Genomic DNA, 72,089 nt, shown 5'->3' with positions numbered 1-72,089 from the left:
GGACAGTCAAAGAGACCTCTGGGACAACATTAAACATGACAACATTCACATTAGAGGAGGACACTGAAGGAGAAGACAGATAGAAAGACTCTGAGGAAATATTTGAAGACATCATAACTGAAAACTTCTGTGACATGGGTAAAGAATCATTCACTCAAGTCCAGGAACTGCAAAGTCTCGCACAGGATAAATCCAAAGAGGAACATGCCAAGACACATATTAATCAAACTGACAAAATTAAAGAGAATCAAAGAGCATTCATTCTAAGATAAGGAACAAAGCAAGGATGTCCACTCTCATCACTTTTATTCAACATAGTTTCAGAAGTCCCAGACATGGTAGTCAGAGAAGAAAAAGAAATAAAACGAATCCAAATTGAAAAGAAGAAGTAAAAGTCAATGTTTGCACATGACATTTTACTATACATAGAAAATGCTAAAGAAGCTCCCGGAAAACGACTGCATCTCATCAATGAATTCAGCAATGTTTCAGGATATCAAATTAATACACAGAAATCTCTTGCCCTCCTATATACTAAAAACAAAAGATCCGAAAGAAATTACATCAACAATCCCATTCACTCTCACATCAAAAATAAAATGCTTAGGGGTCTCTTCTTCTCCTTCCCAGCTGTGCTGGGAGCTGTTTGCTTTCCTGTTATGAAGACTTGCTTGCTTGCTCCCTGTGTGTTCATGAAGTTCATTCTTCGGCTCCCTGAACAAGAACCCGGATTCTGGTAACATCTTCCAGTGTCATATTTTGGGGTCTCGTCCAGGATCCAGATCCAATACACCCGCAAGCACAGGGTAAGCAGCAGTCAACTTGTACTTTTGCCTTCTGCTTTATTCAGTTTCATTTGCCTCTGAAAGGAGGGTAAATGCGTGAATGAGTGTGCAAGCCTGAGATGTGTCCTGGACACAAAGCAAATGTGGAGTCCCCATCTGCAGTTCTGTTTAAGCTCCTGAGGGACCTCATAGGGCTAAAAGCAGCCCTCCTGAGTCCAATTGAGCTAGGAGTCTGGTCATGGTTTTATACCATCCTGCCATATGCCAAAAAGCACCAAATGGAGTGTTCCAAGAGAGAGAGAGAGCCAGAGACGGATGAAGCAAGTCATGAGGCAAACTTTCCTTCCCATTCCCCCACCCTGAAATCTCCGCTCTATTTACTCCAGCCTTTGAAAAGCATTTGTGAAATTACAGGTCACCATATTTCTGAAGGTTAGCAATTTTTGAAGTGCATGTGAGAAACAAAAATGTTGTTTTTGTGAGTTCTTGAAGGGTGAGTTAAGAGTAACCATCTCTGACCCCTTACAAGACTCTTGACTCCACCTTCACTGCTTCCTACAGCATGTTAGAGCCAACATTTCACAGTAAATTATGTTAGTTGAGTGGCTGGGGTCCAATTTTTTATGGAAATCCATCTTTTATTGGGGTCCCTAAGAGGACAAGATGCAAGGAGACCTCTTGCACTGTGGGGGAAAAAAACAACATAAAAGGCTTTATGGCCAAAAGTCCTCATAATCCAGTTCTGTAAGCTTAGGGATTTTCCCTGGGCATGGTCAGTCTTGCTTTTTGCTATTTACTTTCACCCTGGTTGGAGAAACTGACAATGGATTCATCCAATATACCTATTAACTCTAGCTTAGGAACTTTCCTAACATTAATAGAGGGCACGTCACAGTGAGCGTCTTAGGATTCCGAACCTTGGGACACCTGCATGTCTGGGTTAATTCACCTCTGTCCAGAGAAAGGTAATGGACAGACACTATGGGAGAAAAGGCTAAACTGGTAAGGGAGTGGTTAATTCCAGTTAAGCTAAGGTTGGATGGGACATTTTACCACTAATATCTACCTGCTCCTTACAAGAGAGGGGATGCCCTCACATAACTGAGAAAGGACAATAGGCGCTGGACACTGGTCTTTTCTCTTTTTCAAATGGGAGCCACAACCTCAAGCCTGACTTAAGGCTCAACAGCAACTCCTCTGACATGTGCCTTGAAAAATGGGAAAATTTGACCCTCAGACTCCGAGAAAGAAATGTTTAATTTTCTTTTGCATGAAAGCCTGGCCTCCATATAACCTGTCAGATGGAGAGCGATGGCCATCTGAGGGCTTTCTGGGGCTTATAAAACTATTCTCCAATTAGACCTATTTTGTAGATGAGAAGAGGTGCTTTATATTCAGATCTTCTTTACGATGAGGGAAGACACTAAGCTGAGGAAGGCTTGTGGATTTCCCCAGTGCATTATACCAAATCCCTCAGGGCCAAGGTGCCCACCGAGTCCTGGCTAAATTGGGTCAGACCCTCCCAAAGTTAATCGGCCTTCTACAATACTACTCAAGGCTCCTCTTCTCCCCTTCCAGTGCCAAAGTTATATACCTCTTTACTCCCTTTGCAAGAGGTAGCAAATGGACAGTGGGGACCAATGCAGGTCCATGTGCCTTTTTCTCTTCAGGATTTAAGGCAGATAAGAACAGATGTGGGAACCTTTCCTGATGATCCAGATAGATACATCGAGGTCTTTCGGGGGCTCACGCAGTCCTTCGAGTTAGCCTGGAAGGACATCATGTTATTACTAAACCAGACATTGACTCTAAGTAAAAAAATACATAAATAAGGTCTTAGGAAATGCTCATGGCTGGGGAGATGAGTGGTATGCTGTAAACGCCAGAGGCAGATCAGAAAAGGAATGAACCAATTCCCCACGGGGTGTCAGGCAGTTCCTATGAGTGATCCTAATTGGTCTGTTGATGAAAAGGATAAAGACAATTGTCATAGGATTCATTTTATTACTTGTATAGTTGAGGGACTAAAAACTGCATGAGTAAAGCCCATTAACTACTCCAAACTATTGGAGGTTTGTCAAGGGGAACAAGAGCATTCATCAGCTTTCTTAGAAAGTCTCAGAGAAGCAGTGAGAAAGCATACAGCAATGGACCCAGAATCAATGGAGGGCCAAATAATTCTTAAAGACAAATTTATAACTCAATCAGCACCAGATATATGGAGAAAGCTCCAAAAATTGGCTTTTGGCCCTGATCAGGACCTGGAGCACCTCCTTAGAGTAGCAACTCAAGTGTATTATAATAGGGGCCAGGAAGAATGAAAGGGAAGAAAAAGAGGAGAAACAGAGAAAAGTTTGAGGCTCTAGTTATAGCACTACCAGGAATCAACCTGGGAGCTTCCAAGGCGAGAGGATTATGGTAGAGAAGAGACCTAAGCCCAGAGTCTGTTTCCTCTGTGGAAAAGAGGGACAATTTAAATGAGAATGCCCCAAGACTCAGACCCCAGCATGTAGGCCTTGTCTCATATGTTGGGGAGATCATTGGAAAAGGGGACTGCCCCTGAAGATGAAGGTCTCTGGAGTTGATCCCTCAGGCCCAGGATCAAGACTGACAGGACCCGCAGCTTTCCACATTGGCTCCTGCCCTTATCACCACTCCAGAGCCCCAGGTGGCTCTAAATGTAGGAGGACAGACTATTGACTTCCTCCTGGATACAGGAGCTGCCTTTTTGTCCCTTCTCTCCAAACCTGGGGCCCATCAAATAAATCTGCCACTATTCATGTTATTTCTGGCAAGCCAGTTATAAATTCTTTACATGACCTTTGAGTTGTGACTGGGAGTCCATTTTCTTCTCTCATGCCTTTCTGATTATTCCAGAGAGTCGAACCCCTCTTTTAGGAAGAGATATTTTGTCAAAGGTTAAAGCCACAATTCCCATGACCATGGAACCTAATCAAGGTTTACGCCTACCTTTAATGCAAGTAGATGTTTACCCAGAAGTCTGGGCCATAGGAGGAAAGATAGGGAGAGCAAAAAAAAAAAAAAAAATGCTCAACTGGTGGAAATAACTCTTAAAGATTAAAATTTATTTCCTCACCAAAAGCGGTATCCTCTGAGACCTGAGGCATGACAGAGGACTTATCCCAATTATAAGAAACCTAAAGGGACAGGGACTATTAATTGAATGTAACAGCCCTTGTAACCACCCTATATTGTGAGTACAAAAGCCTAATGAGGATTGAGGCCTAGTGCAAGACCTTCATCTAGTAATTGAGGCAATGGTCCCTTTACATCCGGTGGTGCCCAACCCCTACGCTCCCCTCTCACAGATTCCAGAAACAGCATCCTGGTTTACTGTATTAAGTTTAAAAGATGCCTTTTTCTCTCTTCCCTTAGCTAAGGCTTCACAATTTGTATTTGCCTTTGAGGATCCCTCAGATTCATCCACACAACTAACTTGGACTGTCTTGCCTCAGGGATTTAGAGACAGCCCTCATTTACTTGGACAAGCATTAGCCAGACATTTGGCAAACGTTAAGGCTTCTAAGCCGGTTAAAATTATTCAATATGTGGACGACATTTTTGTCTGTGCTGATACTGAAGAACAATGTAAAGCAACTTTCAATTATATGCTGACCAAGGAAAGAGCATATATTTCATGGCCAAACAAATATTTCATGGCCAGCCAGAGAAATCAGAAGAATCATACAGGTTAGAGGTATTTTAATCAATTTTATCAAATATGGGGTCAAAATATACGGATCACTCCTGAAAAGGGTTATTTAACCCAACCTACATCTATTTGCTGGGAGCAAAATAAACACGTCAGATTTGGTAGGTGACCCATATCCTCTAATGAGCTAAAATCTTTAGGATATTTACCAACTGAACATTGTTCACCAATCACCCAGGTCACATATAATCCAGATAAGACTCCCATATGGCCTGGAATGGACTGGGGATCTAATCCTGGACTACGCTGGCTAGCCCCAAGTGGAAACTTATTGGATATGCGGAACTCATCTGTGGCCTTGGCTGCCCCCAGGATGGATAGGGCACTGCACTCTGGGGTTGGCTTCTGCTCATGGCAACATGATGAAAACTCTGAGGCAAACACCAGCCAACCTTCCCTATTTACATGCTAGATGGGCCAGATCAGTGTTCCACTGGTATGATTACTTAGTATCAATATTTGTAACTTCATTAGGAACTACTGACATAATGCTGAGGGTGGAAGCCTTAACTAATTTTACTCAATGAACTCTTAACGGTACTGCAGAAGCTATTCCTACCCCAAACATGGAACAACAACAAATAAGAAAAGCAGTACTATGAAACCAAATGGCCTTAGATACACTCACTGCAGCTCAAGGAGGTACCTGTGCTATTATAAAATCTGAATGTTGTGTCTGTATTCCTGATTATTCACAGACTGTGTCTGGTTCCATGAAAGGTCTCTGGCAGCAGATTCATAAGACTTCTGATCCACATCCAGGTTTTGGAGCTGCCATCTGGAACTGGTTGACCTCCTCCTCCTGGTGGAAATATTTGCTCAACATGGTCATCATTGTGATCTTGATCCTTTTATTCAGCCCGTGTATAATTAATTGTATTTCTCACTTTATTACATCCCTATTAAGAGCTATCAACCTTCAAATGGAGGTAGAAGAGGTACCCAATGTCATGTATAGAAGCCCACTCAACCATCCCATGAAAGGAGATCTAACTGCTTCTTCCTAATGACACCCCTTGTCAGCAGGAAGCAGAGTGGTCATTGCCCCTTTTCCCCCCACAGTTAGAGTCTCCAGTTCTAGAAGGGGGGATTGAGGCAGAACAGTAACTCAGGTAGTCAGTGTAGAAGCATGGGCTTTGATGCATTCTTTGATATGGCTATTGATTAACACTTGTGCCCATAAGGGCTCCAGGGAATAATGTCCCCACGGGCCTTGTTTACTGCAGAGGGTGTACCTATGCCCAGATCGACATTAATAGCGAACCCCCTGTGACTCGTTCTACAGGAAGAGAAGGGCAAAGAAACCATGAGGCTTATGGGGAGTTTCCATCCATAAGACCCCAATTGGACAAGGACTGATATAGGTAACTGGGCAAGGCCAATGGGAGAAAAACCACATCTTTCTGGACCCCACTTTGGTAACCCCCATTTTTAAGGGATAAAAACCTACATAGGACAATAGCGAGAGGGACTCTTCATCCCCCTCCCAGCTTTCCTCAGAGCTGTTTGCTTTCCTGTAATAAAGACTTTGCCTGCTTGTAATAAATAAACTTCTGAAGGAGGCAAAACTTGTACTCTGAAATCTATAAGATGCTGTTGAAGGAAAATGAAGATGACACCATCAAATAGAAACATATACCATGTTCTTGGATTGGAAGAATCAATACCATCAAAATGACTATACCCAAGGCAATCTACAGATTCAATGCCTCCCTATTAAATTACCAATGGCTTTTTTCACAGAACTGGAACAAAATATGTTAAAACTTGTATGGAAACACAAAAGACCCCGAATACCCAAAGCAAACTTGAAAGAAAAATGGAGCTGGAGGAACCAGGCTCCCTGACTTCAGACTATGCTACAAAGCTGCTGTCAGCAAAATGGCATGGCACTGGTACAAAACAGGCATTTAGATCAGTAGAAGAGGGTATAAAGTGCATTAATAAACCCACGCACATATAGTCAACTAATTTACAACAAAGGAGGCAGGAATATACCATGGAGAAAAGACAGTCTCTTTAATAAGTCCTGCTGGGAAAACTGGACAGCTACATGTAAAATAATGAAATTAGAAGATTCTCTAACACCATATACAAAAATAAACTCAAAATATATTAAAGACCTAAATGTAAGGCCAGATACTATAAAACTCCTAGAGGAAAACATAGGCAGAACACTTTTTGACATAAATCATAGCAACATCTTTTTTAATCCACCTCCTAGAGTAATGAAAATCAAAACAAAAGTAAACCATTGGGACCTAATTAAACTTAAAAGCTTTGCCCAGCAAATGAAACCATTAAGAAAATGAAAAGACAACCCATGGAATGGGATAAAATCTTTGCAAACAAACAACCAACAAGAGATTACTCTCCGAAATAGAAAAACACCTCATACAGATTTATATCCAAAAAGCAAGCAGCCCAATTAAAAATAGAAGATCTAAATAAACATTGATCCAAAAAATACAGACAGATGTCCAAAAGGCACAGTAAACAATGTTCGACATCTCTAATTATTAGAGAAATGAAAGTCAAAATTACAATGTAGATTACCTATCACCTGTCAGAATGGCCTTCATCATAATCTACAAACAATAAATTCTGAAGGGGCTGTGGAGAAAAGGAAACCCTCCTCCACCATTTGTGGGAATTTAAACTGGTGCAAACATTATGGAGAACAGACTGGATCTATCTTAAAAGAATAAATACAGAACAACCATATGATCCAGCAATCCCACTCCTGGGCATATGTAGGAGAAAATCATAATTCAAAAAAAATACATACACCCCAATGTTCATCACTGCATTATTTACAGTACCCAAGACATGCAAGCAACCTAAAGAGGAATGGATAAAGAAGATGTGGTACATATACACAGTGGAATATTACTCATCCATTTAATAAAAAAAACATAAAATACTGCCATTCACAGCAACATGGGTGGACCTAGAAGTTATCATACTAAGTGAAGTAAGTCAAACAGAGAAAGACAAATATCATATAAGATCACTAACATGTGGAATCTAATAGAAATGATAAAACAGAACTTATAAAACAGAAACAGACTCAAATATTTCAAAACCAAACTTGTTTACCAAAGGGGAAAATTGGGGGGGGGGATGATTTACATGGATAGGATTGATATATACACAGTATTATGTATGGAATAGATGGTAATGGGGACCTACCTGTAGAACAGGGAAATTTACTCAGTTCTGTATGGTAACTTGTTTGGGGAAAGAATCTGAAAAGGAATGTGTATATGTATATGCATAGTTGATTTCCTTTGCTGTATGGCTGAGATTAACACAACTTTGTAAGTCAGCTATACTCTAATAATTTTTTTAGAAAATCACACACCAGTGAGGAAATAAGGCACTGTAAGAAGAAGTAAACAGCAAAGTCAGATGGAAAATACTGCACATATTGTAGTTTTTTTGGTACAGATTATAAAATAAGAATGCATAATATCACTAAATAAATAAAATAGTACCAAAAGTATGAGTAAATAACAAAAAAATTGTTAAAATGTTTAGGCAGATTTGAAAAAAAAGACAATTTCTAAGAATGAAATGTAACAATTAAAATGTTAACCTATTGATAGATTAAATGGGAAATTGCATGCAATGGAAGAATTAGTGAACCAGAAAAATATCTGGAGGAGTTCTTGTCATGGTGCAGTGGGTTAAGAATCCAACTACTGCTGCTTGTGTCAATGTGTAGATGCAGGTTCAATCCCCAACCATCTCATTGGGTTAAAGGACCCAGCATTGATACAGCTGTAGTTTAGATCACAGCTGTGACTCAGATAGGTCAGATGAAGGTAGGAATCATAAATCTCTTGCATTTGTTTTGTATGTTTTCAAGCAATACTTATTCTTGTTCTGCTTGTTATCAAAAATAATGTTTTCAGTTTAAATAAGGTGCCCTGGGAAAGGATCAAGATGGCAGAGGAGTAAGATGTCATGCTCAACTTCTTCCACAAACATATCAAAAAAACCACATCTACCTATAGAATGATTCACAGAATATCTACTGAATGCTGGCAGAACTTAAACCTACAAAAATTGGAAGAAACCTTCCACATATATGGGTAGAATAAAAAAAGAGAGAAAGACGGAGTTCCCATCGTGGCCCAGTGGTTAACGAATCTGACTAGGAACGATGAGGTTGCAAGTTCAATCCCTGACCTTGTTCAGTGGGTTGGAGATCTGGGGTTGCCATGAGCTGTGGTGCAGGTTGCAGATGCAGCTCGGATCCCACGTTGCTGTGGCTCTAGTGTAGGCCAGTGGCTACAGCTCCTATTCAACTCCTAGCCTGGGAACCTCCATATGCCATGGGAGTGGCCCAAGAAATGGCAAAAAAAAGAGGGAGAGAGACAAAAGGAATTAGGATGGAACTAGCATTCCTGAGAGGGAGCTGTTAAACAGAAAAGGAACCCACTCCTTGGGAAGCCAACTAACCAACAAGAGATCAGCTGAGACAGAAGAACCCCAAAGTTTCAGAGTAAAGCACAACAGCTGGACTGAAGAGGGCAAAGCAGAGTGAGAGACAAACAGATCTTCTGCATCATTGCTCTAGACAACACAGCCTGAGATGCTTGGGCAGGGGCTGGGCACTGAGACCCAGGCTCTGAAATTCAGTTCCAGGGAGAGGACTAGGGTTGGCTGAGATGACAGACTGAGGGGCTAGTGACTAGTTGCCATGGGCTGGGGAGCAGAATGCCACAGCCAAGGGAACCTGGGAGGAGGTCTGGGCTCACAGAAGCGAGACACCATTGTTGGAAAGGGCGAGAGGAGGAAGAGCAGACCACCATAGGAATCTCTTTGCCTGTGCAAGCCTGAGCTCTCAGAGGGTAGGGAGCCTCTGGTGCAAGCTATGGGTGGTGAGAGGCCACTTTCTTGGGCTATGGGAGTCCAGGCACCTCTTGGGCTGGCTGTGAGTGGCTAGGTATCTCTTGTGTGGGCTAAGGGCAGTGGGTAACTTAGCATGACATGGCACTTCTGGCAGCAGGGACAAACCACAGCAGTCATCTCAGAAACCAAAGGGGGGCGTGGCCCACTGGGGGTCCGTGAACAGGCTGCATCTGCAGCCCCAGTCACCTCGGAGGTCAGCAAAACAGAGGGCACTGCAACGGAGCACCACCTATTGTTGCTCTCACTCCCCTGGGAAGACAGCCACCCTGCTGCTGCCACTGCCAAACACTCTGGGAAGAGCACACACAGGCCTCATCCCTGTCACATCCCAGAAAGCTGCAACTAGGAGCAGCCTATACAGCACTTCCAGAGTGGCCTAAGTGGGATGGAGTGCTTCTTGCATTGTATACAGGTGGTGGGGGCAAGCCACTGCAGTCATCTCTGACTCCAGGAGTGGGTGTGGCCAATCACCACTAGGGGTCCATGAACAGGCACCACCTTTGGGCTCAATCACCTCAGAGGGCAACATGGAGGAGGGTATTGCAACCTAACACCACTCGTTGTGGCTCTCATCCCCCTGGGAAATCAAACACCCTGCCACTGCCACTGCCACTGCCACTGCCACTGCCAATGTTCTAGGCACTTCCTAAAGCTGAATTACCACCTCCCAAGGGCCCTGCAATTAGGAGTAGCCTGTGATACCTTCCTGCATGTCCTTGCTACTGTCAAGAGTCCAGGAACCAGGCACTGACTACTAGCCCTGCCAATTGCCTCCTCCCTGAAAACACACTCAGCACCCTATCAAGGAAATAATAGCTCACACTAAAGAAACAGACAGCAAATATCCAAACTCCCATGCCAAAAATAAATAGTAACCCCCCACAAAATACAAAGGGGTGCTCTTGCATAGAAATAGCCCCCCAAGACCACAGAACTTGGTTTCCCTAAACACAGAAAAAAATGAGCAAAATGAAGAAGCTCAGGAACAACTCCCAGTTAAAAGAACAGGAGAATTCACCTGAAGCAGCAATGAAACAGACCTCTGCAGTCTAATAGACACCAAGTTCAAAAGGGAGATAGTGAAAATACTGAAGGAATTAAGGGTGAATATGAAGGAATTAAAAGCAGATATGAACTGTAATGAAGATTACTTAAGTCAGAAACTAGAAAATACAAGGAGGAGCCAAGAAAAAATTAGAACATTCATTTGCAGAGATGCAAACTGAGCTAAAGGCAGTGAAGAGCAAAATGAATAATTCAGAAGAATGAATTAGTGACTTGGGAGATAGAATCATGTAAATCACTCAATCAGGACAGCAGACAGAAACCAAATGAAAAAACATGAAAGCAATATAAGAGATCTATGGGATAACATAAAGTGGGCCAATCTATTCATGATAAGGATTCCAGAAGGAGAAGAAAAAGAAAAGGGGATTGAAAATATATTTGAGGAAATTATGTCTGAAAACTTTCCAAATCTAAAGGAAACAGATATCAAGAGGCAGGAAGCACAGAGGGCCCCAAACAAGTTGAACCCAAACAGGCCCACACCAAGACATGTTATAATAAAAATGGGAAAAGTTAAAGACAGGATTCCAAAGGCAGAAAGAGAAACATAAAGCATTAATTATAAGGGAACCCCCATAAGGCTATCAGCTGATTTCTCTACAGAAACACTACAGGCCAGAAGAAAATGGCAAGATATATTGAGTTCTAAAAGGGAAAAAAATGCAGCCTAGAATAATCTACCCAGAAAGAATATCATTTAATATAGGAGAAATAAAGAATTTCTTCAACAAACAAAAGCTAAAAGAGTATAGCAGTACTAAACCCATTCTAAAAGAAATACTGAAAGGGCTTCACTAAATAAAAAAGAAGTAAGAAGAAAGAGGATGGAGGAAATCACAACTGGAAAGCAATTACTTAAGCCAGTATACAGGTTATAAAAGGGAAAAAAAACTATTGTAAAAGTGATGAAAAACACAAAGAACAGCAAAAGTACAAAAATAAAGATGTTTAAAAGAAGGACTTCAAAATCACAGAATGTGTGCAAGGAAATGAAGAAAATCTAGATTCTTTTTTTTGTAGAATATGTTTTAGCCTATATGACCATCATGCTAAAGCAAATAGATACAGGAAGGGGTTAAAATACTTGAAAAACAGGGCAACCACAAATCAAAACCAAACATTACATTCACAAAAACTAAAAAGACAAGGACACATACAATAAAAGGAAATAATCCAACCAAAGAAAGAAAGGGACAAAGGAGCAACATAGAATCAACTGGAAATCAAGGTTTAAAATAGCAATAAATGCATATTTATCAATAATTACCTTAAATTTCAATGGACCAAATGTTCCAATCAAAAGACATAGAGTGACAGAATGTATAAAAAAGCAAGAGCCTACAATATGCTGCCTACAAGAGACTCACCTTAGGGCAAAGGACACATATCACTTGAAGGAGAGGAAACGGGAAAAGATATTTCATGCCAATGGAAAAGATAGGAAAGTAGGAGTTGCAATACTCATATCAGGAAACATAGACTTTAAAATGAAGGCCATAGAGAAAGACAAAGAGGCGTTCCCATTGTAACTCAGCAGTTAACAAACCCAACTAGAATCTATGAGGACGCAGGTTCGATCCCTGGCCTCTCTCAGTGGGTTAAGGATCTGGCATTGCCATGAGCTGTGGTATAGGTTGCAGACAAGGCTCAGATCTCACATTTCTGTGGCTGTGGCTTAGACCAGTGGCTAGAGTTCCAATTCAACCCCTAACCTGGGATCCTCCATATGCCATGGATGTGGCCCTAAAAGACAAAAAAAAAAAAAAAAAAAAGACAAAGAAGGACACTATTTAATGATAAAAGTATCCATTCAAGAGGAGGATATTACAATCATTAATATGTAATCATTAGTATGTATGCCTCTAATATAGGTGCACCCAGATACCTACCACATATACGAACAAACAAAAAGGGAGAAATTCACACGAATACAAAAATATTAGGAGACTTTACCATGCCACTCATCAATGGACAGATCCTATAGAGAGAAAAACAATAAGGCAACAGAGATCCTAAATGACACAATAGAAAATTTAGACTTCATTGACATTTACAGGACACTACATCCAAAAAAACCCGAACATACCTTCTTTTCAAGTGTACATGGAATATTCTTAAGGATTGACCATATCCTGGGGCACAAAACTAACCTTGACGAATTTAAGAGTATAGAAATTATTTCCACTATCTTCTCTCACCACAATGGCATGAAACTAGAAATCAACCACAGAAAAAGAAGTTAGAAAAAACCTACTTCGTGGAGACAAAAAAAATGTTCCTAAAAACCAGTGGTTCAATGAGGAAATTGAGAATGAAATTAAACAATAACTTGAGACAAATGATAATGAAGATACAACCATTAAAATCTATGGGATGAAGCAAAAGCAGAGCCTAGTGGGAAGTTCACAGTGACACAGGACTTCCTCAAAAGAGAAGAAAAATCTCAAATTGACAACTTAACCCACAGCCTAAATGAATTAGAAAAAGAAGAACAAAAAAAACCTAAAGTCAGCAGAAAGAAGGAAATCATAAAGATCAGAGAAGAAATCAATAAAATAGAGATTCAAAAAACAGTAGAAAAAAATCAATCAAACCAAGAGTTGGTTTGTTGAAAAGGTAAACAAAATTGACAAACCTCTGGCCAGACTCACCTAGAAGAGGAGAGAAAAAACCCGAATAAACAAAATAAGAAAAGAAAAGGGAGAAGTCATAGCGGATACTACAGAAATACAAAAAAAAAAAAAATGATAGAATACTATGAACAATTGTATGCCAACGAATTTGACAACCTAGAAGAAATGGACAATCTTCCTATATAATATCTTTTTGAGAACATCACACATCTCTTAGAGGATTGTTCCTAGGTACTGTTGAAGTTTTATTTTTAAATTTCAAACAACTTTCCTATGGTGCTTTAAAAACAGTTTTTCCTTTGATAGAAAAATCATTGCGTTTTGAGTGTTAATCATGCTATAGACATGTTACTGAACTCGCAAAACTTTTCAGTGAACTCTCTAAAGTGCCCTTTGTAGACAATTATGGCTTCTGTAAATAATGACTATATAGTATCTTTTTTTCCAAGCACTTTTCCCTCTTCTCTTTTTGCTGCCTTGTTGTAAGCTTGGAAGTGGAATAAAGATCAATGAAAAAAATTCAAGTATCAACTTTCAAAGTATTTTGGGATGAATATTTAACATGTGTTCTGTGAAGTTACACTATAATAAATCCCGATTCCTAAGGAAAGGTAAAAGCCCAATGGTTACTGATTTAGAAACTGCAGTTTAACACAAGATATCAGATGTTCTACATGTATAAAGAATTCCAAGAAGTGTTGTGAACAGAACATAGGTTAAGAATTAGAGTTGGAATATGTCATGCATTAGACTCTATTTTTCGGCAACCATGTTCTTGTCTTTATCTGAATAGGGCAATTAATTGATTTAAAAAAATTTTAATTGAGTTGATGTAAAATATTCCTTTAGGTTCTGCTGTACAGCAAATTGACCCAGTCTCACACACACACACACACACACACACACACACACACACACCCCTTTTAAAAAAAATTTTAAAGTGATTTTTATTTTTTTCCATTATAGTTGGTTTACAATGTTCTGTTAATTTCTACTGTACAGCAAAGTGACCCAAACAAGATATATCCATGTGTATATATACATAATACATTATATATAATACACACACTTTTTTTCTCATGTTATCCTCTATTATGTTCCATCATAAGTGACTAGATATATATAGTTCCCAGTGCTAAACAGCAGGATCTCATTGTTTATCCATACCAAATGCAATAATTTGCATTTATTAACCCCAAATTCCCAGTCCACCCCACTCCCTCTCCACCCTTGGCAACAACAAGTCTGTTCTCCAAGTCCAAGCGTTTCTTTTCTGTGAAAAGGTTCCTTTGTGCCATATATTAGATTCCAGATATGTGATATCATACGGTATTTGTTTTTCTCTTTCTGACTTACTTCACGCAGTATGAGAGTCTCTAGTTCCATCCATGTTGCTGCAAATGGCATTAGTTGGTTCTTTTTTATGGGTGAGTAGTATTCCATTGTGTATATATACCATTTCTTCTTAATCCATGCATCTGTCAGACATTTAGGTTGTTTCCATGTCTTGGCTATTGTGAATAATGGTGCAATGTATATATGGGTGCATGTATCTTTTTCAAGGAAATTTTTGTCCAGATATATACCCAAGAGTGTGTGATTGCTGGATCATATGATTGTTCTATATCTGGTTTTCTGAGGTACCTCCAGAATGGTTATACCAATTTACATTCTCACCAACAGTGTAGGAGGGTTCCCTTTTCTCCACACCCTCTCCAGCACTTGCTATTTGTTGATTTGTTATCAATGGCCATTCTGACTGGCGTGAGGTGGTACCTTATAGTATTTTTGATTTGCATTTCTCTAATAACTAGTGATGCTGAGCACTTTTTAATGTGCTTGTTGGCCATCTGTATATCTTCTTTGGAGAAATGCCTATTCAGATGTTCTGCCCATTTTTCAATTGGCTTATTGGGTTTTTTTGCTGTTGAGTTGTGAAAGTTGTTTGAATATTTTAGAGATTAAGGTCTTGTCAGTTGCATAGTTTGAAACTATTTTCTCTTATTCCATCGGTTGTATTTTCTTATGGTTCTCTTTGCTATGCAAAGCTTGTCCATTTGATTAGGTCATATTGGTTTATTTTTGCTTTTATCTCTGTTGCTTTGGCAGACTGACCTAAGAAAAAGTTTGTATGGTTGATGTCAGAGAATGTTTTGCCTATGTTTTCTTCTAGGAATTTGATGGTGTCTTCTCTTATGTTTAAGTCTTTATTTTTGTGCATGGTGTGAGGGTGTGTTCCAGCTTCATTGATTTACATGTGGCTGTCAGTCTTCCCAGCACCTCTTGCTGAAAAGACCTTTTCCCCATTTTATGTTTTTGCCTCCTTTGTTGAAGATTAATTGACCCTAGGTGTCTGAGTTTATTTCTGGGTTCTTTATTCTGTTCCACTGGTCTGTATGTCTGTTTTGGTACCAGTACCACAGTGTATTGATTACTGTAGTTTTGCAATATTGCCTTCAGTCTGGGAGAGTTATGCCACTTGCTTGGTTTTTGTTCCTCAGGATTTCTTTGGAAATTCTGGGTCTTTTGTGGTTCCATATAAATTTTTGGATGGTTTGTTCTAGTTCTGCGAAAAATGCCGTGGATAATTTTAAAGGGATTGCCTTGAATCTGTAGATTGATTTGTGCACCATGCCATTTTTACAATGTTAATTCTTCCAACCAAAGATCATGGAATATCTTTCCATTACTTTGAATCCTCTTTAATTTCCTTCATTAACGTTTTATAGTTCTTAGCATATAAGTATTTTCCCTCCTGTCAGGTTTATTCCCAGATATTTAATTTTTGGGGGTGATTTTTAAAAGGTAGTGTATTTTTGTATTCCTTTTCTAATATTTTATTTTTAGTATACAGAAATGCAAGTGATTTCCGAATGTGAATCGTGTATCCTGCTACTTCTCTGAATTTGTTGATCAGTTCGAATAGTTTTTTGTGTGGAGTCCTTAGGATTTTCTGTGTGTAGTGTCATGTAATCTGCATACAGTGAGTTTTACTTCTTCTCTTCCTATTTGGATGCCTGTTATTTCTTTTGTTTGTCTGATTGCTGTGACTAGGACTTCCAATACTATGTTGAATAAAAATGGTAAGAGTTGCATCCTTGTCTTGTTCCAGATTTTAGCAGGAAGGCTTTCAGTTTTTCTCTATTGAGTATTATATTTGCTGTGGGTTTTTCATAAATGGCTTTTATTATGTAAATGTATGTTCCCTCTATACCCGCTTCAGTAAGAGTTTTTATCATTAATGGATGTTGAACTCCTTCAGATTCTTTTTCTGCATCTATTGAGATGATCTTTTTTTTTTTACTTTCTTTTGTTAATGTGGTTTATGACATCAATTTATTTTTGTATGTTGAACCATCTTTGTGAAATTTGAATGAATCCCACTTGGTCATGGTGTGTGATCTTTTTTATATGTTGTTGGATTTAGATGGCTAAAATTTCATTGAGAATTGTTGTGTCTATATTCATGAAAGATATTGGCCTATAATTTTCTTTTTTGGTCATATCTTTGGTTTTGGTATTAGGGTGATGACAGCATCATAAAACTTCTTTGCACATGTTCCTTCATCTTCAGCCTTTTGGCTTTTGGTGTTCATTTCTATCAAAGGAAAACTATTTTTAAAACACCATAGGAAAGTTGTTTGAAATTTAAAAATAAAACTTCAGCAGTACATAGGAACAATCTTCCAAGAGATGCGTGATGTTCTCAAAAGGATATTATATAGGACAGTTGTTTGAAGTTTAAAAATAAAACTTCAGCAATACCTAGGAATAATCCTCCAAGAGATGCATGATGTTCTCAAAAAGATATCATTAAGTTTAACTGAAAAAAAAATCAAAACCTACTGATGGGGTGGAAAAATCTTAATAAGAAAGCTGTCACCACCAAATTAATCTACACAATTAGTGAAATCACAAACAAGGTCCCAAGACATTTTTCAGTAATTTAGTACACTACCTAGAAAGTTTATGTATAAGAAAAAAAAGTGAAAGAGGAAACAGCACTGTTGTAAAGAATAAGTTACCATATGTTCACCAATGCTCTTTCTTGACCAAACTTTAATCAGACTTCTCTTTTTCTTACAGACCCCTGATATGAGCTTAGCCACAAGCTTGAGCAAGCACAAAAATAAAGTAGAAGATGCCCTCACTTTCAGTTTCTCCCAAGAAATAACTGACCACAGTGAGATCAATTTCCTATCACAAATCATTTCCCCTTATTTGTCCAGCTTCCCCTTTCAAAAATTAAGCTTATTTCTGCCTACTTCCTCCTTTACCCTACAAAAGACAAACATTTTTCTGTATGATTTTGAGACTCTCACAGATTTCTGAGATCAGAGCCTTCTCCCTATTGCAACAGACTTTTTGATTAAAGTCTCTCCTTATTCAATCTGATTTGTATTTTGACATAAAATACAGAGACTTGTATCATCACATCTATAAAAATAAAATTATAGCATTTTATAAACATGGTATTATCTGGGAATGGGAATAGATTAATGAAACAGAATAAAGAGTATGTCATGTACAGTAATTTAATGTTCAATAGATATGGCATTTCAAATTGATATAAAAAGATGGCACATGAAGTCAGGGAAATCACAGCAGTCTCTCCAGTAAATCACATCAGGATAATAGGTTATTCATTCAGGAAAAATTGACTGAATAAATTCCAGGAATATTAAAAATCTACCAAAATTTTTTAAATATTAGAAATGAAAGACAGTGTCCTCTGCAAGACTAAAGCAAAATCCATACAGTAAATAACTTAAAAACTGGATGGAAATAGAAGTAAATATTTATGGTGACACCACTCTCAACTTCATTTTTATTACAATTGAAATAGGAATGATATTTACCCTGTTTACTATCAGTGTGAGTAAAACATGTAGCATCATCAAGTGAGCCTGGTGTTCCAAGATACTTCTGTCCATAGAGGTCAGAAAATGTGCAGTGAACAGGGTGTGGAAGTCATCCTGGACCCATTGCATAGTGTTCAACACTTCGACTGGTGCGTCCTTATTATCTGTCTCCCTGCCAACTTAATTTCGAATTCTTTTTTTTTCCCACTGTACAGCAAGGGGGTCAGGTTTCCAATTCTTATTCCTGGAGGCAGCCATGAACTAGGCAGGTCTATCAGTAATCAGATCTTAGTAAGGAAGGAGTGGCTGGTTAATAATGCACATGTTCCTGAGGTCCTTGGGGCTCCTGCTAGGGGTAGGAGAAGGCTTGAATCCAGAGCTAATACAACTCTGACAAAAAATATATATGTTAAAATCTGCATTTGAAAGGAGTAACCTGGCCCTAATTTCTGTGTTGAAATCCTACTCCATGCTATTGAGCTTTTTGTTCTCTTATCCCAGTGAAAATGAATGATCCTGCTCAGATCTCTAAATAAGGAAGTATCAGCACTCTCTTACTGATCAGAATATTCTTAGAGGCTTAAAAGTGTTGATACTATTGCTTCCAACATAGTTGCCTCTCAAATTCAAGTGAATTTTTTTTGCCCGCCCCACTGGTAGGCATAATGAGTTCCCAGGCCACAGTTGTGACTTCTGCCACAGCTACGGCAATGCTAGATCCTTTAACCAGCTGTGTTGGGCCAGTCCTGGCAATGCAGAGATGCCACCAATTCCATTGCACCACAGCAGGAACTCCTCAAGTGAATATTTTCTCTCCTTCCTTTATCTTTTTTCAGAAATAAAGCAGGTAACAGGTTTACAGTAAAAAAAAAAATCATGGTGACAAAAGACATCATAATCAGAGTTTGAAGACATGTGATACAATTAAAAGTTTTGCATTGCTTGTAAAAAAAATTGACACATAGGTATACATGCATAAAGCATATACACCATCATACACGTGTATATATTCTTAATAATTTAAAATCAATAAGTAAATACAATGAATAAAATAGGAACTTTGCAAAAGGTATGAGTACATAATTCATAATTCATGGTACTCTCTGTTTTTATGTTCATGAAAACAGAGAGTACCATGAAAAAACAAAAATATATGAAAATCTCAACTACACTGGTAGTGAAAGAAGCACAAATTTGTCTGACATTAAGATAAATTATCTACCATCACATTGGGGGAAAGTGAAAACATTTGATAAATGATAATTTCAAGATTCTAAGACATCTGGGATTCCCTAAATCTCCTAATGTTTAAAGGCTAGTCTTATAGAATCTTAGAACTGTAAAGTTGAAAGGTTCTTTCTGAATCATATAGACTGGCCTTGTATTCTTTTGAACAAAGAACCCGTGCTTCCTTCAGAGAAACTGACTCATCATCTTGAAGTTTTGACCTTTTCCCTATCCACAGATGTATAATGAATATAACTTTCTAATATTTGTAAGTTTGTAACTAATATTCATATCTTTCTTAATATTTGTATCTTTCCTATTCTATTAATTTCCTTCTAAATGAGATAAATTATAGACCAGGGCATAGAAGTCACTTAAGCCAAATGACAACAAAAATTTTATATTAAAAATGAAACATAAAAAAATTAATGGTGGCAATAGTGTTGCTTGCATACAGTAAGTTTATCCTCTCCTATAGCTCCTGGTAATTTGATACAGTTCCATTAAATAGAAAAGTTGAAGAATTTCTTACAATGTAAAACATATACATGGGGTCGGTGGTTAGGCTGGGGTTTGGGTTGGAAATGCTATAAAACTGGGTTGTGATGATCCTGTACACCTCTAAAGGTAACAAAATTCATTGAGAGAAAAAAAGAAAAGGTGCAGTACAAAAAATAAATAAAATAAAACGTATACACAACCCAAGATTAGAACCACATGATAACTATTCTGAAGAAAATAACAAATGTTTTCCCTATGGTGTTTTTGAGATATTCACTGTAGTATTACTGCAGCAGTGGGAAACAGGAGGCCATCTAAATGTGCATAAAAACAGAGAATAATAATTTCTTCATGTTGTGTAATCCAGATGAAAAGAAAAATGTAAATTTATATGCAGTGCCATTAAATAAATCCCCAAGAAATTGATGACTAAAGGACAAGTTGAGAACAAAGTTTGCAGCATGAAAAATTTTATGTTAGAACACATCTTCTACTGAAATATATGTAAACATCTATATATACAAAATAAACATTTTTAAAAGATGGAGTTCCCTTGTGGCAGAGCAGGTTAAAGGTCTGGCATTGTCAGTGCCATGGCTCTGGTTACTACTGTGAGGAAGTTTTGATCCCTAGCCCAAGAATTTCAGAATGCTGTGGATGCACACAAAACCAACAATAACAAAATATATGTATGTAAGATAAAATTAGGGTTAAAATGTGGAGAGAAGAAAGATAGGACCCAAAAAACAGCTGATAAGTACAGAGAACAGAGACCAGAGAGGGAAAGTGTGTAAAATGGGTGAGGGGAGTCAAAAGGTATAAATTTCCAGTTATAAAATAAATAGGTCATGCTGTAATGTATAGCATGGCAACTATGATGGCAACAATACTCTATTGCATCTTTGAACATCGTTAACAAAGCAAAGATTAAAAGTTCTTACCACAAGCAAAAAAAATACTGTAATATGTGTGGTGATGGATGTTAACTAGACTTATTTTGGCAACCCTTCCACAATATATACAAATATCAAATAATTAAGTTCTGCACTTGAAACTAATGTTGTATGTCAATTATACTTCAATTTTAAAGTGTCCATTAATAAATATATCATTCTGTTCACTCTGACCTAAGGCCCTCATAGGGTGAAAAGACCAGTAGCGTTTCTTCATGATGGGGAGGTTTTCTAATAACACAGGATCACATAGCTCTATATAAAAATATTTAAAAACTAACCTCAAGGGACATTTTGGTACAAATACTATTTATACTATGCAAATACTTTTAAAAAGTACTGCAGTTTCTGAGAAGTTGATCATAAGACAGATTAGGAGGAAGAAAAAAAATCCAGACCAGCAATTTACAAATCAGCTCCTCTAGGACAGAAGATGTACTTAACAAACAAACTTTTTTCAAGACACAGAGACCCAGATCAGACTTCTTCCATGGCTGGGCTTGCTGGTCTCCACACAATGAGAAATAGATACTTAAGGTTGCTGCCAGGTAGGTGGGATTATAAAAATGAGATAGACGAGTAAATCTATGTGAGGATTCTCTATCCAGTTTGAGCATATTGTCTCTTTGTCAGGATATTTTACTTGTTTCCCAACTATCTCTATGGGACAAGTGTAAAAATTTTAAGGATATTAGCACATTTATAATCATTTTCAAAAGAGAAAGCTAGTGAAATTTATTCTTAGTGCAAACTTGAGAACTTTACAAAGATTCTCACTTTACTACCAGTATAAGTTCAGTTCTTCCAGAGAAACAGAATCACTGAGATGTATATCTATGGAGACAGAAAGAGTTTTATTTAAGGAATTAGTTCATAAGACTACAGAGGTTGGAAAGTTCAAAACATGCATGCAAAGGAGCAAGCTGGAAACCCAGCGAGGATCTGATGTTGCATCTCATGTTCAAAAGCAATTTGAAAGCAGAAATCCCCCTTCCCTGGTAAGGTTAGTCTTTTTTCTCTAAAACCTTCCACCAGTGGACAAGGATTACCCACATAATGGAAGGTAATATGCTTTACTCAAAGTCTACTGATTTAAGTGTTAATCTTATTAAAAAAATAAACCTTCACAGCAATATCTAAACTGGTATTTGACCAAATATATGGGTACTATGGCTAAGACAAATTGAAAAAATATGTTTTTTTTTTCAGAAGAATAGATAAACTATTTTAAAGCTCTAATGTGGTAAGAGAAACACTGTTATTTAGGCTCTAGGCTTTATGTGGGATGAAATGATTAGAAGGAAAATAACTGTTAACCAGTGGGAAAACATACTAACAAAGTTAGCTTAATTCTGATTAGTGTTTATTTCCTTCAATATTTAGGATAATACCTGTTGCTAGTAAGTTAATTGTTCCTTCTATGTTGTCTTCATTGGTTGCAAATTGGTTCCTGGTTTTTATGAAAGTAGCCATGTTTATTATCTGATGTGTGGAATATGATTTTTTTCTTTTCTTTTCTTTTTTAATTGTTATTTCCCCAATACATTTTTTTCTACTGTACAGCATGGTGACCCAGTTACACATAGATGTACACATTCTATTTTCTCACATTGCCATGCTCCACCAAAAGTGAATAGACATAGCTCCCAGTGCTACACAGCCGGATCTCATGGCTACTCCATTCCAAATGCAATAGTTTGCATCCATTAACCCCAAGCTCATAATCCACCCACTCCCTCTCCCCCTTGGAAACCACAAGTCTATTCTCCAAGTCCATGATATTTTTTTCTGTGGAAAGGTTCATTTGTGCCATTAGTTAGATTCCAGATATAAGTGATATATGTGGTACTTGTCTTTCTATTTCTGACTTACTTCATGCAGTGTGAGAGTCACTAGTTCCATGTTGCTGCATTATTTTGTTCTTTTTTATGGCTAAGTAGTATTCCATTGTGTATATATACACCACACCTTCCTAATCCAATCATCTATCAATGGACATTTGAGTTGTTTCCATGTCTTGGCTATTGCAAATAGTGATCCAATGAACATGCAGGTGCAGGTGTCTTTTTTAAGGAAAGTTTTGTCCGGATATATGCCCAAGAGTGGGATTGCTGGGTCATATGGTAGTTCTATGTAAAGATTTCTAAGGTATCTCAATGCTGTTCTCCATAGTGGTTGTACCAGCTCACAAACAGTGCAGGAGGGTTCCCTTTTCTCCACGCCCCCTCCAGCATTTGTTATTTGTGGACTTATTAACGATGGACATTCTGACTGGTGTGAGGTGGTATCTTGTGGTAGTTTTGATTTGCATTTCTCTAATAATCAGTGATGTTGAGCATTTTTTCATGTGCTTGTTGGCCATCTGTATATCTTCCTTGGAGAAATGTCTCTTTGGGTCTTTGCCCATTTTTCCACTGGGTGCTGTTGAGTTTAAATTGCTTGTGTATTTTAGAGATTAAGCCCTTGTCAGTTGCATCATTTGACACTATTTTCTCCATTCTGTAAGTTGTCTTTTTGTTTTCTTTTTGGGTTCCTTTGCTGTGCAAAACTTGTCAGTTTGATTAGGTCCCATTGGTTTATTTTTGCTTTTATTTCTGTTGCTTTGGGAGACTGACCTGAGAAAACATTTGTAAGGTTGATGTCAGAGAATGTTTTCCCTATGTTCTCTTCCAGGAATTTGATGGTGTCTTGTCTTATATTGACGTCTATTAGCCATTTTGAGTTTATTTTTTTTTGCATGATGTGAGGGTGTGTTCTAGTTTCATCGATTTGCATGTAGCTCTTGAGGTTTCCCAGTAAGAGTTGCTGAAAAGACTGTCTTTTTCCCATTTTATGTTCTTGCCTCCTTTGTCAAAGATTAACTGCCCATGGGTGTCTGGGTTTGTTTCTGAGTTGTCTATTCTGTTACTGGTCTGTATGTCTGTTTTGGTACCAGTATCACAGTGTCTTGATGACTGTGGCTTTGTAATATTGCCTGAAGTCTGGGAGAGTTATGCCTCCCGCTTGGTTTTTGTTCCTCAGAGTTGCTATGGCAATTCTGGGTCTTTTGTTGTTCCATATAAATGTTTGGATTGTTTGTTCTAGTTCTGTGAAAAATGTCATGGGTAATTTGATAGGGGTTGCATTTCTGTAGATTACTTTGGGTAGAATGGCCATTTTCACAATGTTGATTTTTCCAATTCAGGAACATGGAATATCTTTCCATTTCTTTACATCTTCTTTAATTTCATTGATCAATGTTTCATAGTTCTTGGCATATAAGTCCTTTACCTCCTTGGTCAGGTGTATTCCCAGGTATTTTATTTTTTGGGGGTGCAATTTTAAAAGGTATTGTGTTTTTGTATTCCTTTTCTAATATTTCATTGTTAGTATACAGAAATGTGACTGACTTCTGAATGTTAATCTTATATCCTGGTACTTTGCTGAATTTGTTGATCAGTTCAAGTAGTTTTTGGATGAGTCCTTAGGGTTTTCTATATATAGTACCATGTCATCCGCATACAGTGACCGTTTGTGGAATAAGATTTTTTAATGCTGTACCCATTGAGGGAAAATCCTGTACAGACTCACCAATCTGAAAAGACTTTCATAGGGGTCATTGCCTCACATGAGTGGGATGAGAGACTCTAATAGATGGTCTACTTACAGCCCGCAGGGTAAATTTCATTCCTTTGCACCCAGAGTGGTTTTTATACCACAAGTTTGGTCTGTGACTCATTTTCTCAGGACCAAACTGGGAGATTAAGGAGAAAGTCTGTGTCCTCTCTGCACTGTAGCAGGGCCAGGGACTCATTTGGAAGGAACACTAGAAGCCATGGGTGTTGTACCTGGGGAAGCCACTTAACCAGCAGATAGTGTCTCTACCTGCAGGTGCCTTAGTTCTTACTCACCATCTGTCCTCAATTCCTACCTCTTGATTCCAGGGCTTCATGCCCTGCTGACATCATTGTGAGCTAGGTCTCAAACTGGGACCTCTTTCACTCCAATGCCCTGAAATATGTGTGTTAAATAAGAGGAGTGATCCTGGAAGAGAAATCCTCAGAGAAGATTGCTGCCATTGCCAAAGAACAAAGAACATAAGTATGGGCAAAAGCATACCAATCTAAAGGACTTTCTCCTCTACAATTTAACCCCTCTATTGGTAGAATTTGGAGTATCTAAGATGTGCCTCTGCTATCAGCTGTCTGTGTATACTCTGTCCTTTACCTGTAGCACCTAAGTTCCATGAGGCCTGTGTCTGTTGGTAATGGACTCCTCAAGGAGTCCTAAAAGATGGAGGTGAGAAGCTGAGTTCTCAATTCTGAGTAAAGTACAGGAGCCTGGGCGTTGCTGCTGGAAAGCTGAAGGGTGAAGGGCCAAGAGCCATCTTCTCAGGAGACAATGGCTATGAGGACAGGAGTTGAAGCTGGACCACAACTCTACTTTCTTTGTCATCTTTGTTTTTTTAGCCTCAGGACTCTTGCTGCTGTTTTTGCCATTGGGATTTGCAGCCCTGGAAACAAGATGTGAGTCTGCCCATCCAGCCCCTTTAGTGACATAAGCTCTGGAGTACATGCTGGGGTCCCAACAAGGGGGGAAAAGAGGTGTATTCTGCAAGGAAGACTCAGAGAACATTTTCTGAACATAAGAGAAGCTATGCCTCCCCCCACACCACCACCCCAAATGCCCAGAGATTTTTGTCTCTTCCTCTTCCAATGGCAGCCAACTATCCATCCACTCCCTTCCTCTACTATTGGACCTCCAGATTGCAGCTGAGTTTGTTCATTCCTTGATCTTCTGACTATGTCTCTAACCCTACATCTTCTGCCCCCGCAGCCTGTGCTTGGTGGTGCCCTCCAAACCCTCCATGTATCAATGCTGATAACTGCCGTTGCTTTCCAGGATTCGGTTCTTCATCTGAGGTGATCTTCACTGGCCCCTTGGAGAGTTGTGATGGTATGGAGCCTTGGGGTGGTAGAAATGTTCACACAAATTTGGGGAGAGATTGTGGTGCATCCATAGCCTTCAACCCTAAGAGAAGCACAGAGGCACTTTTCAATAAAGCAGAGACTTTAGAATAAGAATGTATAAGTGAAATGGGCAATCAGGTTTGCATGATGAGTAGATAGAGAGTTAATTTTTTTCTTTTAATTTTATAGGCTATGAAAATTTTATAGTTTTATAAGGTTTCAAGGTAGCCTTATTTTTTTAATTATCAAATTTGAGCTCAAAGAGATTGAGTGACTTGTTCCAAAGTTACACAACTAATAAAGTGGTAGAAACAGATCCAGGTCTAAAGCTAAGGAGTTTTTATTCTTCAGCAAAACAGAATCACCAAAAGAAAATTATAATACTTAAAAATTGTTATGGGAGTTCCCATCGTGGCACAGCAGAAATGAATCCAACTAGGAACCATGCGTTTGTGGGTTCCATCCCTGGCCTCGCTCAGTGGGTTAAGCATCTGATGTTGCCGTGATCTGTGGTGTAGTTTGCAGACACGGTTCAGATCTGGTATTACTGTGGCTGTGGTGTAGGCCAGCAGCTGCAGCTCCGATTAGACCCCTAGCCTGGGAACCTCCATATGCTGTTGGTGTGGCCCTCTTTTTAGACAAAAAAAAATTGTTATGATGGAAATTTTTGTTTTAGGTATTTTACCCATTTTTAAATGAGAGAAAAGAAAATAGCTTTGACATCAAGACTCTTCATCTACTCAAAATAGTATTAGATGTATAATTATTGATAATAAAAATATACCTATTGCTTAGAAAAATGAGTGAAAAATACTCCTAATATTTTCTAGGAAGCTGTGTAGTGGATTTATGGGTGATTCTATTTGTTTTCATTTTTTTTTACTCTTTCTTTGTTTTCTAAGTATACGTGTGTCATTTAATATTGAAGGGAAAGTAAATTTTATCAGAGAAAAAAAGATGCGATAACTGCACAGTCCTTCCATGACCCAAAATGTATCCTAAAGTTTCCTTTGTGCTTTTGCGTATGAGTGTCTCATGGAGATTTATATACTAGGTGAACATGAAGAGGAGATTTTGCTGCTAATGTAACTGGATCCTGTCCCCTCCCTGGGAGCACACTTGTCTGGTTAAGAAATTTCTCATCCTCATGCTCTCCCCTCCCACATGCATCATTCCATTCCCAGCTATCCCCAACTCCATCCCACCTCAACCTAACAGCCCTGAATACAGATTTGCAGACATTGCCACCATCTGAAAACAAGGAAGTCCCATTGCCCAGGTGGGGTCTGAACATGAATCTCTCAAGTACACATCCTTCCCCCTTACACTCAAGTCCCGGTACCTTCACCCACAATTTGGGTCTGGGGAAATCCTTGGGTTCAGAGAAAACACTCTGCTCTAGGGGAGACAGTTGCCTGCCCTGACTCATCATGACTTTGTACATTATTTCATGCTCTAAAAGTCTTTGATCCCCTGCTTGGAATGTGCAAAAGCTGAACATTTTGCCTCTGCATTTTTACCAAGTTGTCATTCTTTGGCAATAGTGTCTGACCCCTGGTCTACAGTTCTCCAAACTACTCCAATGGGACTTAGCTCATGGCTTCTTTATTCCCATGTTTAGAGAACAGGGAAAAATAAGATGTCAGAAAATATTCCCAATGACTCAGCTGTGAGCAGCTTCTTATTTCTTCCTCATTTACCATCCATGACAGACTCTGATAAAATATGATTTCCCTAGGCTGGAGACAGCAGGACTCCTCCAGAGACATCCTGGGGCATAATGAAAAGTCCTTACCCTGGGAGCTGGTGGAGTGCCTGATGAGGATTGTGGGGTGTACTAGGGCCACTGTGAGTAAAGGGGAGGTGGAAGTGAGCAATAGGCAGGATCCTGACCACCTAGTTTTTACTTCAGGTGTGAATAATGGGTGTCATACTGGAAAGCCCTCAGACATGTCTCCCCTGCTTCCTGATAGCACAAACAGCAACCAAGAGGATGGTCTGGAGCCATTGCTTCTGTCTACCCCAAAAGGCCTACAAAGTGGATACAGACCTCCTTCCAGCCCCATCAGGCACAGCAGTGTCTTAATCTAGGTGCCTTCAGACCCAGCCAGAGAAGAGATGAGCAGGGCAACCAGTAGGCTTTCTGGAGGAGCTGGCTCCAGTCCAAACCAGCCCCAGGAATGCCACTCAGAAGCTGAATTCTATCCAGTCTTTGTGTCAAACTCAGGATGGAGGTCAGTGTCGCTGCCCCATGGGGACTCACATATTTGGGAGGTGACCTTTTGTCTTGTTGTGTTCCAGATATCAATGAGTGTAGACCATCCTGGAATGTGTCCTCTGAAATACATATAGACTGCCAGGACTTTAACGAGAGCCACTCCCTTTGCAAAAAAGGAAACAGTCTTCTTTCTCGTGAAATGTTTGTGAATGAGTGTAGAAGCATGACTCCTGGTAAGAAGGAATCCACATCTTTCGTACATCCCGTCATTCATGAAGTTTGTGGTCACCCAGTCCACTTTCTCCAAGCGACAGAGAACTGTTCTGAGCATCTGCCTGATATCCCCCCTGTCTCCAAACCCTGAGGGTCAGAACCCTTCACAGAATGTCACTTCTGCCATTTTGGGATGGCCTTCTTGCCAGCTAGCATCTTGTTTTCTTAAAACAGAGAGGTTGGCATTCAACATGCTGCAGGAGTTGACTTCCAGTGCAATGAGTTCCAATATACTGTCTGTATTCTTCATCACTGACTGCCAGGATAAGACCCTCCTCCACTGGAGCTCACAAAAGCTTGGCCAAGTCAGGAGCCCTCCGAGACTCCTCTGCCATGATAGACCCAAGAATCCTGCCCAGAAACAGGAAGGGGGAGATTTGAGACTGGGCCCACCTTCCCCAGCCAGCCCAGTCCTTGGCCAACAACCACATCTGGCACCCTGATCCAATTCTTTGGCCACTCAGCCTTTGTCTATTTCCCCATGCAAGGCTCCACCTTTCCCCTGCCCAATAATTTCAATTCACAGGCCTGTGGGCAACTCAAATGACTGGGGCCTGGGATGATGTTATGTCAGAATAGATAGGGTGATGTGGATTAACCCAAGTACACTCAATGAAGCTCTTATCTGGAGCAAATAAAAAATGAGTGCATCACTGAGGACCATTGTCCTAGCCCAACCTTAGTCTATTAAGGAAGTCAACACAAGCCCCATATTGACCAAGACCACTTGAGGGCAGGGTGGACACTGAGCCCATTTAGCAGAGGCCCACAGCTCAGCACCCCCTGAGCCACCTAGTAAGAAGGCAATGGCCAATGCATATGTGGTTGAAACTGGACCTCAACTCTCCCCTCTTTGTAATCTCTCTGTCTATCTGCCTAAGTCTAGAGGCACTGCTGATTATAACATTGAAAACTGCAGCTGAAAAGCTTAAAGGTGAGTCTGCCTACCCAACCCCATAAGTGACATATGCTGGAGAGTGCCTGCTCTGGTCTGGGTCCTCTCACCAACAACAGAGGGGAGGGAGGATTATTCTGCAAGTGATGGTCCTCTAAGGATAAGAGAAGCTGTTATTCCTCCCCAAATGTCCAGATTTTTCTGAACTCTTCCACTTCTGCTGGTAGCCATCCCTCTCTTCTTTCCCCTCCTCTACTATTGGGCCTCCAGCTTGCACCTGGCCTCCTCTATTTCTTGAGTCTTCTGACTATGGTTCCTCCCCACAGCCTCTGACCCCACAGAATGTGCCCAGTGGTGCCCTCCAAACTCCAAATGTGTCAATGCTAACAGCTGTCGCTGCACTTTGGGATTCAATTTATCATCTGGAGAAATCATCACCAGCTGTTCAGAGAGTTGTGACGGTACAGAGGCTTGGAGGGAGGGTGGCATACCAAAGTTGTGGGAGGAGGTAGTGGGGCCTCCAGAGTCCTCATCCCTGAGAGCAGCACAGAAGCATTTTAACAAGGGTAAGAGAGAGGTAACAGCTCAGGGAAGTATGAGGGGAATAGGAAATCAGGTTTTAGTAGGTGGAGTGTTGAGATCTTACACAGCAGAACTGGGCTGCCTATGTTCAAAGTATAGCTCTGACACTGGCTCCCTGATATTTAGGAACTTGTCTTTCCTGTCTCTGCTTCATTTTGTTTGTCTATATATTCGGGATATTCATTGTACTGATCCCACATCCATGGACTGAGTTTTTTTTTTTTTTATCATACTATCTTCCATCATGTTCTAACCCAAAAGACTGGACATAGTTTCCTGTGCGGTACAGTAGGACCACATTGCTTACCCAGTCCAAAAGTAACAATTTACATCTAATAACCCCAACCCACAGAATGGGAGAAAATTTTTTTCAAACAATGCAGCAGACAAGGACCTAATCTCCAAAATTTACAAACAATTCTTACAACTCAACCACAGTGACAACAAAAACCCAAGTGAAAAAATGGGTGGAAGGAGTTCCCGTTATGGCTCAGTGGTTAATGAATCCGACTAGGAACCATGAGGTTGCAGGTTCGATCCCTGGCCTTTCTCAGTGAGTTAAGGATCCAGCGTTGCTGTGGCTCTGGTGTAGGCCGATGGCTACAGCTCCTATTAGACCCCTACCCTGGGAACCTCCATATGCCACAAGAGCGGCCCAAGAAATGGCAAAAAGATAAAAAAGAAAAAAAGAAAAAATGGGAAGAAGACCTAAATAGACATTTCTTCAAAGAGGACATACAGTTAGCCAGTGGACCGAGATTTAATATTTACCTTCTTGAGGAAAAAGTAAAGTATAATACAGAGAAAATCATCAAAAAATGCAGGCTATTATCATCATTACTATGGTTACTATTTTTTATAGCACAAAGAAAGGGGGTAAATAATGGCACCAATGAAAGGAAAGAAACTCCTAGGCCCATGAAGCTCAGGTTCTTTTAGTAGCTCAAGTTCTCCAAGAACGCTTGCCCACTCACAATCATGGTTCCCACCTCAGTCCTCACAGCAGACCCAGGAAGCAAGCAGAGCGAAGATTGTGGGTTTTTTCCCACCTTCAATCATTTTGCCCAACCTCCAACCCTCACCACCAACAATGACCACTCTCTGTATCCATGAGTTCAAGGGATTTTTAGATTCCACATACAAGCAAGATCATGTAGCATTTGACTTTTTCCATCTGACTAATTTTACTTAGCATAATGCCCTCAAAGTCCATCTATATTGTCACAAATGGTACAGGTTCCTTTGCTTTAATGTCTGAATAATATTCCACTGCATATATACCACTTTTTTGTTATCATTCATGTTCAGTGGACACTTACGTTCTTTCTATGACTTGAATGTTGTAGATAAGGCTGCAATGTACATGGGGGGGGTGCAGATATCTTTCCAAGTAAGTGTTTTCATTTTCTTCAGATAAATACCCAGAAGTGGAATTATATAGTAGTTCTATTCTTAACTTTTTTAGGAAACTCTATGTTTTCCATAGTATATATATACAAATTTTTGTTCCCACCAACAGTACACAAGTGTTCCCTTTTCTCCCCTCCTAGCCAACACTTGTTATTTCTTGTCTTTTCCATAATATCCATTTTAATATGCGTGGAGCGTTATCTCATGGTGGTTTTCATTGCATTTCTCTGATAGTTAGTGATATGGTGAAGTTTTTCATGTTCCTATTGGCTATTTGGAAGTCTTTGGAAAATATATATTCAGATCCTCTCCCCATTTTTAAATTAGACTTTTTTTTTACTTTGTCTCTATTGAGTTTGTGTAGTCCTTTTTGTATGTTGGATGTTATCTCATTGTGAGATATTTGATTTTCAAGTATTTGCTCCCAAATTGTAGATTGCCTTTTCATTTTGTTGATGGTTTACTCCACTATTTGGAAAATTTTTAATTTGGTGTATTCCTACTTATTTATTTCTTTTTTTGTTGCCTTTGCTTCAGGAGCCAAATATAAAATATCTTTGCCAATACCAATGTCAAAAAGTTTACCCCGTATGTTATCTTCTAAGAATGTTATGGTTTCAGAGTAGTGTCATTTTTAAATGATCACAATTGACCACAAATATTTTGATTTATTTATCCAAACAATTAATAATAAAGTGGTAGAACAAAGCTCAAGGTCTAAAGCTAAATACTTTATTTTTCAACACCACACAATCATAAAAGAAAATTACATTATTTTAAATGGTTAATAGGTAAACGTTATGTTACGTATAATTTAAACAATTAAAAAGTGGGAGAAAGAGAAAATTATATGATTTTTACAACAATAAATACTCTTCATCTACTCATAGTAGTTTTAGATGCATGCTTATTGCTAATAAGTAAAAATACTCCTAATATATTTGAGACAATGAAATGTATAACTAAAATTTTCTAGGAGTCTGTCCAGTGGACCTAAGGACAATTTTCTTTGTTTTCATTTTTTACATTTTCTTCATTTTTTAAGTATCTATGTGTTACTTAACATTGGAAGAAAAGTAAATTTTATAAGGGAAAACAGATTTGTGACTAACACTTAGCCCTTCCATGACCCTAGAGAAATTCCTAAGGAATTCTTTGTGCATTTGCATGTGTATGTGTCTCACAGAAATTTGTAGACTGTTGAACATGGAGAGGAGATCCTCCAGCTAATATTACTGGCTCTCAGATCTTTGCTGGGAGCACAGTTCTCTGGTTGAAGACTTTCCTATCCTCATATCTTCTCCTCCTCAACCTCCATTCCATCTCTCCCCCACTTGACTCCACCCCACACAGTCAAACTTTAAGACAGATCTCCAACTATCACCACCATATAAGAATAGAGGAGGAAGTTCCAATGACCAGGTAGAAGCTCAACATGAATCCTTCCATTGTGCATCCCTCCCAAATACTTTCCTGTCTTAGAGCTGACACCCACAGCCTGGATATGGGGCCTTAGAAACTAAATCTGGGTTTCCTTTGCTGTGCAAAAGCTTTTCAGTTTGATGAGGTCCCATGGGTTTATTTTTGCTCTAATTTCGATTGCTTTGGGAGACTGACCTGAGAAAATATTCATGCTGTTGATGTCAGAGAGTGTTTTGCCTATGTTCTCTTCTAGGAGTTTGATGGTGTCCTGTCGTATATTTAAGTCTTTCAGCCATTTGGAGTTTATTTTTGTGCAGGGTGTGAGCGTGTGTTCTAGTTTCATTGCTTTGCATGCAGCTGTCCAGGTTTCCCAGCAAGGCTTGCTGAAGAGACTTTCTTTTTCCCATTTGATGTTCTTGCCTCCCTTGTCAAAGATGAATTGACCATAGGTGTCAGGGTTTATGTCTGGGTTCTCTATTCTGTTCCATTGGTCTGTCTGTCTGTTTTGATACCAGTACCACACTGTTTTGATGACTGTGGCTTTGTAGTATTTCTTGAGGTCTGGGAGAGTTATGCCTCCTGCTTGGTTTTTGTTTCTCAGGATTGCTTTGGCGATTCTGGGTCCTTTGTGGTTCCATATAAATGTTTGGATTGTTTGTTCTAGTTCTGTGAAAAATGTCCTGGGTAATTTGATAGGGACTGCATTGAATCTGTAGATTACTTTGGGTAGTATGGCCATTTTTACAATATTGATTTTCCCAATCCAGGAACATGGAATATCTTTCCATTTCTTTACATCTTCTTTGATTGCTTTGATTAAAGTTTTATAGTTCTCAGCATATAGGTCCTTTACCTCCTTGGTCAGGTGTATTCCGAGGTATTTGATTTTGTGAGGTGCAATTTTAAAAGGTATCATATTTTTGCATTCCTTTTCTAATATTTCATTGCTGGTATACAGAAATGCAACTGACTTCTGAATGTTAATCTTATATCCTGCTACTTTGCTGAATTTATGAATCAGTTCAAGGAGTTTTGGGGTTGAGTCCTTAGGGTTTTCTATGTATAGTATCATGTCATCTGCAAACAATGACAGTTTATCTCTTCTCTTCCTATATGGATGCCTTTTATTTCTTCGGTTTGTCTAATTGCTGTGGCTAGGACTTCCAAAACGATGTTGAAGAACAGTGGCATCCCTGTCTTGTTCCAGATTGGAGTGAGAAGGCTTTCAGTTTTTTCCCATTGAGGATTATATTTGCTGTGGGTTTATCATAAATGGCTTTGATTATATTCAGGAATGTTCCCTCTATACCCACTTTGGCGAGGGTCTTGATCATGAATGGATGTTGGACTTTGTCAAATGCTTTTTCTGTGTCTATTGAGATGATCATATGATTTTTGACTTTTTTTTGTTAATGTGGTGTATGATGCTGATTGATTTGCGTATGTTGAACCATCCTTGTGAACCTGGGATGAACCCAACCTGGTCATGGTGTCTAATTTTTTTGGTATGTTGTTGGATTCGGTTGGCTAAGATTTTGTTGAGAATTTTTGCATCTATACTCATCAATGATATTGGGCGATAGTTTTCTTTTTTGGTGGTATCTCTGTCTGGTTTTGGTATGAGGGTGATGGTGGCATCATAGAATGACTTTGGGAGTATTCCTTCTTCTTCAACCTTTTGAAAGAGTTTAAGGAGACCAAAAAGAAAACAAAAAGACAACTTACAGAATGGGAGAAAACAATTTCAAATGATGCAACTGACAAGGGCTTAATCTCTAGAATATATAAACAACTTATACAACCCAGCAGCAAAAAAGCCAATCAATCAATGGAAAAATGGGCAAAAGACCTGAATAGACATTTCTCCAAAGAAGATATACAGATGGCTAACAAACACATGAAAAAATGCTCAACATCGCTGATTATAAGAGAAATGCAAATCAAAACTACCATGAGGTACCACCTCACACCAGTCAGAATGGCCATCATTAATAAATCCACAAATAACAAGTGCTGGAGGGGCTGTGGAGAAAAGGGAACCCTCCTACACTGTTGGTGGGAATGTAAACTGGTACAGCCACTATGGAGAACAGTTTGGAGATACCTTAGAAATCTATACATAGAACTTCCATATGACCCCACAATCCCACTCTTGGGCATCTATCCGGACAAAACTCTCCTTAAAAGAGACACGTGCACCCGCATGCTCATTGCAGCACTATTCACAATAGCCAAGACATGGAAACAACCCAAATGTCCATCAACAGATGATTGGATTCGGAAGAAGTGGTATATATACACAATGGAATACTACTCAGCCATAAAAAGGAATGACATAATGCCATTTGCAACAACATGGATGGAGCTAGAGAATCTCATCCTGAGTGAAATGAGCCAGAAAGAAAAGACAAATACCATATGATCTCATTTATAACTGGAATCTAATATCCAGCACAAATGAACATCTCCACAGAAAAGAAAATCATGGACTTGGAGAAGAGACTTGTGGCTGCCTGATGGGAGGGGGAGGGAGTGGGAGGGATCGGGAACTTGGGCTTATCAGACACAACTTAGAATAGATTTACAAGGAGATCCTGCTGAATAGCATTGAGAACTTTGTCTAGATACTCATGTTGTAACAGAAGAAAGGCTGGGGGAAAAATGTAATTGTAATGTATACATGTAAGGATAACCTGACCCCCTTGCTGTACAGTGGGAAAATAAAAAAAAAATAAGGAAAGAAACTAAATCCCGAGGTGCAGAAAGAACTCGGATCTGAGGGAAAACAGTTGTCTGCCCTGACTCACCACAATGCTGTGAGTCCAAGGCCCTAAAGTCTTATATTCCCTGATCAGAAAGTACAGGGTAGGACATTCTGTCTCTTCATTTTGATTCATTCTTGTGTCTGTCGTGCTTATTAAACCATTGTTCTTTTTGGCCAGTAGTTTTCAGCCCTTACTTTTTGGTTCCCTGAGCTCCTCAAAGGCAATGTGACTCATGAGCATCTTTCCTTTTATGTTCAGAGAACAGAGACACAGAAGTTTCCAGAAAATACCCAGTGACCAGCTGTGAGAACGATTGTACTGCTTAATGATTTCAAATCCCCAACTGCATTAGATCAGTGAGGACTTCCCCCAGGGGTGGAGACAGCAAGACTCCCTCTTGAAAAGGTTTAACTTTGGGACATTGATGAGGATTTGGGGATATACTTGGGCCCAGTGAGTAATAGTAGGTCAAAGCCATCAATGGCAAAGGGCCAGGTCTCCTGGATTTATCCTAAATTGTAAATAATGAGTTTCACACTGGAAAGTGCCTGGCCATGACTCCCTCCACTTAAGGGCATAATTCATTGCCACTACCCACCTTGAGATAACACACACAGAGCCATGATAGTGCAAAGAGCACCATAGGAGAGGGGCTGACACCTCAGTAAGTGCCTCCATCTACCCCTCAAGGCCTAGAAATGGGGTGCAGACTTCCATCATGCTTTTCCCATCCTGAAGCAGGTGAGTGTCTAAATTCAGGTCCATTTGGGCCAGCTAGTGAGCAGAGATGAGCATAGAAGTCAGCATTCTTTCTGAAGAAAGATGAGTACCTCCTGGGAGCTCAGTCTGTCCAGTCCTCATGATAGGATCAGGCTAGAGACCGTAGCCTCTACCATGTGCCTTCACACCATCACGAGGTGAACATTGTCCTATTGTGTTCCAGACATCAATGAGTGTGAAACCCCCTCCACAGTGTCTTGTGGAAAATTTTCACAGTGCTGGAACACAGATGGGAGATACTACTGCACATGCAGCCCAGGATACCAACTTGTTTCTGGGGCAACGATGTTCAGGAAAGAAAGTGAGAACACATGTCAAGGTAAGAGCCAACCTATGTTTTCTATCTCCTCTGTGGACTTCGAATGTAGCAAAGAGCTGGCATGGACACCTATGCAGTCACACATCCACTCTGAACATTAAATATCACTTCCAGAATTTTGAAATATCCATCTGACCCCCAGGCATCTTATTTTCACAAAACAAAAGACAGGGATGTCGTTCAAAGTACCCCAGGAAGTCATAGCCCATTTGGTTCTAGCACAATAATTATCCTCTTAACCATCATCAGTGACTACCAGGAGAGACATTTCCCCACTGAAGCCCATAGAGGCTCTGCCATACCAGGCATTCTTTCACACCTCAAACCACGGAGTGGGGATGTCCAAGGGTGACCACCTTCCCAAGGCAACCCAGTCCCTGCCAACAACACCAGCAACCTGACGTTACTTCTTAACCACTCTGTCTCTATTTCCCACACAAAGTTCTGCCCTAATACATATCAATAATTTCAGTTGTCAAGCATGAGAATATCACAAGGACCAGGACTCAGAAAAATGTTGTGTCAGAGCAGGATGACAAGAGCACCCCAACATACACACTTGGAGATCTGGATGAACAGAAGAGGCTCCCATCTGGACCAGACAGCAACAGAGATCATCATAAGGAACCATTTCCCCAGGACCAAACCTCTCCCAAGGAGGTCAAACCAGGCTCCATGGGGGGCCAGACTGATGGGGGACAGAAGAAGAAGGCTAAGCCCCACTGGCAAGAAGCCAAAGGTCTGTATCCCTGGTGGAGCACAAGGGCCCATATGACACAAACACCTGCTACCCCTCACCCATCAGACCTTTCTCCCCACTCCAGCCAGCCTGCCCTCACCCACCATTGACATTCCTCATGCGTGGATTCTCACCACTTCCTGCTTGTGCAGGGGATGCCTCCCTGGGGATCAAAAAAAGGCACCCAGGACTTCCCCACTTGATATAGTGCCACTGTCTGGATGGCCCTGGCCTTTCTAGCATCTTCTTCATTCTCCCTGCTCTTGCCTTATAGTTTCAGCCTTGGGGAGCCTAGATCAGGTACACTTCTGGGTCTATCTCTATTGAGTTGTCAGAGTCAGTATAGATAGGACAGCATGTCCCTGAAAGAGTCATTGAGATTCCAAAGAGAATTCAGCCAGTGAGCAGCCATTCTGGGGATAAGTACAAAGGCCATTATTGGGAGCAAAAATGGGTCCTGGCTGGGAAATGCAGAATTTCTCCTGCACTCACTTCCCAAGAAAACCCACTCTGGCCTTTCTCCAAATGCTCAGGATAGAACATGGGTGGCCATGATGTCCACACCTGGGCTGACAGACTGGTAGGACTCAGGTTGAGTCCATCCACATCTGGACAACAGAGCATCTAGGCCACCACGTTCACTTAGGGAAGCCCCCATGTGAATAGGAAAAAGTTCCTACTCACCAGGAAGGATACAATGAGGTCTTCCAAGACTCTGAAGTTCCTCATCTGTCCCAGCTGATCTCCTGGCTGGTGGGAGAACTTCCCAGAGTGCAGAAGCTTTTCTTCTGTACCAGCTCCTTCCTATCTGTGCAAGTCCCATCCTAGTTCCTTTCTCATTTTCTCTCTTTTCCTTTTTTTCTTTATCTTATACCCTACCCAGTTTCATGAAGATTTTCTTGCTCAATCAGAATGCTGAGATCTTTTTCCAGTGTTCAGCAAATTTTCTATGTGAATCATTCCACATGTAGATGTATTTTCAATGTATTTGTGGGAGTAGGTGAGCTTAAAGCCCTACTACTCTTCCATCTTCTCATTTCCCCAATTTTCTATTTCTTATATGATTTTTAGCATTTTGTGTGTCTCTAGTAATTTTTCCATTTCATCTAGGTTTCCTAAAATGTTGTTGAATGATTGCTCATAGTGTAATGATCCATTGTAAATGCAAATTATAAACTTGCATTATATGTATCATATGTTATTACTTATAGCAGGGGTTCCTCTTGAGGCTCAACAGGTTAAGAACCCAACAAAGTGTCCATGAGAATGCATGTTTGATCCCTGAGCTCACTCAGTGGGTTAAGAATCCAGAATCGCACAATGGCTTAGGTCACAGATGTGGGTCAGATCAGGACCCACAGTGATTGTTGCATAGGCTGGCAGCTGCAGCTCCAATTCAAACCCAAGCACCCCCTAACCCGGGAACTTCCATATGCTGCAGATGTGGCCCTAAAAGGAAAAAAAAATGTTATTACATATAACAAATAAAACTATCATTTATATATAATATCTTATGTAATATAGAGAGTATTTATGTATTATGTTATATTTGAATATATATGCATAAAACAGTGTTATGTCAAACACTGCTCACACAATTATTAACCTTACTTCCTTGTATAATGCCATAAACTTTTAGAATTCTCCCTGAAGGTTATGTAGGAAGAAGGTAGGAATATCACCTTGACTCAAAATCAGACAAAGATGCTGCTGACCTGGGATACACTGCACGAATCTAGTGATTCAGGTAACAGTTAAGGGAGAGAAAGGACACTGAGGCTTCACAGTGGGACAAGTTTGTGAAGATGTGACCAAAAAAATGAAGTTTAACTAGAACTGCGGTATATCAGAGGCAAAATGAAAGAGTCCATCTAAAGAAGAGGTCACGTTGGGCATCCCAAGATGTCAACTTTGCTCCTGTCCTGCAGGTCCTATTGTAGTGGGCCTTGTCTCTACACCAGGGATGAGAAAATTGCTTGACAATGTCTCTTTGGTCCTGGATACTGAGGAGGAGATAGTTCTGCATGAGACACAAATGGTCTTGAGACAGGAAATCTCCCCCATCCTGCTATCAAATGTGGTATCCGCCTTTCTCAACCGCAATAACACACAGAACCTCAACTCCCCAGTTACCTTCATCTTTCAGCATGTGAGTCCTGGTGGGATGGAGCTGTGGGTGTGGAAGAGCCCTGAGTCCTGCACAGTCTTGGGCTTCAGGGTTCTCCTTCAGGAGCTCACCATGCCCTCAGGAAAGCCCTCCATAAGCATTAGAACAACTAGCTCAAACCCATTTCTTTTTCCTACAGTCAGTGACCCTTGGGCCAAGGCAGAAAGTGTTCTGTGTCTTCTGGGAGAATAGCCATAATGCAAGTGGTCATTGGGCCACCAATGGCTGCAGGATGGTGAGCACCAAAGACAATAGCACTATCTGCCATTGCACCCACCTCAGCAGCTTTGCCATCCTCATGGCTCACTACGAAGTACAGGTGAGAGCCCTGAGAGGGGCTGCATTCAGTATCTCCTGCTGTGTAACATATCCACACACATGTATCAAGTAAAAAAGAAAAAAATATATATTACCTTGCAGTTTCTTCTGGTCAAAAAATGGGCTGTTTTTTCAGGGTATTACAAGTCTTGCCTCTCCTCTGAAGCTTGGGGTCCTCATATAAGCTCCCTGAAAGCTGGCAGAAATCAGTTCCTTGTGGTAGAAGAACTGAAGTCTCTTTTCTTGCTGTCAGAAGGGGACCAGACTGAGCTCCTAGGGGCTGCCCACATTCCTTCTTACATGGTGCTATCTGGAGACTAGCAAGAGAAGATCCCTTATGTCAAAACTCTCTTGTCCTTAGAATCCTTTTCACCAGGAAGAGCCAAGATCTCTTAAGAGCTCTTCTGAGTAAGTCAAGCCCACCTAGGCCATATATTTCTTTGTTTGTTTGTCCATGTATATTTTTGTTTTTCATTTCATTTCATTTTTAATGTTTTTTTATAGTTGATTACAATGTTCCGTCAATTTCTGCTGTACAGCTAAGTGACCCGACTGATCATACACATATATATGTTCTTTTACTCATACTATCTTCCATTTCTCTTCAATTGATTTGTATGTCTGTTTTTGTACTAGTACCACACTGTATTGATTACTGTAGCTTTTTAATATTGTCTGAAGTCTGGGAGATATGTCCCCTACTTTGCTTTTTTATCCTTAGGATCGATTTGGTAATTCTGGGTCTTTTATTGTTGTGTATAAATGTTTAATTGTTCTAGTTCTGTGAAAAATATCATAGGTAATTTGATAGGGATCACATTAAAACTGTAGATTGCTTTGGGTAGAATGGCCATTTTTACAATATTGCAATGACATATTAGAAAGGGAATATAAAAAACACACCCCCCAAAATTAAATACCTAAATTAAAATATTAATTCTTTCAATCCAGGAGCATGGTATATCCTTCCATTTCTTTGAATCCTCTTTAATTTCCTTGATTAATGTTCTACAGTTCTCAGCATATAAGTCTGTCACCTCCTTAGGTTTATTCCTAGGTATTTAATTTTGGGGGGTGTGATTTTAAAAGGTATTGTTTTTTATATTCCCTTTCTAATATGTCATTGCAATATTGTAAAAATGGCCATTCTACCCAAAGCAATCTACAGATTTAATGTGATCCCAATCAAATTACCTACGATATTTTTCACAGAACTACAACAAACAATCTAAAAATTCATATGGAACCACAAAAAATCCAGAATTGACAAATCAAGCCTAAGGATAAAAAAGCAAAGTAGGGGGCATATCTCCCAGACTTGAGATTTCTCTTTTTTCATTTCTTATTTTGTTTATTTGGGTTCTTTCTCTCTTCTTTTGAGTCTGGCAGGGGGTTGTCAATTTAGTATAACCTTTCAAAGAACCAGCTCTTGGTTTATTGATTTTTTTCCTATTGTTTTTAATCTCAATTTTATTGATTTGCTTTCTGATCTATGATTTCCTTCCTACTGCTAATTTTAGGTTTTGCTCATTCTTCTTTTTCTAATTCTTTTAGGTGGTATGTTAAGTTATTGATTTGAGGTTTTTCTTCTTTTTTGAGGAAGACCTGTATCTCTATGAACTTCCCTCTAAGAACTGCTTTTGTGGCATCCCATAGATTTTAATGATTGTTCATTGTTTTATGTAATTTCCTTTTTGATTTCCTCATTGACTCATTGGGTTTTTAATAGCATGCTGTTTAGTCTTCATGTAGTTAGTTTTTTCTGATTTATTTTCCTGTGGTTGATTTCTAGTTTCATGCCAGTGTGGTCATCGAAGATACTTGAAATAATTTCTATACTCTTAAATTTGTTGAGGTTATTTTTGCGCCCCAGTATGTGGTCAATCATAGATAATGTTCCATGTGCACTTGAAAAGAATGCATACTCTGGGTTTTTTTGGATGCAATGTCCTAAAAATATCAATTAAGTCTAACTGTTCTATTGTCTTTTAGGATCTCTGTTGTCTTAATGATATTCTATCTAGAGGATCTGACCATTGACCTGAGTGAGGTGTTAATGTCTTCTACTATTACTGTGATCCCGTCAATTTCTCCTTTTATGTCTGTTAGTATTTGTTGTAGGTATTTGGGTGCTCCTATGTTAGGGGCATATATATTGATGAATATAATATCCTTTTCTTGAAATATTCCTTTTATCAACAAATAGTGTCCTTCTTTGTCTTTCTTTATGGCCTACATTTTAAAGTCTATTTTTTATATGAGTATTGTAATTCCTGTTTTCCTCTCATTTCCATTTGCATGAAATACACTTTTCCATCACTTCACTTTCAATTTATTTGTGTCCTTTACCCTAAGATGAGTCTCTTGGTAGGCAACAAATTGTAGGTTCTTGTTTTTTTATCTGGTCTGCCACTCTCTGTCTTTTGATTGGAGCATACAGCCCATTGATATTTAAGGTAATTATTGATAAATATGTTATTTATTGCCACTTTAAACCTTGTTTTCCAGTTCAGTCTATGTTTCTTCTTTGTTCCTTTCTTTTCTGGTTTGATAATTTCCTTTTATTTTATGAATGTGTCCTCTTATTTTTAGTTTTTGTGAATTATTATTTGGTTTTGATTTGTGCTTGCCCTGTTTTTCAAGTATGCTAACCCCTTCTTATATCTGCTTGCTTTAGCCTGATAGTCATAGAGGTGCAAACACATCCCAAATAAAAAGCGTCTAGATTTTCTTACTTTCCATCCCACATTTTATGATTTTGAAGTCCTTTTTTAACATCATCATGTTCATCCTTTTGTTGTTCCTTGTGTTTATCGTCACTTTTACAAATATGTGGGCTTTTTTCCTTTTAGCTCTGTATACTGACTTATTTAAGTGATTACTTTCCATTTCCGATTTCCTCTATCCTATATCTTCTTTTTTTCTATTTAGAGGACATGTTTCAGTTTCTTTTATAGTGGTTTTAGTATTGCTGTATTCTTTTATATTTTGTTTGTTGGAGAAATTCTTTATTTCTCCTATTTTAAATTATATTCTTTATGCATAGAGTACCCTAGGCTGCACATTTTCCCCTTTTAGAATGTTGTCTTTTTTGTTGTTGTTGTTGTTGCCTTTTCTAGGGCCACTCCCATGGCACATGGAGATTCCCAGGCTAGGGGTCCAATTGGAGCTGTAGCCGCTGGCCTACGCCAGAGCCACAGCAACGAGGGATCCGAGCCACGTCTGCAACCTACACCACTGCTCACAGCAATGCCAGATCCTTAACCCCCTGAGCAAGGCCAGGGATCAAACCCACAACATCATGGTTCCTAGTTGGATTCATTAACCACTGCACCACGACAGGAACTCCTAGAACTTTGAATATATCTTGCCACTCTCTTCTGGCCTGTAGCATTTCTGTAGAAAAATCAGATGATAGCCTTATGAGGGTTCCCTTACAATAAGTGCTTTGTTTTTCTCTTACTGCCTATATAATCCTCTCTGTATATTTAATCTTGCCATTTTTATTATAATATATCTTGGTATAGATCTGTTTGGGTTCAACTTGTTTGGGGCCCTCTGTGCTTCCTGTATCTTGATGTCTATTTCCTTTATATTTGGAAAGTTTTCATCCATAATTACTTCAAATATATTTCCAATCCCTTTTCCTTTTTCTTCTCCTTCTTGAATACCTATTATGTGTAGATTGGCCTATTTTGTATTATTCCATAGATCTCTTATACTGCTTTCATGTTTTTTCCTTTGGTGTTGTGTCTGCTGTCCTGATTGGGTGCTTTCCATTATTATACCTTCCAAGTCACTTATTCATTCCTCTGCATTATTCATTCTTCTCTTCAATTCCTTTAACTCAGCTTGTGTCTTTGCAAATGAATTTTCTAATTTTTCCTACCTCCTCCTTATAGTATCCAACTCCTTTCTAAAGTAAACAGCATTACAGTTCATATCTGCTCTTAATTCCTTCAGTATAATCATTACCTCCTTTTTGAACTCAGTGTCTATTAGACTGCAGAGAATGATAGACTTTTCTTAAAGTCAGTTGTAGAACTTGAATTCCATCTGCAAGATCAATTCACAGCAGCACCTAGATGGGTGTTTGACTTCAAAGCTAGAACTGTTCATGTGTACCCCAGGGGATATATTTTTCTGCTGACCACCAGTGTCTTCTGGACTGGACTGTTCATGGGTTGCAAAAGGGAACTCTGATGATGACAGAGGTGACAGGGGACCAGGGGAGCTAGTGAGTACAGGAGAGTCAGTAGCTGTCTTTGCCTCCTCACCTAGCCATGGGAGCTGGTAAATTTTCTGGTTCACCCAAACCAAAAACTCTCTGGAGATTTCAAGGAATAGAGTATTTACTGAAATAAATGTGGCACCCACATGAAATGAGGCATGAAAAGTATCCCAGCAATGGTCAGACATCGTACGAGCCCCCAGAATTTTGACCAATACTCCAAGGGTATGTGACCTACAGCCATGCCACTAAATACCACGATATTCATACTTTTACTTATATACTGCTTCCTATTTATTATAGAGTTAAGATAGTTAAGTTTTGAATCCCAATAGAACAAGAGAGTGAACACTGAAGATTCTCCATCCCAAGCCCAACACCAGACACCTAGTTCCTCTGGTTCCAACAAGCAAAGTTTTTAGTTTCTCCTGAACATTTTTATGGATATTTTATACATATAAAAATAATTCTGTATTTCTTCCTTTGTCCTTTTTTCACACACCTGGTAAGTTAGTCCTTTGATTCTACAAAGAGATTCTCCATCACTCTTTGGCCACATTGCATTCTGTAGGGGGAATTTGCTGTACGTTATACATCAAGGCCTCTCACAGTGGATGTTTTTGTTAGATCATTTGCTATTACCAATAATGATGCAATGTTTAGACTTACTTCACTGTTCTTGTGTTTGAATATGCAGTTAGGATGGATGCTGGGTCAAATTCATCATTGCATGTTAATAGAGTTTTCCAAATTTCAGCGCATCTAAGTCATACCTGTGAACACTGCATTCAGTTTTACATAAAGGTGTGTGCTTCTTACACCCTTCCCCCAAGGTGACTATCAATTTTTTCCATGTTTACACATTTAAGAGTTAAATATCATATCTAGGGAAAAATGTGACTTTTTTATGATTAGTATAATGGAACATTTTTATCTAGGAGACATTAGTATTTCCAGCTCTGGAAAAACTTTTTCACAACTTAGGTATATTTTTCTATTTGCTTATTCTTATATTTCTCATGGATTTGGGAAATTCTTTTATATTTTATTTGTGAAACCAAAGATTCTCAAAATTTATGATGCCTCAAAATCAACTGCACAGATTATGATTTTTTTATTTTTTATGTATATAATGATTTTTATTTTTTCCATTATAGCTGGTTTACAGTGTTCTGTCAATTTTCTACTGCACTGCATTGTGACCCAGTTACACATACATGTATACACTCTTTTTTTCTCAAAATCATGATTTATTTTTTAACACTTTACTCCTAAACAAAGTCAAACTGATAGATGTTTCCAAAATTAAAATATACCAACAATACCCAATTGCTCTTTATTTAGATGTATCTACTTTAAACATTTTTACTTCCATTTTCTTTGTAATTTGCCTGTTTTCTATCTCCCCCTCTCTCTCTCTCTCTCTCTCCCTCCCTCCCTCCCTCTGCTCAACTTTCACTGAAATGACATTGGTGGGTACTTTCTTTTCATTCTCCTCATGGATCTATGGTGATTTTCAAAAAGATGCAGAAAATAGGAATTTTTAGCCAACACCATTGCCAGTGTAAGCGTTTCCCCCTTTATCAAACTGTCAAGCTCTAAATCTCTAAGGCTTAGTGACACCAAGAAAAAAGTATTGCAAAGATGAGATCACTGGAGTCCATGCTGGGGAGTTGATACCTGGACATCAAGTCTCCAGGTAGAGGCATCAGCACATGATGGGAATGAAGGATGGTGCTGCACGTGTGGAGCCTCACGCCTCAGTGAACTTCTCAGGGGGACCAAAACTTTAGAAATGCCCAAAAGTCTACTGGAAAATAAATGCTTGTGAGTACCAGGACTTTGTCTTGACTAAAGACTATCCTGTACTTCAATTCCTCCAGGAAAAGAAATAGCCATTTCAGACCCCTAAAACTAACATTCTAAACCTGGAGTCTAACATTCTAAATATCACAAATTTAGCTGGATCCTCCATTCCTGATTATCCTTTGCCTAAAAATAAAAATAAAAATGGTGGAAGGGACATTACCCAAGAGCAGGAAAGTGTGACGGTGACCTGCTCTCCGCTGGGTCCCAGGAAGAGAATACTTCACTCAATGTGATCACCTACATGGGGCTGACCCTCTCTCTGCTGTGCCTTCTCCTGGGGGCCCTCACCTTCCTGCTGTGCAAACCCATCCAGAACACCAGCACCTCACTCCACCTGCAGCTCTCCATCTGCCTCTTTCTGGCCCACCTGCTCTTCCTAATAGCCATCGACAGAACTGAGATCAAGGTACTTATACTGCCCCAAAATACCACTGCCCTGCCCCAGGGGATGCTGAGTTCATGAAGTCATGCTGCCTTGGACACCTTTAAAAAAAATGGCCTGGGATCTAGGTAAGGTTAGATGGGTAAGTAGCCAACTTCACAGTGACACACACAACTAGAAGATAGACACTCCACTGACAACCCCTTCATATACATCAGCATTCTCCCTAGTGGCAAGGTATAAAGGAGGTTCTGGGGCCATGCCCCTTCCTGGTAACACCTTACTGCTCCCCCAGGTGCTGTGTAGCATCATCGCAGGTGCCTTACACTATCTCTACCTGGCCTCCTTCACCTGGATGCTGCTGGAGGGCCTGCACCTTTTCCTCACTGCACGCAACCTAATGGTGGTCAACTACTCCAGTGTGAACAGGTTCATGAAGAAGCTCACATTCCCTGTGGGTGTGGAGTCCCAGCTGTGATTGTGACCATATCTGCAGCAACCCAGCCTCATCTCTATGGAACATCCAGCCGGTAAAAGCAAATTCCCTCTGTTCCTATCCTCCCCAGCATGACTGTGGCCATCATAGTACCAACATACCACTTCATTTTTTTAAGTTATTTTTTATTGAGGTAACATTGGTTTGTAAAACTGTGTAAGTTTCATGTGTCCAACAATCTCTTTCTACCTCTATACACCCTACAACTTGCTCACCATCTAAAGAGCAGTTTCCATCCATCACCATCACCATACAGTTGATCCTTTACCCATTTCACCTCCACACATACCCATCCCTTTCCCTCTTATAGCCAGTAGTCTGTTCTCTGAAATAAGCGAGGAGGGGTGGCTTGTTTTGTTCATTTATTGGTTTATTGGTATGAAATCATACTTTGTCTTTCTCCTCCTTCACATCCCAGCTTAAATACCATTCAGTTCTCTCAGGGAACCCTTCTCAATATCTCAATCTCCTATAACCCAAACTAGGTTATGGAGCCAGTTACATGTTCCCACAGCTCCTCATACTTCATCATAAAACTCATCATCTATTGTCTAATTGTCCACTTGCCTATCTAGCTGGGAACTCCCTGATGACAAGTAACATTCTGTCTTAATCACAACTGGGTGTTCAGAGCCAAGTATGGATCATGATATCAGAGGAAAAACTCTACCCTTGTCCCATAAAGCATAAATTACTTTCTATATTAATTATATTTTTCTTTAAAACAGTTTATTTTCATCGGTCTGAGGGCCAAAACTTAGAAGAGATACTTAAAAGGAATTTACCTTTTGGAAACCACATTTGAAGGTGACTTATATGTAAAAGCTATATATAATTAATGTATGTAGCTCAATGAATTGGGAACAAGTATACAAATGGACCTTCATCAGCATTAATGGCATTTACAAACTTTCAATTATGCGAGATAGATAAGTTCAGGAGATGGACTATAGAGCCTAGCACCACTAGCTAATAATATTGTATACCTAAAATTTGCCAAGCAGGTAGAACTTATGTGAAATATTCTCACCAAAAAAGTAATAATAATAATAATAATAATAATGATAGAGGCAGAAAAAACTTTGGGGAAGTGGGATATGTTTATTGACTAATGCTTTGACTACACAGGCCAAAATATTCTTGAATCTCCTCCCATCTCTTTCACAGATGCTGGCTCCACACAGAAGAAGGATTTATATGGACCTTTCTTGGTCCTGTCTGTACCATCTTCTCTGTGAGTAATGGATGACACAGAGCATTCCTCCTGCCAAGCTGAGAGCCAATCAAAGAACATGGGCATAAGGAAGGTTACAGGCAGGATGACCAATCATTCCAGTTTGCTGAGGGATGAGGGGTTCCCAGGATGCAAGAATTTACATTTTAAAACTAGGATGGAGGGGTTTCCTAAGATGTGCAACTTTCAATGCTTAAACATGGAAATTCTCATGCAAACTGTGACAAGTTGGCCACCCTTGTTACAGGACAAGAATGTGCTTAAATTACTAGGAGCTTGGTCTGGTTTTCTATGACCATGGTGAAATACAAAAACTCCCCACCTGCTGGGTTAGGTGTTGGATGAAGCAGGAGGAAAGGTTAGCAAAGGTGGATGAATTCAATATGTCTTATGGTGTTTCTGAAGATTAATCTAGTCTTCTTCCTGATAACCTTCTGGATTCTGAAAAACAAGCTCTCCTCATTCAACAGTGATGTGTCCACTCTCTGGAACACTAGGTGAAGTATACATCACACCCCATGAAAAGCATGATCCAGGAGTCAGGACACGTGGTGCCCAGCTCCTGATAACTTTTCATGAGAATTCTAGGGAGGGGGGCTTGAGCAGGGATTTGCAGCCACCCTCCTGGGCAGCCAGCTCAGATACTGTGTTTTGCTGCTGAAACCAAAGCCAAAACATTCCATTTGTCTATAATTCGAGAATGAAACTTGCTCTGGCACAGAGAATTGACTTCATTCTGATACTTCCATGGCTTATGATAAAGGTCCTGAGAACATTTACATCTTTATTAACCATTTAGGAAATTACATACCTGACCAGAACCCAGTATGTCCTTTCGTGTCCAAAACATGACACATGCTCTTCCCTCTGTTCTTACCCACTGCTCCACCTGGTGAAATCAAGTTCATTATCCACATAGCACATCTCCTAAGAGACTATGCGGTCCTTTGCATTCCTCAAACCTTCAAAGAATGAACAGACTGGGAGAAGCATGGTCTAGGTAATTTCACAGAGAAGAGATAGGAATATCATTTGAGGGACCAAGGGAGAAGTCACAAATATAATTACAGATCATTTGTATTTGTATTTCCACCAAACTCTAAGGTTTGATAAAACAGAAATCTTGCCTTTATTATTTACAATGCACAAAGCTCAGCACACAGTAAGGTGAACAAAACATCCTCAGTAAAGTCAATTGATTTAAATTGTAAATATGCAAGCAACATCATAATATTACCGAAACCCACGTTATGAAGTCTCACTACAACTTCAGTCCAACTTAAAAAGCCACCCTGGACCCAAACAGATTTATTTTAGAGAATCATTGACAGTAAAGATGAACGTGGCCACAACTCAGTCAGAGGCACCCATGGAGGAAAGAAGAAATGGCCCTGATTGTGTTGCTCTGGGTGTTATCATGAGTATCCTTTCTCCTCCTACTCAGGATGCTGACATTTAAAGCCACAGCTCAGCTCTTCATCCTGGGAAGCACATGGTATCTGGAAATCCTGCAGGTGGGGCCAGCTGCCCATGTCATGGCCTAACTCTTCACCATCATCAACAGCCTGCAGGGCGTCTTCATTTTCCTGGTGTATTGCCTCTTCAGCCAACAGGTACTGCTGTCTGACTCCCACTCAGGACTCTTCTTTTTTTTTTTTTTAATTTTCCCACTGTACAGCAAGGGGGTCAGGTTATCCTTACATGTATACATTACAATTACATTTTCCCCCCAGCGTTTCTTCTGTTGCAACATGTGTATCTAGACAAAGTTCTCAATGCTATTCAGCAGGATCTCCTTGTAAATCTATTCTAAGTTGTGTCTGATAAGCCCAAGCTCCCGATCCCTCCCACTCCCTCCCCCTACCCCTCCCATCAGGCAGCCACAAGTCTCTTCTCCAAGTCCATGATTTTCTTTTCTGTGGAGATGTTCATTTGTGCTGGATATTAGATTCCAGTTATGAGTGATATCATATGGTATTTGTCTTTTCTTTCTGGCTCATTTCACTCAGGATGAGATTCTCTAGTTCCATCCATGTTGCTGCAAATGGCATTATGTCATTCCTTTTTATGGCTGAGTAGTATTCCATTGTGTACATATACCACTTCTTCCGAATCCAATCATCTGTTGATGGACATTTGGGTTGTTTCCATGTCCTGGCTATTGTGAATAGGGCTGCAATGAACATGCGGGTGCACGTGTCTCTTTTAAGGAGCGTTTTGTCCGGATAGATGCCCAAGAGTGGGATTGTGGGGTCATATGGAAGTTCTATGTATAGATTTCTAAGGTATCTCCAAACTGGTCTCCATAGTGGCTGTACCAGTTTACATTCCCACCAACAGTGTAGGAGGGTTCCCTTTTCTCCACACCCCCTCCAGCACTCCTTATGTGTGGACTTATGAATGATGGCCATTCTGACTGGTGTGAGGTGGTACCTCATGGTAGTTCTGATTTGCATTTCTCTTATGATCAGCGATGTTGAGCATTTTTTTCATGTGTTTGCTGTTCATCTGTATATCTTCTTTGGAGAAATGTCTATTCAGGTCTTTTGCCCATTTTTCCATTGATTGATTGGCTTTTTTGCTGTTGGGTTGTATAAGTTGTTTATATATTCTAGAGATTAAGCCCTTGTCGGTTGCATTATTTGAATCTGTTTTCTCCCATTCTGAAAGTTGTCTTTTTGTTGTCTTTTGGGTTTCCTTTGCTGTGCAAAAGCTTTTCAGTTTGATTAGGTCCCATGGGTTTATTTTTGCTCTAATTTCTATTGCTTTGGGAGACTGACCTGAGAAAATATTCATGATGTTGATGTCAGAGAGTGTTTTGCCTATGTTTTCTTCTAGGAGTTTGGTGTTGTCCTGTCGTATATTGAAGTCTTTCAGCCATTTGGAGTTTATTTTTGTGCATGGTGTGAGGGTGTGTTCTAGTTTCATTGCTTTGCATGCAGCTGTCCAGGTTTCCCAGCAATGCTTGCTGAATAGACTTTCTTTTTCCCATTTTAGGTTCTTGCCTCCCATGTCAAAGATTCATTGACCATAGGTGTCAGGGTTTATTTCCGGATTCTCTATTCTGTTCCATTGGTCTGTCTGTCTGTTTTGATACCAGTACCACACTGTTTTGATGACTGTGGCTTTGTAGTATTTCTTGAGGTCTGGGAGAGTTATGCCTCCTGCTTGGTTTTTGTTTCTCAGGATTGCTTTGGCAGTTCTGGGTCTTTTGTGGTTCCATATAAATGTTTGGATTGTTTGTTCTAGTTCTGTGAAAAATGTCCTGGGTAATTTGATAGGGACTGCATTGAATCTGTAGATTTCTTTGGGTAGTATGGCCATTTTTACAATGTTGATTTTCCCAATCCAGGAACATGGAATATCTTTCCATTTCTTTACATCTTCTTTGATTGCTTTGATTAAAGTTTTATAGTTCTCGGCATAGAGGTCCTTTACCTCCTTGGTCAGGTGTATTCCGAGGTATTTGATTTTGTGAGGTGCAATTTTAAAAGGTATCATATTTTTGTATTCCTTTTCTAATATTTCATTGCTGGTATACAGAAATGCAACTGACTTCTGAATGTTAATCTTATATCCTGCTACTTTGCTGAATTTATGAATCAGTTCAAGGAGTTTTGGGGTTGAGTCCTTAGGGTTTTCTATGTATAGTATCATGTCATCTGCATACAGTGACAGTTTAATCTCTTCTCTTCCTATATGGATGCCTTTTATTTCTTTTGTTTGTCTAATTGCTGTGGCTAGGACTTCCAAAACTATGTTGAAGAGCAGTGGTGAGAGTGGGCATCCCTGTCTTGTTCCGGATTTGAGTGAGAAGGCTTTCAGTTTTTCCCCATTGAGTATTATATTTGCTGTGGGTTTGTCATAAATGGCTTTGATTATATTCAGGAATGTTCCCTCTATACCCACTTTGGCGAGGGTCTTGATCATGAATGGATGTTGAACTTTGTCAAATGCTCTTTCTGCGTCTATTGAGATGATCATATGATTTTTGACTTTTTTTTTTGTTCATGTGGTGTATGGTGGTGATTGATTTGCATAGGTTGAACCATCCTTGTGAACCTGGGATGAACCCAACCTGGTCATGGTGTGTAATTTTTTTGGTATGTTGTTGGATTCGGTTGGCTAAGATTTTGTTTAGAATTTTTGCATCTATATTCATCAACGTTATTGGGTGATAGTTTTCTTTTTTGGTGGTATCTCTGTCTGGTTTTGGAATGAGGGTGATGGTGGCATCATAGAATGTCTTTGGGAGTATTCCTGCTTCTTCAACCTTTTGAAAGAGTTTAAGGAGGATGGGCACCAATTCCTCTTTGAATGTTTGATAGAATTCACCTGTGAAGCCATCTGGTCCTGGACTTTTATTTGTAGGGAGTGATTTTATGACCTCTTCAATTTCATTTCTAGTGATCGGTCTGTTCAGTTGGTCTGATTCTTCTTGATTCAGTTTTGGCAGGCTGTAAGATTCTAGAAAATTGTCCATTTCTTCCAGATTGTCAAACTTGTTGCCATATAGTTGTTCATAGTATTCTCTTATGGTTTTTTGTGTTTCTGCTGTATCCGTTGTGATTTCTCCTTTTTCATTTCTAATTTTGGTTGCTTGGGGTCTTTCTCTCCTCTTTTTAGTGAGTCTGGCCAGGGGTTTGTCAATTTTGTTCACCATTTCAACGAACCAGCTCTTGGTTTTATTAATTTTCTCTATTGTTTTTTGAGTCTCTATTTTATGGATTTCTTCTTTGATCTTTATAATTTCCTTCCTTCTGCTGACTTTAGTCCTTTTTTGTTCTTCTTTTTCTAGTTCATTTAGGTGGAGGGTTAAGTTGTCAATTTGGGATTTTTCTTCTTTTGTGAGAAAGGCATGTATTGCTATAAATTTCCCTCTGAGCACTGCTTTCGCAGCACCCCATAGATTTTGTGTGGTTGTGTCTTCATTATCATTTGTTTCAAGGTAGTTTTTAATTTCCTTCTTGATTTCTTCATTGACCCATTGGTTTTTGAGTAGCATGTTGTTTAGTCTCCATGTAGTAGGTTTTTCCTCTTTCCTTTTCCCATGGTTGATTTCTAATTTCATGGCATTGTAGTCAGAGAAGATACTTGAGGTAATTTCTACGCTCCTAAATTTATTGAGGTTAGCTTTGTGTCCCAATATGTGGTCGATTCTTGAGAATGTTCCATGATGCATTTGAGAAGAATGTGTATTCTGCTTTTTTTGGATGTAGTGTCCTGAAGATATCAATTAAGACTAACTTTTCTAATGTTTCCTTTAGGATCTCTGTTGCTTTATTGGTTTTCTGTCTAGAGGATCTGTCCATTGATGTGAGGGGGGTATTAAGGTCTCCTACTATGATTGTATTCTCATCAATATCTCCCTTTATGTCTGTTAATATTTGTTGTATGTATCTGGGTGCTCCTGTATTTGGGGCATATATGTTGACGATAGTAACATCCTCTCCTTGGATGGATCCCTTAATCATTAAGTAGTGTCCTTCTTTGTCTTTCTTTATGTCTTTTGTTTTAAAGTCTATTGTGTCTGATATAAGCGTTGTGACTCCTGCTTTTCTGTCTTATCTATTGGCGTGAAATATCTTTCCCCACCCTTTCACTTTCAATCTATATGTATCCTTTGTTCTAAGGTGAGTTTCTTATAGGCAGCATATTGAAGGTTTTTGCCTTTTTATCCACTCAGCCACTCTGTGTCTTTTGATTGGGGCATTCAGTCCATTGACATTTAAGGTGATAATTGATAGATGATTATTTATTGCCATTTGAACCTTGTGTTCCAGTTGATTCTATGGTTCTCCATTCTTCCTTCCTTTCTTTTTTTTTGGTTGGATGGTCTCCTGTTATTATCTGCTTGAATGTATTTTTTTTCATTTTTTTCAAATGCAATATTTGGTTTTGGCTTGTGGTTTCCCTGTTTTTTAAGTATGCTAACCCCTTCCCATAATTGTGTGTTTTAGCCTGATGGTCCTGTAATTTCAAACATTTCATTTCTATATTAAAATTAAGAAGAGAAAAGTACAAACAAACAAAAAGGGTTATTTACTTCCTAACATCCCTTGCCCACATTTTATGGTTTTGATGACTCTTTTTTATTTTTTTCTTTTTAATTTTATTTTGTTTGAAGCATGTTCATGATTAAATCTGTATGCTGGCTTATTTGAGTGCCTGCTCTCTGATTGCGCTTTCCTCAGTCCTAGTTCGTCCTCTTTTTTTTTTTCTTTTCTTTTTTCTTCCCTTTCCTTCCTTTCTTTTTGGTTTAGAGAAGCCCTTTCAATATTTCCTTTAACCTGGGTTTTGTGTTGCAGTATTCTTTAAGTTTTTGTTTATTAGAAAAAATTTTTATTTCCCCTTCTATTTTAAATGATATTCTTGCTGGATAGAGTATTCTAGGTTGCATATTTTTTCCTTTGAGCACTTTAAATATCTCTTGCCATTCCCTCCTGGCCTGAAGTGTTTCTGTAGAGAAGTCAGCTGATATTCTTATTCTTATGGGGGTTCCCTTGTAGGTAACATTCTGTTTTTCTCTTGCTGCCTTTAGGATCCTCTCTTTGTCACTAACTTTTGCCATTTTTATTATGATGTGTCTTGCTGTGGGTCTATTTGGGTTCAGTTTGTTTGGGGCCCTCTGTGCTTCTTGTATCTTGAACCCAGCATCCTTTAGATTTGGGAAGTTTCCATCGATAATTTCTTCAAATATATTTTCCATCCCCTTATTTTTTCTTCTCCTTCTGGAATTCCTATTATGCGTAGATTGGCCAGCTTTATATTATCCCATAGGTCTCTTATATTGCTTTCCAGTTTTTTTGATTCGGTTTTCTGTCTGTTGACCGGATTTTTTTTTTTTTGTCTTTTTGCCTTTTCTAGGGCTGCTTCCCTTGGCATGTGGAGGTTCTCAGGCTAGGGGTCTAATCCGAGCTGTAGCCACTGGCCTACAACAGAGCCACAGCAAAGAGGGATCCAAGCCTCGTCTGCAACCCACACTGCAGCTCACGGCACCACGGTATCCTTAACCCACTGAGCAAGGCCAGGGATCGAACCCACAACCTCATGGTTCCTAGTCGGATTTGTTAACCACTGCACCAAGATGGGAACTCCCACTTAGGACTCTTCTCATCCTCACTCCTCTGAGTGAGCTGACCCAGAGCATGATTTACTTCTACAGGTCCAGGATCAATACAGGAAATGGTCCAAAAGAGTCAAGGAAACCAAAACTGAGTCTGAGGAGTACACGCTTTCCAGCAAGACTATATCTGATCCCTCCAGACACAGTGTGGTAAGCTCATGCACTCCTCCCAGAGCACTTTGTTAACTGATCCATTGAGCAGTAGATTCCTAACACATTGGACAATTGGGTATAAAGCATGTCATACCCTACGATGGCTCACATTGGTTTACACTTAGATGCACTTGAAGCATTTCTCTGTCATAAAAGAAAGTCTTCCTCTGCTTCTGCTCATTGTGTTTTTAGGCTCACTTGAACTCCTATACATAATTATCTTATTCACCACTCGGGTTGAGCACCCATTCTGTGTAACATGTTGCGTGGTTTTTTTTCATTTCACTTGGTGAGGAGACAAAATACTTGCAGAAGCACAGAGCGTTGCATTGGTAAGCTCAAGAAGCATGAACTCATAACCTGAAACAAGGATCTACAAGCTATTCAGGGTCATACAACAATCCTTTAGCCCGTGTCACCCACACTACCCCTCTATATAAAGAACAAGAAACACACTGTCGTTACTGGCCACAAAATAAAATGAAATAAGATTAAGTTGGATTGGAGAATTTCCTCAAAAGTGTGCAAATATTCCTGGTATTTGGAACAGACCCAAACAATGGAAAACCAAGGAGAATCACATGAGAGATTCTCACAAAGTGGACTGTATCAAGCATTTGCATTTTCTGCTTTACAAGAACTTTTCTCATATTTTTATGCCTATGTCCTTCACTTCAGAACTTGGGGGTAAGGAGTTCCCATAATGGCTCAGCAGAAATGAATCTGACTAGCATCCATGAGGACACAGGTTCAATCCCTGGCCTCGATCAGTGGGTTAAGGATCCGGCATTGCCATGAGCTGCAGTGTAGGTCAAAGATGTGGCTAGGATCCCACATTGCTGTGGCTGTGGCATAGGCTTTCAGCTACATCTCCAATTCGACCCCTAGCCTGGGAACCTCCATGTGCCTTGTGTGCTGCCAGAAAAACAAACAAAAAAACTTGGAGGTAAGTTTTATTATGTTCCCACTTGATCTACAGAGTCAACATTAATTGTGCAAGGACTTAAGCCAATCCTTTCTCCCATTGTTCATGAGCCCACCACCCTGCCTGGCAAACCTTATGCATTTTCATCCACTTGCTTGTCCACTCTCTACACCTGTCCCTTCCAAAAATATCCAATCTTTGTCTCTTCCTTCAACCTCCTTCCTCTTCCAAGCAGATTTTCCTACCAGCTTCTTCACAAGAAAATCAAGTCAGCAGGATGAAAAACAAGGTCGGCATTGTGCTCTCAAAAACACCAGGCATTTGGCATCTGGTTCATTCTCTCCTCCCTCCATCTTCTTACCACAGATAGACAAAATATGCTTCTTACACTTTAATCCCTCCACCTACATTTGGTTCCTGACCCTCTTGATTTCCCAAGATCTTTACTTCCTTGTTCATACATTCTCTCTCTCTCCACCTTATGCACTCTTCACCTTATCAACAGTTCCACCTTCATTGCAACACGATAAGTCTCTCTCTTCTTAAACATTATACCTCTTCTTCCTCTACACACTCAAAACTGGCCTTTGCCTTCATCATTTCACCAAACAGCACTCTCTAAACCTTCAATGGCCCTTACATCACCAGATGAAATAACCATTTTTGCATCTCTCAGTAGCATTGGATCTGCTCCATCATGAAACAACTTTTTTGTACCTATCTCAACACTCCCTGAAATTCTTCCAATCTCTCTAGCTCTGATTGCTTCATCTTCTTTGATTTCACCTACTCTACCCATTGGTTCCAGAAAAAAATTCTACCCCAACCCATACCCTAAGCAATCTCATTCACAGGGTCTCATTGCACCATGCAGAAGGGGGTGATGCCCAGATATATTTCTCTAGCCCTGAATTACCAGTCATCACCAGATCACTCTTCCTAGTTGTCTATTTCATACAACTACTTGTCTTAGAATCAGGTCAACCTGGTCATAACAATAATTACCATCTTTTTTACTAACATAATCCTTTTCAAGTTCTCTCATCTTTTTGAGTGACATCTCCATTCATCTAATTGACCCAGTCATGACTTGGAACATCTTTGACATTATCATTTCCCCTACCCTGTCTCGCCCAAATAAACCCATTGCTACATTGTGCTAATGTATCTTCCTCAGTAGCTCACAAATTTATCTGTTGACCCCATCTCCATAACTTTCTTCCTAGTTCCAGCTGCTGTCTTCCCTTGGCTTGATTGCAATTCCTTCAAACTGATATCCCCTCTCCACTCTTTCTCCCCAGTCAAAGTGGTTTTCCACATAAAAGTCAGCATTACCATCTCAAAAAGTTTTATGATTATCTACCACCCTGCATAAAAGTCCCCCAAATGGTTCCTCATTGCCGCTAGGAGCAAGAACAAAATATGTTCAAATTTCCCCAAAATCCTTACCAAAGCTTCTTACTGTTTTTTCTGTGACTTAATGTGTGCGAAATGTTTTTTCATCATGGTTTTGATTTGCATTTCCCTATTCTCCACTGACGAGCACATTTTCATGTGCTTATTAGCCTTTTGCATCCCTTCTTCAGGGACATATCTATTCAAATATTTTCCATATTTTTAACTGAGTCATTTTTCTTTTATTGACAACTTGTAAGAATTCTAATTCTGGATACATATTCTTACCAGATATGTGATTGTAATTAATTTCTCCCATTCCATGAGCTGACTTTTCACCCTCTTGACCATGTCTATTGATGGACAAAAGTTTTCAATTTTGAAGTCCAATTTATATATTATTTGTGCACTTGTACTTTAAGTGTCATATCTTAAAAGAAATTGCCTTTTACAAGATCACAAAGATTTGCTCGTATGTTTTTTCTAAGAGTTCTATAGTTTTAGTAATTGCATACAGATTTATGATCCATGTGTGGTTAATTTTTTAATGGTTTGAGTTTTCTAATTTTGTGTGAGGTCCACATTCTTTCGCATGTGGACATGCAGTTCTCCCATTGTCACTTAGTGAAATAAATTGTTCTTTCCCCCAATGAATTGTATTGACACTCTTGTCAAAATAAGTTCATCTGAAAACATGATTCTTCCTTTCAACTCTCTTGATTCCTGTAGTTTTTGTGGTAAATTTGACATTGGGAGATTGACTGCATTAATTTGTTCTTTTTCAAAATTATTTTAGCTCTTTTGAAGCCCTTGAAGTCCTGTATAAATTCTCAGATGTGCTTGTCAATTTCTGAGAAGAAATGTACTGAGATATTGATAAGGATTGTGAGGAATATGTAGGTCACTTTAGGGGAATATTGCCTTTTTAACTAAATTGTCTTCCAATCCATAAACATGGGACTTTTTCCATTTCTTTGGGTCTTCTTCGACTTCTTTGGACAATTTTTTATGACTTTCAGTGTAAAAGTCTTGCACTTTTTAACATAGTATCTTTTTTACACATTCCTTCTCAGGAGAATTAAACCAACAGCTGAACAAGATGATCTATTATGGCAGATGATGAGGAAAATTCTGAACTGTTATCTTCGGGCAAAAAGTAAAAAATAATAATAATAATAATTTTTCATGTTCGTTACAAGTAATTCCGAGGCTCCATTGAGGAAGAAAGGACAAAGGGAAGGTTTCACATTCAGTTACTGGAGTTTTCTGGTTTTCTGCTCCATATGGTATGCTCACCTCACTTCCGGCAGTCAAGTACCTATTACCCAATTCCCCAGTTGTCTTGGATTAAATCATCTGCTTCAACCACTTTCCTACAAAGAAATTCTTCAAGTTGAAGATATATGACAAGGAAAATGAGCCCAAATGATTATCTTAAAATACCATATGAGAGTCAATAAGGTTCAGATACCTACTTATGGGATAATGAATGAGTTTGGTTTACCAAGTTTTTCTTGGTTTATGTCCTAGGCAACACCTGCATTACAGGCAACCTAGGACAGTTGGTCTCCATGCATCATGCTTCAACTTACTCTCCATTTCTAAAATTACTAATTTATTCATTAGAAAAAAATGTATTTTATTACTTACCATGTGCTGCACACAAATTAAAACAGATCTAGCTTCTGATTTCAGAGAGCTTACATATAAAAATAAAACACTTTCTTCAGTTAGCATAAAATCAGAACCCTGTCAATAGAGTCTCTACATCCTCACACTGTGTAGGTTGATCTGGGTTGATCTGTATATTGCTTTTTCACTTTTTTGAAGTTTTATTTACATATATAACATATTCTTTCATCAAAATGGGGAAGTTATTGCATTGCAGTATGTTGCTAATAATTGAAGTTCCCTAGATTTCATGGAAAAGGATGCTTTGTCAGATGTAAACCATCACAATTTTTCAACTGGTTGTGCTTTCAATTACTTAGATTCTGATTTTTAATTGAAATTTTTCTTAATTTGTTTTAAATATGTAGCCATCAACTCATAATGAATGAAAAAATAAATGGGGGTATTATCTGTATAAATTAAAAAGAATAAAATGCATATGTAGCATAGCTTATATAAAGACATGAAAATATCTCCCATGTACATTGTTAAGCGAAAGAAAACAGCAACCTGAAACATAACATGCACAATGTTATCTAGATTATTCTTCGAAAAAGTAATGTATATTTTAGATTTGCAAAGTCAAGAGCTTATGTTTTCTGGCAGTAATTAAAGGTTTAGTATCTTCTTTGTTATATCTGAGATGTTGCAACAATAATATATTACTACTAATGTGATTTAAAAGTTATAAGGATTTGCTTTGAATCTCTAAGGAAGAATACATATTGTATTCATAATGAATAATATTTCTGCTAAGGGTACAGGGATTGTGAGAGGGGTCTAGAAGAAAGTTGGCAGTATCTCTCATTTGTGATGCAGTATTTAAAACTACAACATAAGCACATAGTGCTTGTGTACTTCACAATAAATGACATAAAGAATAAGAAATTTCTAGATATTTGGATAAACAGTTCGATATTTTAGTAACTACTTATTTTTGGTTTGAGGTGAAGATAAAGATAAATGCAAAAAAAAGTATATCATTAAAATTTATAAAGAAGAGCAAGTAGTCCAGAACACAGGCAGCTCTGCGGTGCCACTTTTCCCCAGGTCTTATATGTGTGATTATATGGAGCCACTGCTCTCACCTTAGTGCAAGGCCATGATGCTGTAGGTGGAAGGGGAACCATAAGATAAGAGTATTTATAGGCTCACCTTCTCCCTTCCCCTTAAGAAGAATTCTTAAGCTATTCAACTTCTTCTAGCCTCCCAACACTGAAGCCCTGTGTTCTGTAGTTGATCATGGGCCTTGCTTTTTGCATACCAGAGTAATAGCAAGCAAGGATTTCAAGATAGATATGGGATCCTTGCCCTTCTCTACTCTAGAGAGCAAGTCCATAAACCTATCAAATAATCAGCTCGAATCCACTCCAAATTTGTGATTCTTTCTTTAAAATATTTGCTAAGAAGGAGCAGTTAAAAAAATCAGAGTTCAATTACATAACTCTGGGGAAAAAACATGAAGCAAAAAAAAAAAAAATCAGTCACAGAATCTCATGGATAGTTTGATTCAAGATTTTTTAAGTAGGTAGATACATACATGTCTTGTGTTAAAATCTACAGAAATTAATAGGTATATTACAAAGTATAAATCATGAGTACCTTTGTAAACAAGAAAGAAAATGTATGTCCACATGTGCCCATGTGTTGAAGAAATCAGCTGTGGAGTAGGGAATTCTTTTCATGTTTTGCTGCAAACATGTATTGTTTAACTCCTTTAACAAAAAAATCATATTTTATGATTTGAAAAATAAAAATAAAATTCTAAGATGTTACAAAGAAAAAGAAAGAAATTCATATATGTGGATAATTAGCCACTTCTCACTTAAGTGTTCACATCTAGAGGGGATTCCTTCTCTGAATTATAGGGGAAGTTTACAATTTTTTGGTGTGTTTGTATTTTCCATACCAATTACTCATCTCTCCCCCAGAAACCATTAATTCTCCCAAAGCATACAATATCCTTTGAATGTGAAATGAAGAGAAGTTGTAAACAACACCCAGTCATACCCAGGATACTATATTGACTTCACTGCTTAAAAATCTTGAACTACTTTCTGAAGAAGACAGTTCACAGTATTTGTCCAACACGCAAACCCCCTAAAAACAAGGGTCCCAAGGAACTACAAAACAATGGCCCAACAGTAATCCTAGTTTGCCTCCTATCACACCCTTATGGTATTTCAGAGCTGCAAAATTCAGTTTGTACTGACCTCAGTTTAAGCACTAGCTCATCTGTTTCCCATTTATTCACCTTAGACAAATTATTTCCTAGCATATGTCTGAGCTTCCTCATCCTTAACCTTATCCTGTTCTCCCCCAGTTCTCTATAGGGCTGCATCAGATTTTCCCACCTAGCCCTTTTCATCATCACTCTTTCACATTTTCTCATCTGGACTCCACTGCCATCTAGCTGATCTGTTCAGCCTAAGGAGTTCCCATTGTGGCTCAGTGGCAATGTGACAAGTATCCATGAGGATGTGGGTTTAATCCCTAGCTTTGCTCATTGGGGTTAATGTTCCTGTGTTGAAGTGAGCTGTTGTCTAGTTTGCAGATGCAGCTCAGATCCTACATTGCTGTGTCGATGGTGTAGACTGGAGGCTACAACTCCAATTTAACCCCTAGCCTGGGAACTTCTATACGCCTACAGATGCAGCCCTAAAAAGACAAAAAAAAAAAAAATTCAGGTCCATAATAGTGTCCCCCAATCTTTGACTCTTTCCAGCTCCTTTCTAAGCTCTACATTCTTCCAATTTCTCACATAAGCCATGCAATAAACTATTTCCCAGGTTCTCAGAATACTCAATGCCTAAGCCTTGGATTTCTGAGCCATGCCCCTGAATCCCCAGAAGCCCAATACTGCAATTTTGATTCCATTTAGGGTATATCCACTGTCTCTGGTTTCCATTACAGGAAGTCAGGATTTCTGGTTCCCAGACTCCTCTAGCCTCAAACTTCCAGTTTCCAGACCCTAAGGATAACAACTTCTGGCAATTAGCAGAAAGGGGGCTGAATCCTAGCATGCTGTTCATCTACCACACAACAGGAAGTTTCTGCTCTAAAACCTCTGAAGCATGGGGTGCAAGAAGACTGAGCTCCCCTGCTGCAGACTTGTAAGAGGAAAACATAAACCACTGAAATGAACCATCCCTAAGAAATGACATAATGGATGATAAAAAAAAAAACACCATTAACAAAGCCTGGAGGCAAGGTAAAATATTTTCAATGTTAATAAGTAATGAATATCTACAATGTACAAAGAACTTCTAAAATTCAATAATAACAAGGCTAACAAAATATTGGAGACAGAAATTCATAGGTAATTATTGGAAAAAGAAAAGAAACTTGCTAAAAATACATGTAATAAAAATACTGAAATTAATAAAACAAGGAGATAATATTGCCAAACATTAGATTGAAAAAATCTACAGGGCTGAATAACATTCAGTATTGGTTAGATCAGGGTGAAATGGATATTCCCATATGGCTCTAGGATAAACTGATATAAACACTTTATTCAGCAATTCTTACTTCCTATAAAATTTTAAGACACACACCCCCCAAAATCCTGCTTCTTTTGATATACCTTTAAGAAAAACTTTCTTGTTCATACAAAGATCGTTACAAGAAGGTTTATTTTGCAGTAAATTTACAAGAGTAAAAGGCTAAAAAAAATGTAAGCAATAAAATGTGGAACACCAAGAGTGAATGCTAATATAAACTATGGGGTTTGGGGAATTATGATGTCTCAATATAGGTTCATCAACTGTAGCAAATGTACCACTCTGGTGAGTGATGTTAATAACAGTGGAGATTATACATGTGTGGAGGCAAGAGGATATGGGAAATCACTGTACTCTTCTCTATTTCGCTATTTACCTTAAACTTCTCTTAAAATATTAGCCTTTTTAAAAAGTAGAACAAATGGATAAGCAATGAGATCCCGCTGAATAGCACTGGGAACTATATCCAGTCACTTATGATGGAGCATGATAATGTGAGAAAAAGGAATGTATATACATGTACATGTGACTGGGTCACCTTGCTGTACAGTAGAAACTTAACAGAACACTGTAAACCAGCTATAATGGGAAAAAATAATAATCATTAAATTTAAAAAAGAATTAAAAAAAAATAAATAGTAGAGCAATTTGGCTGAGGCCCACATCGTCTCTTGTGGCGTCCCACTTTCTCTTCTCTCCCCTAATTTGCCCCCTGAAACTTCTGCATTAACATGGTCTTTCTTGTGTTGGTTGTGATCCCACCACGAGGCTCACAGAGTCTTTACAAAAGACCATAACCCAGTCCAAAATATAAGCCCTTTTATGAATATATGAGTGCACATTGATAGCCATTCATGCCAATTAAATTAGAAAATTACAAATAATCTACTGTGCAAGGAAAAATATATATTTCTGCATTAAAAGTAATGTTTTTTAGAGTTTTTCCAAGACTCCAAGCATCTGGTGTTCAAAGAAAAGAGAGAAATGGAGTGGAAAATAGTTTAAAATGGAAAAATTCTCCACATTTATTGAAAGACTTAATTTACTGACTCAAGAAGCTCAGAAACCCTAAGCATAATAAATACAAAGAAAAGCACAACTGGAGTTCCCATTGTGGTGCAGCGGTTAACGAATCTGACTAGGAACCATGAGGTTGTGGGTTTGATCCATGGCCTTGCTCAGTGGCTTAAGGATCTGGCATTGCCATGAGCTGTGGTGTAGGTTGCAGACGCAGCTCAGATCCTGCATTGCTGTGGCTCTGGCATAGGTCGGTGGCTGCAGCTCCAATTCGAACCCTAGCCTGGGAACTTCCATATGCTGCAGAAGCAGCCAGAGAAAAGGCAAAAAGACAAAAAAAAAAAAAGAAAGACATAAAAGAAAAGCACAACTAAGCATATAATAATCAAAGTGCTTAAAGTCAAAGATAAAGAGACAATCTCAAATGCAGCCAGAGAAAATTGATATGTCACATGCAGGGAAACAACAGATTTCTGTCTACTTCTTGTCAGAAATAATTGAAGGTGGAAGATAATGTAAACTTAAAGTGTAATAGCACTTGGAACACATGGATTCATCAAATCTAGGCATGCTATCACATCTAGCATGTATAGCTTCAGGGCAAGGATTTGCTGATGTAGCCAGGGGTGTAAGGAAAGACAGTAACTCATGAGTATTCTGTTATCCCATTCAACTTCTCTTCCTTCCTCTCAGACATTCAGACCCCGAATTCTGACATCTGTCTGTATTCTTTGGATCAATGTTTATTTAGATCTTCTATTTTTAATTGGGTTGCTTGCTTTTTGGATATAAATCTGTATGAGGTGTTTTTATATTTTGGAGAGTAATCTCTTGCTGGTTGTTTGTTTGCAAAGATTTTATCCCATTCCGTGGGTTGCCTTTTCATTTTCCTAATGGTTTCATTTGCTGGGCAAAGCTTTTAAGTTTAACTAGGTTCCAATGGTTTACTTTTGTTTTGATTTTCATTACTGTAGGAGGTGGCTTAAAAAAGATGTTGCTATGATTTATGTCAAAAAATGTTCTGCCTATGTCTTCCTCCAGGAGATTTATAGTATCTGGTCTTACATTTAGGTCTTTAATATATTTTGAGTTTATTTTTGTGTATGGTGTTAGAGAATCTTCTAATTTCATTATTTTACATGTAGCTGTCCAGTTTTCCCAGCAGGACTTATTAAAGAGACTGTCTTTTCTCCATGGTATATTCCTGCCTCCTTTGTTGTAAATTAGTTGACTATATGTGCGTGGGTTTATTAATGCACTTTATACCCTCTTCTACTGATCTATATGCCTGTTTTTGTACCAGTGCCATGCCATTTTGCTGACAGCAGCTTTGGAGCATAGTCTGAAGTCAGGGAGACTGGTTCCTCCAGCTCCATTTTTCTTTCATGTTTGCTTTGGGTATTCGGGGTCTTTTGTGTTTCCACACAAGTTTTAACATATTTTGTTCTAGTTCTGTGAAAAATACGATTGGTAATTTAATAGGGAGGCATTGAATCTGTAGACTGCCTTGGGTATAGTCACTTTGATGGTATTGATTCTTCCAATCCAAGAACATGGTATATGTTTCTATTTGATGGTGTCATCTTCATTTTCTTTCAACAGCATCTTATAGATTTCAGAGTACAAGTTTTGCCTCCTTCAGAAGTTTATCCCTAGGTATTTATTTATTTATTTATTGCAAGCAGGCAAAGTCTTTATTACAGGAAAGCAAACAGCTCTAAGGAAAGCTGGGAGGGGGATGAAGAGTCCCTCTCGCTATTGTCCTATATAGGTTTTTATCCCTTAAAAATGGGGGTTACCAAAGTGGGGTCCAGAAAGATGTGGTTTTCTCCCATTGGCCTTGCCCAGTTACCTATATCAGTCCTTGTCCAATTGGGGTCTTATGGATGGAAACTCCCCATAAGCCTCATGGTTTCTTTGCCCTTCTCTTCCTGTAGACTGAGTCACAGGAGTTTAGATATTAATGTCCATCTGGGCATAGGTACACCCTCTGCAGTAAACAAGGCCCATGGGGACGTTATTCCCTGGAGCCCTTATGGGCACAAGTGTTAATCAATAGCCATATCAAAGAATGCTTCAAAGCCCATGCTTCTACACTGACTACCTGAGTTACTGTTCTGCCTCAATCCCCCCTTCTAGAATTGGAGACTCTAACTGTGGGGGGAAAAGGGGCAATGACCACTCTGCTTCCTGCTGACAAGGGGTGTCATTAGGAAGAAGCAGTTAGGTCTCCTTTCATGGGATGGTTGAGTGGGCTTCTATACATGACATTGGGTACCTCTTCTACCTCCATTTGAAGGTTGATAGCTCTTAATAGGGATGTAATAAAGTGAGAAATACAATTAATTATACACGGGCTGAATAAAAGGATCAAGGTCACAATGATGACTATGTTGAGCAAATATTTCCACCAGGAGGAGGAGGTCAACCAGTTCCAGATGGCAGCTCCAAAACCTGGATGTGGATCAGAAGTCTTATGAATCTGCTGCCAGAGACCTTTCATGGAACCAGACACAGTCTGTGAATAATCAGGAATACAGACACAACATTCAGATTTTATAATAGCACAGGTACCTCCTTGAGCTGCAGTGAGTCTACTTAAGGCCATTTGGTTTCGTAGCACTGCTTTTCTTGTGTGTTGTTGTTCCATGTTTGGGGTAGGAATAGCTTCTACAGTACCGTTAAGAGTTCATTGAGTAAAATTAGTTAAGGCTTCCACCCTCAGCATTATGTCAGTAGTTCCTAATGAAGTTACAAATATTGATACTAAGTAATCATACCAGTGGAACACTGATCTGGCCCATCTAGCATGTAAATAGGGAAGGTTGGCTGGTGTTTGCCTCAGAGTTTTCATCATGTTGCCATGAGCAGAAGCCAATCCCAGAGTGCAGCGCCCTATCCATCCTGGGGGTAGTCAAAGCCACAGATGAAGTTCCACATATCCATTAAGTTTCCATTTGGGGCTAGCCAGCGTAGTCCAGGATTAGATCCCCAGTCCATTCCAGGCCATATGGGAGTCTTATCTGGATTATATGTGACCTGGGTGATTGGTGAACAATGTTCAGTTAGTAAATATCCTAAAGATTTTAACTCATTAGAGGATATGGGTCACCTACCAAATCTGACGTGTTTATTTTGCTCCCAGCAAATAGATGTAGGTTGGGTTAAATAACCCTTTTCAGGAGTGATCCGTATATTTTGACCCCATATTTGATAAAATTGATTAAAATACCTCTAACCTGTATGATTCTTCTGATTTCTCTGGATGGCCATGAAATATTTGTTTGGCCATGAAATATATGCTCTTTCCTTGGTCAGCATATAACTGAAAGTTGCTTTACATTGTTCTTCAGTATCAGCACAGACAAAAATGTCGTCCACATATTGAATAATTTTAACTGGCTTAGAAGCCTTAACGTTTGCCAAATCTCTGGCTAATGCTTGTCCAAGTAAATGAGGGCTGTCTCTAAATCCCTGAGGCAAGACAGTCCAAGTTAGTTGTGTGGATGAATCTGAGGGATCCTCAAAGGCAAATACAAATTGTGAAGCCTTAGCTAAGGGAAGAGAGAAAAAGGCATCTTTTAAACTTAATACAGTAAACCAGGATGCTGTTTCTGGAATCTGTGAGAGGGGAGCGTAGGGGTTGGGCACCACCGGATGTAAAGGGACCATTGCCTCAATTACTAGATGAAGGTCTTGCACTAGGCATCAATCCCCACTAGGTTTTTGTACTCACAATATAGGGTGGTTACAAGGGCTGTTACATTCAATTAATAGTCCCTGTCCCTTTAGGTTTCTTATAATTGGGATAAGTCCTCTGTCATGCCTCAGGTCTCAGAGGATACTGCTTTTGGTGAGGAAATAAATTTTAATCTTTAAGAGTTATTTCCACCAGTTGAGCATTTTTTTTTTTGCTCTCCCTATCTTTCCTCCTATGGCCCAGACTTCTGGGTAAACATCTACTTGCATTAAAGGTAGGCATAAACCTTGATTAGGTTCCATGGTCATGGGAATTGAGGCTTTAACCTTTGACAAAATATCTCTTCCTAAAAGAGGGGTTCGACTCTCTGGAATAATCAGAAAGGCATGAGAGAAGAAAATGGACTCCCAGTCACAACTCAAAGGTCATGTAAAGAATTTATAACTGGCTTGCCAGAAATAACATGAATAGTGGCAGATTTATTTGATGGGCCCCAGGTTTGGAGAGGAGGGACAAAAAGGCAGCTCCTGTATCCAGGAGGAAGTCAATAGTCTGTCCTCCTACATTTAGAGCCACCTGGGGCTCTGGAGTGGTGATAAGGGCAGGAGCCAATGTGGAAAGCTGCGGGTCCTGTCAGTCTTGATCCTGGGCCTGAGGGATCAACTCCAGAGACCTTCGTCTTCAGGGGCAGTCCCCTTTTCCAATGATCTCCCCAACATATGAGACAAGGCCTACATGCTGGGGTCTGAGTCTTGGGGCATTCTCATTTAAATTGTCCCTCTGTTCCACAGAGGAAACAGACTCTGGGCTTAGGTCTCTTCCATAATCCTCTCGCCTTGGAAGCTCCCAGGTTGATTCCCGGTAGTGCTATAACTAGAGCCTCAAACTTTTCTCTGTTTCTCCTCTTTTTCTTCCCTTTCATTCTTCCTGGCCCCTATTATAATACACTTGAGTTGCTACTCTAAGGAGGTGCTCCAGGTCCTGATCAGGGCCAAAAGCCAATTTTTGGAGCTTTCTCCATATATCTGGTGCTGATTGAGTTATAAATTTGTCTTTAAGAATTATTTGGCCCTCCATTGATTCTGGGTCCATTGCTGTATGCTTTCTCACTGCTTCTCTGAGACTTTCTAAGAAAGCTGATGAACGCTCTTGTTCCCCTTGACAAACCTCCAATAGTTTGGAGTAGTTAATGGGCTTTACTCATGCAGTTTTTAGTCCCTCAACTATACAAGTAATAAAATGAATCCTATGACAATTGTCTTTATCCTTTTCATCAGCAGACCAATTAGGATCACTCATAGGAACTGCCTGACACCCCGTGGGGAATTGGTTCATTCCTTTTCTGATCTGCCTCTGGCGTTTACAGCATACCACTCATCTCCCCAGCCATGAGCATTTCCTAAGACCTTATTTATTTATTTTTTTACTTAGAGTCAATGTCTGGTTTAGTAATAACATGATGTCCTTCCAGGCTAACTCGAAGGACTGCGTGAGACCCTGAAAGACCTTGATGTATCTATCTGGATCATCAGGAAATGTTCCCACATCTGTCCTTATCTGCCTTAAATCCTGAAGAGAAAAAGGCACATGGACCTACATTGGTCCCCACTGTCCATTTACTACCTCTTGCAAAGGGAGTAAAGAGGTATATAACTTTGGCACTGGAAGGGGAGAAGAGGAGCCTTGAGTAGTATTGTAGAAGGCCGATTAACTTTGGGAGGGTCTGACCCAATTTAGCCAGGACTCGGTGGGCACCTTGGCCCTGAGGGATTTGGTATAATGCACTGGGGAAATCCACAAGCCTTCCTCAGCTTAGTGTCTTCCCTCATCCTAAAGAAGATCTGAATATAAAGCACCTCTTCTCATCTACAAAATAGGTCTAATTGGAGAATAGTTTTATAAGCCCCAGAAAGCCCTCAGATGGCCATCGCTCTCCATCTGACAGGTTATATGGAGGCCAGGCTTTCATGCATAAGAAAATTAAACATTTCTTTCTCGGAGTCTGAGGGTCAAATTTTCCCATTTTTCAAGGCACATGTCAGAGGAGTTGCTGTTGAGCCTTAAGTCAGGCTTGAGGGTGTGGCTCCCATTTGAAAAATAGAAAAGACCCGTGTCCAGAACCTATTGTCCTTTCTCAGTTATGTGAGGGCATCCCCTCTCTTGTAAGGAGCAAGTAGACATTAGTGGTAAAATGTCCCATCCAACCTTAGCTTAACTGGAATTAACCACTCCCTTACCAGTTTAGCCTTTTCTCCCATAGTGTCTGTCCATTACCTTTCTCTGGACAGAGGTGAATTAACCCAGACATGCAGGTGTCCCAAGGTTTGGAATCCTAAGACGCTCACTGTGACGTGCCCTCTATTAATGTTAGGAAAGTTCCTAAGCTAGAGTTAATAGGTATATTGGATGAATCCATTGTCAGTTTCTCCAACCAGGGTGAAAGTAAATAGCAAAAAGCAAGACTGACCATGCCCAGGGAAAATCCCCAAGCTTACAGAACTGGATTATGAGGACTTTTGGCCATAAAGCCTTTTATGTTGTTTTTTTCCCCCACAGTGCAAGAGGTCTCCTTGCATCTTGTCCTCTTAGGGACCCCAATAAAAGATGGATTTCCATAAAAAATTGGACCCCAGCACTCAACTAACATAATTTACTGTGAAATGCTGGCTCTAACATGCTGTAGGAAGCAGTGAAGGTGGAGTCAAGAGTCTTGTAAGGGGTCAGAGATGGTTACTCTTAACTCACCCTTCAAGAACTCACAAAAACAACATTTTTGTTTCTCACATGCACTTCAAAAATTGCTAACCTTCAGAAATATGGTGACCTGTAATTTCACAAATGCTTTTCAAAGGCTGGAGTAAATAGAGAGGAGATTTCAGGGTGGGGGAATGGGAAGGAAAGTTTGCCTCATGACTTGCTTCATCCGTCTCTGGCTCTCTCTCTCTCTTGGAACACTCCATTTGGTGCTTTTTGGCATATGGCAGGATGGTATAAAACCATGACCAGACTCCTAGCTCAATTGGACTCAGGAGGGCTGCTTTTAGCCCTATGAGGTCCCTCAGGAGCTTAAACAGAACTGCGGATGGGGACTCCACTTTTGCTTTGTGTCCAGGACACATCTCAGGCTTGCACACTCATTCACGCATTTACCCTCCTTTCAGAGGCAAATGAAACTGAATAAAGCAGAAAGCAAAAGCACAAGTTGACTGCTGCTTACCTTGTGCATGCTGGTGTATTGGATCTGGATCCTGGACGAGACCCCAAAATATGACACTGGAAGATGTTACCAGAATCCGGGTTCTTGTTCAGGGAGCCGAAGAATGAACACTATGAACACACAGGGAGCAAGCAAGCAAAGTCTTCATAACAGGGAAGCAAACAGCTCCCAGCACAGCTGGGAAGGAGAAGAAGAGACCCCTAAACATATTATTTTTGATGTGAGAGTAAATGGGATTGTTGATGTAATTTCTTTTAGATCTTTTGTTTTTAGTATATAGGAGGGCAAGAGATTTCTGTGTATTAATTTGATATCCTGAAACATTGCTGAATTCATTGATGAGATGTAGTAGTTTTCTGGGCACTTCTTTAGCATTTTCTATGTATAGTAAAATGTCATGTGCAAACATTGACTTTTACTTCTTCTTTTCAATTTGGATTCTTTTTATTTCTTTTTCTTCTCTGACTACCATGTCTGGGACTTCTGAAACTATGTTGAATAAAAGTGATGAGAGTGGACATCCTTGCTTTGTTCCTTATCTTAGAATGAATGCTCTTTGATTCTCTTTAATTTTGTCAGTTTGATTAATATGTGTCTTGTCATGTTCTTCTTGGGATTTATCCTGTGTGAGACTTTGCAGTTCCTGGACTTGAGTGAATGTTTCTTTTCCCATGTCACAGAAGTTTTCAGTTAGGATGTCTTCAAATATTTCCTCAGAGTCTTTCTATCTGTCTAATCCTTCAGTGTCCTCCTCTAATGTGAATGTTGTCATGTTTAATGTTGTCCCAGAGGCCCCTTTGACTGTCCTCATTTATTTTATTTTAATTTTTTGTACTATTTTCCATAGCATTTATTTCCACTGCTCTGTCTTCCAGTTCACTTATTCATTTTTCCCTTTCAGTTTTCTGCTATTAGCTTCTTCTAGTGTACTTTTCCTTCCACTTATTGCATTGTTCATATGTGTTTTTTCTTTAAATCTTGCTCTTTGCTAAACATTTCTTGTAACTTCTTGGTTTGTGCATGCATTCTTTTTTCAATTCTTGGGTCATCCTTACTTACTATATCATTACTGTGAATTGTTTTTCCGGTAGGTTGCCTATTTCCTCTTCATTTAGTTGTTTTTGTGGGTTTTTAAAAAATTCTGTTCCTTTGTGTGAAACATATTTCTCTGCTATCTCGCTTTGTCTAAGTTTCTCTGTTTGTGACCTCCTTTCCAAAGGCTGCAGAGTCATAGTTCCTCTCATTTCTGGTGTCTGCCTTTTGGTAGATGAGATTTTTCCAGAGGCTTGTTTAGCCTTGCTATTTGGAGGGACTGGTTCCTGCCCACTTGTGGGTGGAGCTGGGTCATTTCAAGGGGTGTGTTTAGAAGTGGATGTGAGTTCAGGTCAACTTTGAACAGCCATTATGCTGATTTACGGGGCTGTGTTTCTATCTTGCTGGTTGTTTGGCCTGAAGTGTTCCAGCACTGGAGTCTGCTGTCTCTAGGATGTGGCCAGATTTACTTGCCATAACAGAGACATCTGAGAGAACTCATGTTCATCAACAGTCCCTGGAGCCCTCTGGCACCAGTGTTCTTGTTCTTGCAGTGAACTGCAACTGAACCTCCTCCCCAGGAGATCCTCCTAGACCTGTGAGAAGGTCTAGCCTAGGC

General features: G+C 39.4%; 1 protein-coding gene across 1 annotated transcript; it reads left to right on the top strand.

Moving 5' to 3' along the window:
• The first annotated feature begins 21,093 nt into the window (after positions 1-21,093).
• Positions 21,094-59,103, top strand: LOC125119263 (adhesion G protein-coupled receptor E2-like). Its single transcript, XM_047766105.1, is given in 18 exon segments — positions 21,094-21,230; positions 25,131-25,187; positions 25,498-25,617; positions 27,933-28,082; positions 29,003-29,056; positions 29,344-29,478; positions 36,140-36,295; positions 36,768-37,138; positions 38,899-39,183; positions 44,092-44,094; positions 45,828-46,025; positions 46,297-46,459; positions 46,462-46,531; positions 47,665-47,731; positions 48,137-48,228; positions 49,176-49,344; positions 54,897-55,007; positions 58,404-59,103. Coding segments are annotated over 18 exon segments (2,325 nt in total). The 5' UTR covers positions 21,094-21,115; the 3' UTR covers positions 58,413-59,103.
• The last annotated feature ends 12,986 nt before the right edge of the window (positions 59,104-72,089 follow it).

Source organism: Phacochoerus africanus, unplaced genomic scaffold (assembly GCF_016906955.1).
Source record: "Phacochoerus africanus isolate WHEZ1 unplaced genomic scaffold, ROS_Pafr_v1 Scaffold_21, whole genome shotgun sequence".
NCBI classification, from domain to species: domain Eukaryota; kingdom Metazoa; phylum Chordata; class Mammalia; order Artiodactyla; family Suidae; genus Phacochoerus; species Phacochoerus africanus.
This window is presented reverse-complemented; position numbering and strand designations above follow the sequence as displayed.